Source organism: Impatiens glandulifera, chromosome 1 (assembly GCF_907164915.1).
Source record: "Impatiens glandulifera chromosome 1, dImpGla2.1, whole genome shotgun sequence".
In the NCBI taxonomy this organism is placed as follows: Eukaryota; Viridiplantae; Streptophyta; class Magnoliopsida; order Ericales; family Balsaminaceae; genus Impatiens; species Impatiens glandulifera.
Genome location: NC_061862.1, coordinates 46,661,616 through 46,733,704, shown reverse-complemented (window position 1 = coordinate 46,733,704; position 72,089 = coordinate 46,661,616). Strand labels below are relative to the sequence as shown.

Below are 72,089 nucleotides of genomic sequence, written 5' to 3'. Positions count from 1 at the left end.
AGACGTGTCATCTAAAGAAGCATCAACTTATCTACTCAGCTCATCAACTTGGCAATCAGTAGTATTCATTATTAGTCGTCTGCCTGGATAACTGAACACGCTTTAATTGCCTATCTACCACGTATTCAAATATTCCTCCAACTCACATTCTGTATTGTCCCGTACACCACGTTCTTGCGAATATTCTGAAGTACAATCGGATTCGCCACGATCAAACGCATATACTCTACTATACGATCTCGTACTATTGGCGTCCATCCAACGAAGAGCTGACACATGTACAAAGGGAAGATTCGACCGTTGGTGCATTTTCAGTATAAATATCAATCCAAGTACAATGGAGAATCTTTCTGTCTCTGAATCTCTAACTCACTCTCAAACACTTTAGCTCGATTACTCAGTTTTTGAATTCTTTAACTCTAAAGCTCAAGCGTGAATTGTTTACTGTGTGATTATTCTGTAATCAATCTATTGTACTTTCTGTGTGAAATCTCAGTATTTTAAGTTGAACAGAGGCTGTTATGTTCAATAGAGAGTTAGATAGAATTTCAGAAACAGACGGTTGTTAAGTCTTGTGTATCTGACCGGATTTGTGTAGTGTTCTATACTAATCAAAGTCTTATAGTGAATATTCTTCTAGAAATAGAAGAAGGGGTGATGTAGGAGTTTTATCTCCGAACATCCCATAAACTCTGTGTTATTTCCTTTCTGCTCCTTACATTCGTTTTTCTGACGCTTTAAATCTAGCAAGCAGTTCCGCACTTGAATCTGTTCAAGAGCTTACGAATATTTTTGAAGAATAGAAACAGATCTTAATCCCTCACAGGATTAACATCGAATTGAAAGTTTAAAGTTGTTAATTATATTCAGACCCCCCTCTTTATAGTTGACACCGATCCTAACAACATGTTACATGATTTTATCTGCCAAATAAAGTCGTATGATCCCCGATGCCCGTTATAACTCTTCCCAATTTTCGTTCTCCGATCCTATTGGTTTTTCAGCACGCTAGGATTTAAATACTCTTTGTTGCACCAACAGATAATTAACTCTCGTTTGCTACAGAAATTACCCGTTCCATTGAACTTTCCAACTTCAAATTTGGTACTAGAAGACATTTCAACAAACTTCAATACAAATCAAACAACTTCAAAACTAAGCTAAAAATATATTAGACAATGTATGAATTCATCATTTAATATGTTGTTGAAATTATTGAAGGAATAAATATTACAGAGAATGTCAATCTCCCAAATTCATATTACGAGTCTAAAAAGTTCCTTAGAGATATTGGTCTTTCTTATGAAAAAATAGCTAAATGTAATAATAGTTGTATGCTTTATCGAAAAGACCATATGGACAATTAACCTTGTAAAGGGTGTGAATTGTTTAGATGAAAAACTAATAAATTTGGGGATCATCGCAAGAAATCAAGTGAAAAAAGATCTCAGTTAAGGTGTTACGTTAGTTTCTACTAATATCAAAGTTACAACGGTTATGTTTGTGTTCAAAAAATATATTATTCTATGAGATGACATTAATATATGAGAGTTAATGGTCAATTTTTGAGACATCCAACTAATTCTTTTACCTGTAAAACATTAGATAAAGAATATAAAGATTTTTCCTTAGAGCCTCGTAACGTAAGACTCGGTCTCGCAAATGATGAGTTTCAACCATTTACATATGAAAAAATATCTTATAGCATTTGACCGTCGATCCTTATTCCTTATAATTTACCACCAACAATAAGTTAGAATGCGTCTAATTTCATTTTATCAATACTAATTTCTAGTCCTAAGAGCCCTAGAGATGCGATTGATATTTAACTACAACCATAAATTGATGAATTAAGCGAGTTGGGGAAAAATTGAATAGGAACTTTTGATGCATTTACATATCAAATTTTAATTTATGTGTTGATTTGTTGTGGACAATTAATGACTTTCCTTATATGCAAATTTATCTTGATAGAGTACAAAAGGTAAGTTAACATGCACATGTTCTAATAAGGGTAATATCTCTATTAGGCTAAAATATGGTCAATGACGTTTTCTCCCTAATGATCACAAATTCTGCACGGAAAAGGATTCATTTGATGGTAATGATAATTTACAACGACGCCTCAAATACTAACGGGAGAATAAAACATTAAGACAAATACAAGACTTGAAAAACATAACCCTTAGTAGAGACGAAACTAAGAAGTCAAAAATATCTCATAAAAGTCAAGGTGATAATTGGAATAAGATAAGTATATTCTTTGAGTTATCTTAATTGGAAACATTATTGTTGAGACATAATTTGGATGTAATGCACATTAAGAAAAATATTTGTGATAGTGTTTTTGGTACTACTATGGATCTTAATGAGAAGACTAAAAATACTATTAATTCACAAAAGCCCGTATAGCTCAGTGGTAGAGCGTCAGTCTTGTAAACTGAAGGTCTGTAGTTCGATCCTGCATGGGGGCAATTTATTTTCCTAATTGTTTTCTGTTTTCCGTCTAAATTAAGACAAATATTTGTTTTGCCTTAATATATAAACTCATGTAGGTTTTTTCCTTTTGGGGGTTTTTTAATTGAATGACACTATGTAGTTTTCCAAAAAAAATATACACTTAATACATGTCTTGATTTGCCACTCATAAATATAAGACATTCATTACATCCAATTAGTGTTATAGGTAAACTTGAGTGTCCAGTCAATCCTTATGCATTGTCTTCCAAAGAAAAAAAACAACTTTATCAGTTTTTAAATATTTGTAAATACCAGAAGAGTTTTGTTCAAACATTGAAGGTTGCATAAATGTTAGTCAAACAAAGATTTTGGGTATAAAAAGACACGATTACCACATATTGTTATAATACATTTCCAGTAGCAACACACATATTACTACAATATGAAGTCTATGAATCTCCTATTGATATATCAAAGTTCTTTAGTATATTATGATGAATTGAAAGATCTTGATATTAATATTGCTTTGATACTTTGCAATTTGGAAAAGTGTTTCCACCCTCATTTTTTGACATAAAGGTGGAAACAATTTACCTCTAACCAAACTCAAAATAGTGATTAAACATTTATTGACATATTACCTTGATGAAAGTCTTCTTTCACAATCAAACTCAAAATAGTTCTGATTTTCATCAATTTAACTATTGGAGAGAAGATTTTATTATAGTCAATACCTTCTTTTTGTTGAAATCCTTTCACAACCATCATTGCCGTGTACCTCATGGTTTTATCATGTTCTTCTTTAATCCTGAAGATCCATTTGTTGTAAAATGTTTTCTTTCCCTTTGGAAGCTTAGTGAGCTCCTAAGTCTGATTCAACATCAAAGAGTGCATCTCATCTTTCATCGCAAACTCCCACTTAATCGATTCATCAAATTGTATTGTTTCCTCATAGTATTCAGGTTCACCTCTATCTGTCAGTAATATATAGTTCAGAGATGGAGATCACCTCTCAACTGATTTTCGATTCCTTGATGATCTTCTCAACTATATAACCGGTGTTTTCTGATTTGCCTCTAAGGTCACATTCTCAACGATTTCATCTTCAACAACACACTGGTCTTCTTCGACAGTCGGTATATATTCAGTTGAAAATTCTCTCAAATCGACCATATCAGTCTTTTTCAACTTGGAATCACCATCTGATATCTTCCCAACACAATCTTTGTAGAGAACCTGTTCATTAAAGATAACATTCCTGATATGAATGATCTTTCGATTTTGATTATCCCAGAAACGATAACCAAACTCGATATCACCATAACCAATGAAAAACATTTATTAGAATTTGGATCAAGTGTGATCCTATCATATTCATTAATATGAACATATGATAAACAACCAAACACTTTCAAATAAAAAAGGTTTTACCTTTTTATTGCTCCAGACTTCTTCAGGTATTCTAAATTCAAGAGGAATAGAGGGTCCCCTGTTTATCAAGTAGGCAACAATATTGATAACTTCTGCCCAGAAGTTGAAGTCGTGTATAACGTTCCTGTTTTGTGACTTCGAGCAACAAATATTGCTCCTTTAGTAACCTTCCACGCACCATTTCCACAATTGAAATTGTGACCTTCTCCATCAAGTTGTGTTACAGAAATCAGATTGCGCATTAAACCTGTAATGTGTCTCACCTTATTAATGTTCCATACATAACCATTTTCCATCTTCAATTTGATATCCCCCATGCCAATAATATCCAGTGGCTCACCATTTGCGAGATAAACTTTTTATAGTTTCCAACCACATAATTCTCCATTAATTCTTTGTGAGTAGTGGTGTGGAAAGACGCTCCCGAGTCCAAAACCCATGAATATATCGGGCTATCAACAAACATAAATAACACATCAGTGACAGTTTCTATAACAACGTTGACTGCATCATTTTTATCATCACCGTTTCTCTTCGGTGCTTTGTAGTTACTCTTCAAATGACCTTGTTTACCACAATTCTAACACTCAAATGTCCGCCCAGACTTGGAATGACTCCTCCTGCTCCTCGATATAGATATGCTCTTACTTCGGTTGAAATTTCTATTATTACCTTTGCCCCTATTTTCCACATATAGAGAAGAACCTTTAAACGTTTTACTAGAATCAATTTTACAAACCTCTTCAACAAGAATATGATCTCTAATTTCAACAAATTTCAGTTTAGCATTTCCAACTGAATTATTAATTGTTGCCCTCATAGGTTCCCAACTATTTGGTAGAAATGCTAACAAAATCATGGCACTAACTTTATCTCCAAAATCAATCTCAACAGATAGCAATTGATTCACAATTGTATTGAATTCATTCAAATGAGTAGTGACAGAAGTACCATCAATCATTCTTAAATATAAGAGTCTTTTAATTAAGTGTACCTTGTTGTTAGCAAATGGTTTCTCATACATATCAGAATGAGATTTCGTCAGACCCATGGTGGTCTTCTCCTTTGCTACATTGTGAGCAACCGTCTTGGTTAGCGTCAATCGGACAACTCTCAAAACCTGTCTATCAAGGATTTTCCATTCAACTTCATCCATCTTCTCTAGTTTCTCACTCAAAGAAACATGAAGCTTCTTTCCATAGAGATAATCTTCAATTTGCATTCTCTAGAAGGCATAATTTGTCCCATCGAATCTTCCAATCCCATGTCCTATACTGCTCTCACTTGTCACCGTTTCCAATGCTCAAATCTAGCCTAATTTCTCTAATACCACTTGTTAGGATTTGTAACTCTCAAATCTGACATGCTTGAAACAATCTGTAAAAAACTCAAAAAGAAGAATACAAGAAGACAGATTTATAGTGATTCACTCAAAATGAGCTACGTCCACTTCAGTCGCCAACAGATTTCACTATGAAGAAGAAGAAGAAGGAATATAGAGTTTTTGCCTCACACTTTATCTCTCTAGAATTCTATCTAACTTATGTAAACCTTAATAATCACATATTTATAGGGTAAACATTCAGGTAATAAAACTTAAATAACTCTTGGTTAGGCCCAAGCCCAAAACCAAATACAAACCCAATAAACTCTAATTGACAGTTGTAGAGTTTATTATAAGTGTAGGCTGCATAACTCAACAAATACGTCTTATAAAGAAGGGAAAAATTGATGTTGATCCCGAAGTACAATCAAAATTGGTAAGTATAAGTAATATATTGATTATTTTGTATATGTTCTATATGTTGATATATTTTTTAAAAGGATGAGATGCATGAAGTTAAGAGGAAAAATTCTTCAATTTCTAAATTTAGGTTGGATGAAGAAGGGTTCGGGCCTCAAAGTCATAAAAATATAATTGGGATGGGAACTAGAGCAATGCCTTCGCAATTGAGATGTGATCAATCAAGGCGAGTTCTTTGTCAAAAGAACGCTTCTCTTTGAGTTGTAGTACAAAAATTAATGAATGGTAATGAATTAGTACAATATGATCTAAAAGTACTCCAAGAAAAGTTAGAATCCAACGAAGTAAAGAGATTAGTTAAACGAGAAGAAGATTAGCAAAAAAAAAGAGAAGTAATTGATGCTAGAATATTAAGTGAGCATATTGAAATGGAGAAAAAATGAAAGATATGATGTTACGATACTTAGGAAATACATCTACATTAATACCACATATCACATCGCCTTCTAATTTATGTCATATTATTATATTAAATTATTTATGTTAATTTGATTTACAACTTTTACTTATAATAAATTCAACACATGAAGAAGATGATAAAGTTGAAGATGTAGAATAGTTGTCACAAACTTAATTAATTTATTATGAAGAGGTATTTTTAAAATTGTCACCTTGTCTTTCATTTTTTAAATTTAATTAATGAATTATTCATTGTTGATTTTATAGGTACTCATTTACTTCATTGTATATGTTTATAAATTATTTTGGTTGATTTGCTTGATTGTTGGTTGTTGTGTCTTTATGAAAACATTTATTGAAGATGATTTTTTGTTTCCTATCTTTTGTAATATAAATATTGATTGTTGATATATAATGGTAATGATACTATTTAGATTGATGTGTGATATTGTTTTGAAGATTTATGTTTTATTTGTTAATTTGTACCGATTTTAGTAATGACAATTTCTATTTTAAAATTTTGAAAAAACACAAATAACGTCCGTTAAAGAAACGTACACTATTGATCAAATAGTGTCTGTAAAAAACAGATGTTATTGATCTTTTTTACAATAGCTCCCTTTATACCGTTCGTTGGTGTCCAAGTTTCCCAGAAACCTTTGAATAAAGACGTCTATTTTTCGATCAATAAGGTCCATTTTTCAGACACTAATATGATCTTTTTTACTAGATGGATTTAAAGTGTGTCAATGTTAGGGATGACAACAAAACACTATCGGGCGGATTGTATTGTACACGTACTCAATTTTAATATAGTTATCCATCCATATCTTTAACCCTTCACTCAATTTTAATATAGTTATCCATCCATATCTTTAACCCGTCCCCACGACCTCATATTAAATCTCCATCTCTAATAACTCGGGTATCCCAAATAGGGATGTTCATCAGTTTGATTTTCGGGTTATTCGAGTTTCTCGGTTTGGTTTATTCGGATTTTTATTTTTTTAAACCAATTCGAAAACCGAACAGAATTCGAATAAATTTTACTTAAACCAAACTGAATTCGATATTCGTTTTTTTATTTTATTTTTTTGAATAAATGAGAACTAGCATAACTCAAAATAAATTGCACCAGCTGGGAATTGAACTTGAGTTTGTACCATGGCAAGGTACTATTCTACCACTAGACTATTGGTGCTTTTATTTCTTTTATTATTAAATCTTGAATTCAAAATATTCTAACTTGATTATTTTGAATTTTTTCTTAAACTAAGTTTGGAAGAATAAATAATAATAAATGAATTCGGTTTTCGTTTGGTCTTTGAGTCGAAACCCAAACTCGAAAACTAATTCGAAAACCGTATTTGAATTCGAATTGGTTTAAAATTCGATTCAAAAACCAAAAATGAAATTCAAATTCGGTCAGATATTCAATTCAGACCAAATATTGAACACCCATAATCCCAAATACTCTTTATTATGATGTTTTTCTCTTAATTTTGTCTTTGACAACTTAGAAATATACCAAAAAAGATGAAGGAATGATAAACTTAATATTAGAGGGAAGACATGTATGAGAGTAAGATAAATCACATTTATGAAAGATTTTTCTAAAGAGTCGGAAATATGTCTCGAAATTCGTAAAATCTCCTATGTGAAAAACAATTATTAGAGTAGTCAAATTAAAAAGATATATGCTCTCAATATTTGGTTTCTAGAGTTAAGAAAACGTACATCGAAACTGAATCGGATATACTCCGCTTAAAATTTAAATGATTAGAAAAATAATAGCATGAAATGTTTGCGGGATCAATGATAGTGTGTAACGTGGCATCCTTAAATCTCTTGCATGATCTATGGGTAGTGACATCTATTAATTTTGTGAGACAAAATTTATCATATGGATAAGTGGATTATTATGGCTTTATGTAACTAGAGATTGTGTGGTTGGGAGGAAGCTCTTGACTCTATCAGGACGTCGATCATAATTTTGATTGTTTAGAACAACGATTTATTCGAGAAGTTAGATGTTGAAGTGGGAATATTTTATATAAGTATGCAACTAAGGAATATGTGTGACACTTTTCATTGGGTGATATCGAAAGTTTACAGACCAGTGCTCCAAAATGAGAAATTAGAGTTTTTAACAAATTGTCAAGAATGATAAGTTTATGGGATTTGTCAATCATTTTTGCAGGTGATATGAACAAGGTGAGGGATCCGTCTGAAAAACTTGTGTCATAATATTGACTAGCATAATGAGTGAGTTCTTTGAGACTATCGATAATCTTAAGCTTGTTAGCCCACTATTGGAAGGAGGGCGATATACGTTCAAAAGATATAATAGAAGAGGTGGGTTAGTTTAATCCCGCATCGACAAATTTCTCATAAGTGACTCGGTTTTTCGGGGAGTGTCGAATATCTTCTAAAAGGTCATTCCCTGGAGTTGTTCAGATCATCGACATATCCTACTTGAGCGTAGAGAGGTGTCTAGAACGTGTCGTCCCTTTAGGTTCGAGAATAAGTGGTTGACTAGGGTTGACCTTTTGTCGCGAGTGCAAGAATGGTGGGGAAATCATCGATTTTTTTTGCAAATTTGAGAAACTTGAGGAAACTTTGAAAAGTAGGTACATGGGGGAACATCCAATATTTTATGCAAATGGCGATGAATTATGTAATAAAATTAATGATATCGATGAAGCGAAAGAGATTTGGGATATTTCGGGTTTGAAAGTCAATTCTCATATTTATTTGGTGAGTAACCTTTTTAGATCTTTGTAAAGAAGAGGAGATCGGAGCAAGACAACGCATTAGAGCTATATGTGTAAGAGAGGGGATATGAATTCAATTTTTTTACGGGGTATCAAACACAAGCGAGAAACATTGTGATTAACTCAATTTCGATTCTAGGAGTTCTTCACAATTATGAACTAATAATTTCGGATAGTATCGAACATTTTTTTAAGAATTGTTAAGAGAATCGTACACAGTCAACCCAAAATTAGATGGTGTATCATTTGATGGTATCAATGAGTATTGCATAGGGCCCTCCACCTTTATAGGCCCCTATTTTTTAATATTTAATAATATTATATTATTAATCTTATTTATTTTCTTTTTTTCTCTTTTAATATTAAATATATATTATACAATATATATATATATATATAACTTTTTTATCTCTTATTTCCGTATTATAATATATTAACCATTTATATCTCATTTTATATTATTAAAATTAAAAAAAAAAATACTATTTTAGGTGCCCGAAAATTTAAATTTGTATTGAGCCCCAAATTCTCAAGGCCGGTCCTATCAATGAGGAGTACGAGAGTGTTTTGGAAGCTCGTTTCACACTTGAGGAAGTGGAAGTGATGACTTTACATTGGTATTTTTCAAAAAGATGTGGTCGTTCCTTAAATATGATATCATGAAAGTGTTTGAGCATTTTTTTCTTATTTCTTCCTTCGAGAAGAGGTGTAACTCAACGTTAATTTTTCTAAGGAAGGCTCCTAGAACCATTGATATAAATAATATTAGACCGATTAGTCTTGTGTCGTCATTCTATAAGATTGTATCCAAATGTTTGACGAATAAGTTGCGTGGGGTTATTGAACTAGTGGTTTTGGTTAATTAAATGAATTTTATTTAGGGTCGTCAATTTTTTTACGCAGAATTTATCGCAAATGAATGCATTGACTCGGCAAACTACAAGAGGGATAAGTGTTCATTTATTAAGTTGGATATCAAAAAAGCATATAATCACATGAATTGATATTTTTATTTGATGTCACGGGTAGAATAAAAATGAGATATAAGTTGAATGGTTGGATTAGATTATGCATTTCGACGACCAAGTTCTGTATGATTGTAAATATAAGTCCTAAAGGATTTTTTGAACGTTCAAGGTGTATTAGACTAGGTGACCCATTGTCACAATTCTTGTCCATCATTGTCATGGAAGCGCTTTCTAGAATGTTGAAGTTCGCAGAACAAGATGGTCTCATTAGTGAAGTGGATTACGGGTCAAGGATGTCTCCTTTTGTCATTTCTCACCTACTCTTCGTTGACGATATATTCTGAATGATACAAACCACATATAGAAATATCAAAGATCTACGTGATGTTTATGGTTGTTCAGAGCATGTTCTAGATTGCGGGTCAATATCGGTATGTCTAATTTTCTTCTTTGACTTTATTTCTAATAGTAGGAAAATATAGTTGTCAAGTCTTCTAGGTTTTGGTATTAGAAAATTTTTGTCTACTTATCTTGGTATGTCTCTCGATGTTAAAGCCCGTTCCAAAGCCTCTTAAGACTTGATTATCTCTAAAATGGAGAAGAAGTTACATATGGAAGAGCAAGATTATTTTGAAACGAGGTCGTTTGGTTTTCATAAAGAGTGCATTGGCCCCTATGCATACTTTTATGATGTCTTTGTTTCATATTCCTAAGAGTGTGGCCGTGAAGATGAAAACAATTATGTGAAAATTTTTTTGGGGATTCTCTAAGTCCTCAATTGGTCATTTGGTGAGTTGGACTAAAGTGAAGAGATTCAAGGATCAAGGGAGGTTGAGAATTGGGGATTTTGATTCATTTAATAAACATCTCTTGTCAAAATAGTGCAACAAATTCTCTTCGCCTATATATTTATGGGCTAATATGATTAGATGTAAATATGGAAATTATTAGTCTAGTTGGTTCACCAAAGCTAGCCCCGACCATCTAATTGTAGCATTTGGAGAGATATCTCTACTATGTGGAAGTCTTTTCGTGGGCAATGTAGATTCTCGGTAGGCGATGAGTCATCGATCAACTTCTAGGACACTATTTGGTGTAGTGTCATTCCCAACCATCGTTTCGACCACAACTTGTAAAATTGCTTCGGTCAAGGACATGTTCGATTAACGTTCGAATAATTTCATGAGTAAAATTAGATACAAGAGAAGACTTAATTATAGAGATGTAACTTTACATAAAAGGGTGTTTCTCGTGGGCCATAAGGTGGTGATTCCTTCTTCGTGTGATATCTTACATTGGTAAGATATGGATTTCTTTAAGGTTGATCATTGTTACACTTTATTTGTAGAGATTGTTCTATGTAACTTCATATGATAGAAGTTGTGGGATTCTAAATTTCCTTCAAAAAATTTGTTTTTTGGATGGAATGTCATGCATGGAGGGATCTTAACGGATGATAGATGCATGAAAAAATAGTGTAATATGGTTAGTCGTTGTAGAATATGTTACGAAAATATGGAGACGATACCTCACTTGGTTTTGCATTACAAATGAGTGACTGTGATTTGGAGCCTATTTTGGAACAAGATTGACATTGAGTGGGTGATTCCTGAATCAATCGTCAATTATTGGGATGTTTGGATAGAAACTGTGAGTTTAGTTAGATTGAGTTGATGAGTCTCTATCCCGATTATTTTATGGTAGACTATTTGGCTCAAAAGGAACCGTAGAACGTTCAGTGACCTTATTCTTATGACTATAAGGGAGATATCTTCTGGAGAACCGATGGAGGCGGTTAGTGAACTCATTGATCTTCTTGAGGATCTCCGAGCTTTTTAATGTTAGATTTTATGTTATATTTGTTCATTACTGAGCATTTTTGTTTATATTTTTATTTTTCTCTCAAATAGTTAATATCGTTGTGTTTTTGGTGTATTTGATGATAATGTGATCATTCGTGTTTTTATATTGTTTTTGTTGTTATGTTTAAACGACTATCATTGCATGTAACTAAATTTCTAAATATTTCTTAGGATAATTTATTATGTATTTATATGAGTTATTTTTATGTATGAAGTGAGTATGGGTTTTGGGATCGATTATTAATCATTATCCATCTCGAACTCGACGTGTATTTCATTTCACTCTCTATCCCTGACCCTAAATTCGATTTAAATTACTCATTCTGAACCCGTCTGGGGAATACCCGCGGATATAATATTTTCGGGTACACATTGTCATTCCTAATCATTGGTATCATTTAGCGAGTCCGTAAGCCCCTTGTATCCGAGTTTGGGAGAATATATGGAATTAAAGTGTAAAAGAAAAGTCTCCTTTTTGGGTTGGAGCATTATCCATTACAACATCCTCCTACCGATGATAAATGTATATGCAAGGGTTCGTGATGGCCAACAATTATTGTTTATGTTGTAAAGAGATAGAGTGTCACCCCACCTCTTACTTCATTACATGACGATCTAAGAGATTTAGAACTTTCTATAGAACTTGATCGATATTAATTAAGTTATGTTTGAAACCAATGGGGGCTTATTGGGAGATTTGAATCAAGATCGTTAAGTCGTCGTGGCATTAGTAAATAACTGTTTTTTATTCTTATAAAAAAATATAGTTATCTGCTTCTAAAGGGATGGAAGAACATGCAATGATCTCATACTCTAAATGAACTTATTAGGTTAGTTCATAGTGTCATTTACATCACGGTTTTGATTATGCTCGTTTGATAAGATAAGATGCCTCTATTGGTCATCTTATAACCTTATTTGAATATTTAAGAGCTCGATAGTTTATTATTGGTATGTTGTTTTGTTGCCGCTTTCCTTTGGCATTGTTTTAATTTGTCCTTTGTGTTCAAACAACTCATTCCCAATGTATTAACCAAGATCAGACCATTTGAGAAATTTTGAGGTGAATGTAACCTCCACTCAAACAACATTTACAAATAATAAACATTATATGCACACTCCACACTTCGTCCTTAAAAGAAGACCACAACAAGGCTTCGAGTTAATGATTATGATTCAACAAATAATTGGACAAACACAAACAAATCTTGAAAAGATAAATAAATAAATAATAATAGAGCTCACGCGGATCCATTATGAGTCACTAACTTCCAAAAATGAAGATTTGTGGTGTCTTTAATTTGCTTAGTACTTTTTTCTTTTATTTCAACTCTATTTGTATTTTAGTATGACCTAAGCTCCTTCATAATTAGACTACTCCAACTAAAAATTTTGAGATTATTTTTAATCAATGTCTGCACATATATAAAATAAAAATAAAAATATAGAGAGAGGTACGGAAGACAAACTTATGAGGAGCTGATTCATCACCTCAGATTTTGGGTCCCATAATTTCTGCCCTCTTAAATGGTCTCACTCTCCTCCAAACAGAGTGTCTATAGACTCTATTATACTATAGAGAGAAGAGAAACAACAATGTTGATACCATAAAAGCAGATTTCAAGCCTTGTTCACATATCAATCAGTATATCAAAAGCTTCATAAGCCGGCCAGCCATGGGAGAAGAAGAAGTAAGTGGTAGCATATATATTACCCAATTAATTAAACTTTACTATGCATGAATGAGTGTATGATCTAACCTAACCTAACCTAATTGTATACTCTTACATTGAATTAGGAGATCAAGAAAGATCAGGAAGAAGAGAAAAAGAGTAATGAAGATGAGCCCGTTTCAGCAACAATGAAAGATGAAGTTCAAGAGATTGTGCTCAAGGTTGACATGCACTGTGAAGCCTGTTCTCGCAAAGTTATTCGAGCTTTACATGGATTTCAAGGTATTCTTCTTCAAAATTTACTTTTGGACCAAACTTAACTTTAATTTTTTTTTTCTGTTAAAGTTGTCCAAAAGTTCATTTTCCTTTACCAAAACACAACCCATAGAATTAGTACAAGACCGGAGGTAACCAGTAGAAAAAAGGGTTCAATTATCTTTACACCAAAGAAAGCATTTGGGAGTGACTGTTTTGATATTATTTATATTATTACTTTGATTAGATTGAATTATTGACATTGGGAAATGAGCAGGCGTGGAGGAAGTAACGGCGGATAGTAAGGCAAGTAAGGTGGTTGTGAAGGGAAAAACAACAGTGGACCCACTAAAAATATGCCAACGGATTCAAAGGAAAACTCGCCGGAAAGCACAAATTATCTCTCCTTTGCCGGCGGCCATTCCTCCTCCTCAATCCCAGGAACACAAAACCAACCCCCAATTATCAACACCTCCCAAAGAAGAACAACAACAACAAGAACAACCCAACAAGGATCAACAGGTACTAAGTTTGGAATTTTAAAGCTGTGATTTTTTTTATTAACAATAGTAATTACTTTAACTGTGACAAATGAAAATGGTGGCCCTATAAAGTTCTGGGTTTTACTGCCTCAAATTGGGATGCTACTACTACGGCAATTACAGTGGGCAACTTGTGACTGCTGACATGAAAGCAATGTAACAAGTTAATTAGCCATGGACCCATATGTGGTCTGGTCTGGCCTGGCCTAGCTAATCTGTTTGTGTGTGTGAGAGAGAGAGAGAAAGGAATCGGAATTTTGTGGTTTGTTTAGACATGCATGCCGTATATATCATGAAGTTCTCTCAACTCAACTAGCTGGATTGGGGGCACATTTTACAAGGAGCCACCATCACTACTACCCCTGAGTCTGACTCATCATATCTGCCTTTTCTCTTGACCATCACTATTCCCCATCTCTTCAATCCCTTTTTTTTCTTTATTTGCATGGCCCCCATTCATTCATTATATTATTATTATTTTATTTGCTATTTTGCTCACACCAGCTATCTCCAACTCTACTAATCTCATTTTTAACCATTGTTTTAAGGGATATACATACCCATTTCCTAGATCAATATTTGTATTTTAAAAAAAACACAAAAACATGTTTAAGTTGAAGATATGATTCGGAAGAGGATATATGTAGGGATTTACTAGGTTTAAATCCAGCAAAAAATACAAAATTTATTATCTTGTAAACATTTATGTATCCAAATCTTTTAAAACTTATAATCTACTAATATTCCAGTGGCTTTTAAGACAAAAAATGTATATTTTGTCTAGCTTCGATTCTCTTTTAAGTGCATTTCTATTTTGAATTTTTTTCTTATATCAAGTTTAAATCCCCTACATTGTTTTCTTGCATTATGTTCAAGTCTCTAGAGCTTTCTCAATCAACTAAAAGCTTTTAAAGTTTGGATCACTAAGAGAATAGCTTTTTCCTTTTTCATCAGGCAAGCTGGTTTACTATACATTTTTACCCTTATCTTATTTGAATTAAATTTGTTCATACCTGCAATCAATCCTAAGAAATTAGAGTAAATTTTGATTCATTACTATTCTTGCATATATATATATATATAGTTCCAAGTAATAAAAAAACAATCTTTCATTGAAACATGTGGACCAAGACTACTAGTCAATCTGTTTCTATTTTGTTGCTTGTTTTGTTTCAGCCACCTGCTGCAGCTGCTGTTGTAACAGTTGTACTGAGCGTCAGGATGCACTGTGAAGCATGTGCACAAGCTTTGCGCAAAAGAATCAGAAAGATTCAAGGTATTCTCATTCATGTCTTCTTATAAAACATAATTTGAAAATATCAATTTTGGACTTTTTGACTTGGTGGACAAATAATATTAATTTTGTTTTATAGGTGTAGAGGCTGTGACTACAGATTTGGTTCGAGAACAAGTGATAGTGAAAGGTGTGATTGATCCGGCCAAGCTAGTTGATGAGGTTTACAATAAAACTAAGAAGCAAGTCTACATTGTGAAGGATGAAGAAAAGAAGGAAGATGAAGAAGAGAAAAAGAAGAAGTTAGAAGAAGGAGAAAAGAAGAAAGATGGTGAAGAAGAATGCAAGGGATCAGAAGAAGATGATGAAAAGAAGAAGGAAATCAAGAAAATTGAATATGTGCCTTCAAGATACTACACCGAGTATGGTTTTGCCTATCCGTCGCAAATGTTTAGCGATGAGAATCCAAATGCTTGTTCGGTTATGTAATTGAGTTAAGATGGTAGGTTTTAATATTTATCTACTTTTATTGTGTTTTGTTTGAATTGTGAGGGGGACAATAAGCTAGGTTTAATACTTAGGGTCCCAACTTATTGATCATTTTAAATGGTTGTAATGCTCTGAATTCAAGTTATTATCAAATAACAAGTATTTAGAATATTTGAAATTGTGTGTTTTGATCTAACCTTTAGAATTGGGTCACCATATTCCAAGTCCTAAATGGATACCCATAAACATATTTATATCTATTGTTATATTTTTATGTGATTTTGAATATGACACCTAATCTACTTGTCACATTGTTTTTCACGCTCGAATCTGGTTTACTGTCACTCGTGAAAATAAATACGTTATAAATACATTAATCAACAACTCGATCACTACATTACAAATCCTAAAACGGTGTGTCCATTAAGGGTATTTTTATGAGATTTTTGTATGTGGACATCACACCTTTCATCTGTTTGAGTGGTTAAAATGTTGCTCAAACTTTAAATATGTTGGTGACATTTGTGGGTTTTAGAAATGTTCCTCAATAAATAAGGAAGTCATTTTATAGACGAGTAATGCTATCGTAGTTGTGAACTGTTTTTGTTTTTGGTGATCACATTTGTTTATGTTCTTTTTAGATTTTTTTGAAATTTTTTTTAGTTAACTTATGACAAATTATGTCATGACTTGTACTGAATTGTTTTTGGGTGGATTTTCACAATATGGTTCGATCTTTATGATTAAATAGATCGATTAAATTTGTTTTATCCTTTAGAAAAAGAAATATTCCTCAATGGCTAATTGTTTTTATTGGTATCTAGAGGGAGGTAAAAAATGGTGAAGATCGAGATGGAGATAAGGGTCGATATTATAAAATCAGAGTTCAAAATACTTACCATATAATTCCTATCATGATTTCTTGCCCAATTATGAGCTAGAGGTTCATGCTAGCTAGCTTTCTCTGTAATAAATTGAGTCTAACATATTTTGATCTCTAAGAAAAACTAATGTGCGAATTAAGGTTACAAAAAAATCTAATGTCATATGGATGATTCTTTGATCTTCCATGGGAAATGAGATTTATGAGCATATTGAGGAAAATAGCCAAATTTGACTAGGCTATATATGGTAGATATATATATGATCCTGCAGTTTTGAAGATGCCAGTGGCCCATGGACTAAAATTGTCATTTGGTTAAATTAGAATTTTTGGCCCTTCAAAAAGTGAATATGGTTCATGTTTCAATATTCTTTGTTCATCTTTACCTCTTCAAATGATTTATATCCAAATTTGATTCAAAAATAATGAAGCTATAATGTTCTTGAAAAGAAACATGATAATATTGAAAAGATACTTTTAATCAAATAGAATCAAATAATCATTTTTCTCATATTTCCCATCTTTCTTAAAGTTCTCATTCATTGTAATATAATTAGGTTTTTACTTTTTCTTTTGTTTTTTTTCTTTTTCTGTTATTCATTTGGTTCAAGATGTGTTTTTAGATGTTATAAGATGATAATGAGTTTCTTATATGTATTTGTTGATCACAAAAGACACCAAAATAAAATAAAAATCAATGGTTTTGTCATGATTGTCAAACTGAAAACTTTTTTAAGAAACACTTTATTTCATTTTTTTTTACCAAAAGTCACTTTCACCCTCAAGGTGGCCAGCACCGTTGAGTCTGCTCAGAAAAGTCCTAGGTTAATTAGGGTTGTTATGGAGATTTCACATATCTTGGAACCGGTCCAAACATAACATATCTATCATCAATGATGAACCCAATGTCTTGTCAGAGTCAAAGAGAAGATGTTAAGGTCCCATTTTCTAATCAAAATATTCTATCAACCTAATTTTTCTAGCTAGTTAACACCTCCCCTTGATTGAAACTTGTATTCATTCAAAAATAATAAAGGTGGGTAGCTTTTGGATAAGGATGATTGTCACAAAATAAAAAACATCAAGCTAAACAAATTTGGGAAGGGATTACTAAGGTTTGATCTTAAGGTTTCGTGTTTTGGTGGTGATTTCTTTGAAAACGCACGATTGAATAAAATAGAGTAAATTGTGATTTCTTTTCAAAATTCTAAGTTCAAATCAATGGATGTAATTTGTTGAATTCCACTTGAATATGAACTAAAATTGAAATATATTTTTGAAACGGTCTTTAGGAGTTTAATCGAACTTGTGAACTTAAAATATGAGTTTATGAATTAATGAGTTTATGAAATTTATACTTTGACATTTATTATTTGGTAACAACTAGATAGTGGAGCTGGAGCATAATTTTTTATTTTTTTTATAATACAAGATTTTCTTTCAAACATTTTGCATTCAATTCTATTCTATTTATTATTTTACCTTTCCATCAACCTTGACACCTCAACCCATTACTAATTTAATTCAAATTCTTCACTATCTGACTATATAAAATAACAAATGATCTTGTTTTCTTTTGGTTTGTTAGTAAAACCGTAAACTACAAAATATATCAACTCTTTATATAGGTTTCTTTATATTGTAAATACTTTTATCGTTATACTTAAACGACGTTTTTATTATTTCTTAACCAGGTAAGCAAATTATTTCAAATACAAATTTGAAATAATTTTTTCTCAGAAAATAAAAATCAAATGATCTTGTTTTATTATATTCTTTGATGCATTTCAAGCAAACTATATGCATTTTATTTTTTTATTGAGATGGTTGATAGTAATGGGTAGTTCTTAATCATTTTTTATGGTTTGTAATTCAAACGTACATCTCAAGCGATATGGGTTCAAATTATAAGATATTTGAATGAATTTGTCTTTATATATAATTGAAATTTTGACATAGCATAAAATATATGATTCGCCTTCACTAGTAAACCCATTTGGGTGGTTTTGTGGGGATGATTGAGATGGCAGCCTTTACTGAAAAGTGACTCAGTAGTACTCATTCCCATTTACACGAAGATTCGAACTTTAATTTGGCTTCTCTATAACAAGCACAGACTCATAAGAGGCCACTAGTTAGTTGCTTTGTTTGATGTTGTTTTTTTTAGGTAATACATTAATATTCCACTAAAGATAATTTTCGAGTTTCTTTTCGGGTGTTGTTTCACCCCAACTTTCAATGCCTATAGCTAGTTGATTTGATTTTTTCTAAACAACATATAGTCATCGTATCACTGTATGAATTTCAATAAATATGAGTTTATCAAACTTGAAAAACGTAACATAAACATTTCAAAATCTCGTCTTCAATCTTGTATAAAAAAAAATCCTTAATGATTGTCCAAACATTTTCGTCTTAAATTTGAGGATTGATATATATTATTATTGTTATTATATATACTCATTATATTATTATCAGTTTTCTTATCAATTTATTATAATGTATATATATTAAAATTTACCAATATAATTTCATATAACATTCAATAAAATATTCCTTTATTCTAACCTTTCTTGTAAAAAAAGTTAAGTATATGAATATTTTGAATTATTTTATTTAAAATTCAGTTTAATTAAAAATTATTAATTTGGCCTATATTAACTTGTTGGACTTTGATTTTTATTCACGTTATAATATTCACTAAGCAGCGACAACACAATATTTCATTTTTAGGGCACTAAGCTTTTATATAGAAAATAGGACAAATTATTTTTATATAAAATAAGGTATGCCCATGGACTTATCTATGTAAGGGCCACCCCCAATCTTTTTATTTTTATTTATGTTTTACTGTTTAAATTTGACAATGTCTATTAATTTTTTTTTAAAATTTAATATAATTCACTGTTTGTTTATATGATTATTAAAAAAATAATAAAATTTATATTTATTTATTCGTTTTATTCAGAATTTTCGCGTTACTTTTTTAAACCACCCTAAACTTTTTTCAAGTCCAACCAATCCAAAATCCTAGTTCCTTTCCTAGGTGTTCCTGCCTAACATTTTAGTAACAACCTTGTATAAAAAAAAAAAAGTTTACTGGATAAATTAGGACAAGAAAAACTGGTATGAGACTATGAGTAGATAATTAGTGCAAATGCTAATAAATACAAAAGCTAAGCTGTAATTTGAGAAGTCATTAAGCCTATCAAACACATTCACATTAAATATTATTCAACATATCGATTAACTATTCGAATAAATTAAATATTATCAAAAATAGTATTAAAAATGGGTTAGCTTGATTTAACTAAACTTATGTGCTAATGTGGATCTTATTAATATGTCTAACCACTAGTCTTATTTAATTTTATTTTTTATATATATTTAATAATTAATATTATTATATTTTAAAAAAATATCAACCACTATAATTTGAATATTTTTTTTATATATCATCAATAATAAAAAAATAATAAAATGTCATTGCTCGATCAACTATATATTATTTCATTAATAAGATATTAACAAAAAAATTAAAAAAATTATATATATATTATACTCAAATAATCTACCATTTTATCTTTTTTATTTTCAATTATATATTTTTTTAAATGTGTAACCCCGGAAAACCCTTATCCCGGAAAAGCTCAAGGTTCAACAAATTTCAATATCGTTTTGCGTGTCAAGAATATTTTTTTAAAATAAAATATTATTTTAAAAAAATTCTGAAAGGTTAAAAAATAATTAATTTAGGTTTAAATTTAAATAATCTTTAAATTTGTTAAAATTATATTAAAATTTGATTTTTGAAAAAACAATTAAAATTAATTTAAAATAATTAATTTACAAGATTATTTATTTAAAACAGAGTCGCCACTTGATTTTTTAAAATCAATCAAAGATGTACGTGTAAAATGTATTTTTTACTAGAGTTTCGTCTGATTCGAAGTTTGGTGCTTGGAAAAGAGCTTTTACGCTTAATCCTCCATATCCGTTTTGAAAACGGCATCTACGTTATAAAATCTTGACTTTTGAAAATAGGTTATATAACGTTTTATTTAACCAATTATTCTTCCAATACTAGACATGCACATGCTTTTTGTGTATTTAAAAATTGTAACAATAATATTTAAATACTGGTATTAGTTGATGATGATGTTAACTAGGGAGAAAAATACTTGCAGAATATCAGTATTTAAAGGAATTAGAATTTAAAAATAAATCACAAACGAGCCATTATCAAAATATATTTTTTTAGAAATATCCCAAAAATATTTTGAAATCATTTTCTATTTTTTGGTATTTTTAAAAAATGGTTTGAAGTTTCAAAATTACAAAAATAATTTTGGAAAATAAAAGTGCAACCAAATAAACCCTAAGACCGATGTCCTTAGTCATGGGTGCGTTTTTATCGGTCGGGGTCTAAGACCCTCGGTCCTTTCTCAGAGATCCTCAATCGGGGTGTTGGAGTCCCTCGGTCAGGTGCGGAAATCACTAATCCTGGGTTAGCCTAGGGCTAACTTCATCGGTCCTAGGTTTGGGAGTTCTCGGTCGGATAGGAAACTCCTCGGTCCCAGGTTCGAATTCTCGGTCGGATGTAAAAATCTTTGGCCAAACCCTTCGATCTTAGTTAAAATTTCACGGTCGAACCTCTTGGTCCTAACTGAAATTTCTCGGTCGGACTTTTCGGTCCAAACTGAAATTTCTCAGTCTTGATCGAACCTGTCAGTCCTCAAGAACATCAAAACTACAGGTTTGGCAGTTTGGTAGTTTTGATTGAGGATTAGATTCTTATATCCAAGGGCGTGGGTAGCTTCACAAAGCTATCAGGAACATTATGAACATCATCCCAAGGTATCATTTGACCAGAGTGATATTCAATTTGTTCAAAACAGTTTGAATGCAAAAATCAGGTTGTTAGTTTTTAGAGTTTAATGAAGTGTAAGGAGCTTGCTAATAGCTTTCTTATACTTCATATGATTGATTGGTACCATAATATGAACACTAGCTATTCATTTGGACCAATTCAATAACTTAAAAATCTCATTTATTTTGAAAATTTTAATTTTGATCAAACATGATCGGAATAAATCAACACATTATCCAAATATGTGTCCAACATCATTAGAAACATGTTGGGAAATTTTATGGGTTGTTGTTCTTGAAGATTAGCTCAAGAACAGAAAACCCGATTCTTTATTTTTCTAAATTCAAATTTGGGAGTTTCTGTTTTAAATCAATTGATCGGTTTTAGCTTCAACAGAAAGATTGCAAATGATTATAGGATCGTTTTCCAATCAAAAAATCCAACAAGCATGCATTATACAAACTTATGACAACTTGTGATCGATTTTTAAATAACATTTTTTTGATCGACTAGTTTGAAAATTTTGGGATGCTCTTTAAAAAAATTTAGAAAACGTGATGGGAATTAATTTTAATATTTGAAAAAATGAAGTTTTAAGAAATGAGGCTTTATAGACAACTGGAGAGATTGAAAGTTTTTTAATGGGAAGTATGCCATAGGTCTAATTTAACTTTTTTCCAATATTAATCCTCACGACTAAAGAGTCGGCACCTAATTTCAAAAATTAGGAAATTAAGAGATGTGAGTTCGGCGTTTGATTACGTGTGGGAAAGGGTTTTTTAGACACTATGTCCCACAACGCCCCTAAGGTCTCTACTAATTAATTTTGGTCTTTCTTTTAAAAAAATTCTTACACTTTACATTTTAGAATTTTCCATTTTAAACATTTAGAGGGTTTGCATGAGATAAAAAAAAAGGAATAAACAAAGACAAAAGAAAACTAAAACAAATAATCAACACATAAAGTTGTCCTAAAAATCAAAATTAGGCAGGTTATTAATCAAAAATCAATTGGCCTAAGTCTAGATTAATTTTCAAGAACTTTAGTGAATTATTTAAAGGGTCTAAAATTTTATTATTTTGGGGGTTTTTATTTTAAGTCTAAGCTTGGGTTAGGTTCAATTTTAGTTAGGGTTTAATTTTAAATTTTTTCTAACCTAAGATCAAGAAGCCACAAACTCTTAAATAAGCAAAATAAAAAAATGTTAAAAATTAAAAGTGGCAAAACAATTGCAAGACATTTTAATTTTTAAAGTGAAAAATGTCAAAATTGATCAAGATATTTTATGGGAGACAAAATATCAAAATTCAAAGTTTTAAATGTGACGAAACAAGTTGAAAACGTTTTAAAAGTGACAAAACAATTTTAAGATATTTTAAAAGTGACAAAATATCAAAATTGATCAAGATATTTCATGGGAGACGAAATATCAAAAATTCAAAGTTTCAAATGTGACGAAACAAGTTGAAAATGTTTCAAAAGTGACAAAACAATTTCAAAACATTTTAAAGTGACAAAATTTCAAAATTGATTAGGATATTTCATGGGAGATGAAACATTAAATCAATTCCTAGTAAACGCAATAAGAAACTAAGTCAAGATGTGTACTCACGTACAGTCCAAAGACTAGGCGAGGTGTGTAGAAATATAGTCGAAACGACCAGGCTCGATCTACACGATCAATAAACTAGGAGCAATGTATATTCTGAACAGAGGTAAATCGTCAACGAGTGGATGATAAACCGACTTTGAAGAAGGCTTGGTCATCTTTTTTATTTAAAATTAAAATGACCAAGTATTGCATCATTATTAATTAAAGTGTAAATCATATTGGATGAAAACTTGACATTTAGTGACATGTCAAGTGGAGATTGCTCCATTATTTTAAACATTTTTAAAATTTTAAAATTATTTTCTTTTTCTAACGTCAAGTGTATTAAATAAGCATTTGGGCCCTAGAGTTTCATAGTTTTCCCTATAAATACCCCCTCTTAACACCTTGTAAAGGACCTTCTTCATTTTTTAAAACCTGACTTTTTCATTCTCCAACGCCCCTAGGCTGCCAAATTTTCTTCATAACCGAAACCCTAAGAAAATACCAACCATTTTTTGGTTGTATCATAAGTTTTGCTTAGGAGATTTCTATTTTGGTTCCAAAAGCAAAGGAGCAACCCCATTGTAAGCCCCTTTGCACACACTTTATAATTTGAATTTGAATTTGAATTTAAATTTAAATTTTATTTTTATATCTTTGCACTCAAATCTCATGCACGATTCCTTTTAAGTTTGCTATTTTGATTGGCGTGTAGGACTTTCTTTATTTTAGATGTATATATGTAACCTAGCAAAATTAAGACAAAAATATAATAAAACATAACTAAAATAAATAAATAAAAGTTCAATGTAAATAAAAGGTCCTTGACCAAAAAGAGAATAATTTTTTTTTTTATAAAACCAAAATTGAATTGGCCATTTAAAAAATTCTAAAGCATAACAAAACAACGGTTTTATTAAAAAAAATAAGTAATTTTATTTTTAATTATTCCTATTTTTAATTTTAAGGAACCATTCTAATTAAAAAAGAAAATGCTAACTAATTTATAAAATTGCAAAACATAATCTAACAACTAATTTAATCGACAATTAGTCTAAGAAATTTAAGAAAACTAATCTAAAACAAAATCTACCTAACAAACTTTTATAAAAACATTAATATATATTTTGTAAAATATATTTGTTTTAAATACTAAGTTAATTAATTAATTAAATAAAACCTTAAATATTCTAAGTATAATAACTTCCCTAAGTGTTGTAAAATAGACAAATTACTAACTTAACTTTATTAAAAATCCCAAATCAATTATTTTCAAAAACTCGATTGTTCTAAAAATAATCGTCTTTAAAATAAATCGTGCAATGAGCTCGTGAATGAATTCAAAATATTTTATGGGCTCAGATTTATTAAAAGCATAAACTATAAAATTGGGAGGTTGAAAAATGAGTATCTACAAAACTGAAATATAAAAATTTCGATTTCAAATTGGAAGATTGAATTAGAGGGTGATTGGAAGTTTACCAATGATTAGAGAACATTCATTAGACATTGGAAAAGCTTTTGGGATGCTTAATCCAAGATTTAAGACCTTATATAGAATTTTGAAAAATCCAAAAAGCTAGAGCTTCGATGGCAGGTTTTCTGAAAATTCGGATTGAGGGCTTGAAAGTTGATCTCTTGCCTTCAGAACTATAAAGTCGATTTAGGAAGCAAGTTGATCAAATTTAGTCAAAAATCATTGATGGTGTTTTGGTTGTTCTTGATTCAACTTGCCCGATCATGCCATAATGAGTTTATGATCCTAGGCGAAATGATCACCGTGGTATGGTGATCATTTCAGCTTTCGAATCAGTCGAAATAGTAGACTATCAATGAAGTTCCATCTTTGACAAATCAAAAATGTGATTCATCCTCATCTGTTCTTCATCGTGAGGAAGAAGACAAACTAGGCATGAAACGATGCCGCTTTGGGCGAAAACGCAGACGTGGAGCGTTACGTCGACGTGCGGGCGTTCCGTCCGCGTTTGAGTAGTTGTTTGCTACTTCGCGCGCGCGTTCCTCGTTGCTGGATGAAAATTCAGCGCCTATTCGAATGTCATGATTTCGGCTGTAGTAATCTTTCTGGATTTCGGCTATACCCGATTACAGATTTATTTTTTTAATTAAATCTTAAGAGTTTATTTGAAATTGATTTTTCTTTCACTCTTTTAACTTTGTATTTAAATCTTCTAAAATATACAAAATATTTAAAATAAATATGACATTTATTTTGTCAATTTAATTTATTTCTGTTGGGTTTAATAATTTATTTGAGATAATAGGGATATAACATTTATCCTAAATTATTTATTTTAATCCCTTCGATTTTTAAAAATTAATTTCATATTAAATGGGTAAAACATCTATCCCAAGTTATTTTATTTGGCCATTATCTTTAATTAATTTAGGATTTAATTATTATAATAATTAATCTAATTAATTGTTTGATTAAATTTTGACTTTTAGGTTAATTATTTTGATTTTATTTATTTAAAAATAATTAAAATAATTATTTTAAAATTTATTAATTGGTTATACTTAGATTTTTAGTATTGAATAGTATATTTTTTTTTTATAATGATTTATAAAATATATAATTTTTTCTCTCTTATAATAATTTATAAAATATATGAAAAAAAAAGGAGTGATTTAAACCCAACCGAAACTAATAATTACATCAGAACAAAATTAAAAATCAAGAAAGACAAATAATAAGACAAAGTTTAAAATAAGCCAAATAACCAAAAAAAAAAAAAAGTTAAATAAAAACAAAAATTCTAAGAAATGTTTATAAACTCAGCAACAGACCAAAAACTAATATTAATTAGAGGTGTGATCTTGTAGTATGAATAATAAGCCAAATATAAATTATATTATATATATATATATAATGTTTTTTATTTATAGTAAAATATAAATTTATGCTATTATAATATTTTTTATAATTAATTGATTTAGTAAATATATAATTAAAATTAAAAAATATATAATTAAAATTAAAAATATATAACTTATTTTTATTATTAATTTAATAAAATATAATATTATTATATATAAAAAAATAATAATTTTAAATAAAAAGATATTTTAATATTTTGTTTTATAAATTGACTGATTTAATAAATGTTATAGGATTAAAATGGTATTTAATTTTTTAAAATTATTTAAATAATTTAAAATTGAACAAATATAAGATTGATTGTAAAAGAGATGAATAAAATATATTTAATGATAGATTATTAATTAAAATGAATGTAATAACTTATTAGAAGTCAATCAAACTAATTATATATCAAAACATTTAAATTAATAATTAAACAAAATCAAACTAGCCCAAATTATTTATTTATTTATTTATTTATTTATTTTACTAATATTAATTTTCTAAAAAATTTAAATCATATTCATGGATGTTGTTAAAGTTGACTCAAAGAGTTTCTTCTTCTTCTATGGATTCATATCCTATCCCCACCACTAACAAAAAAAAATATTATTTATTTTATTCGTTCTTACTTTTCGATGTTCGGTTCTTACGTTCCGTCCGTGATATAAAAGGGACCCTTTTTAATTTCCTCCAATCTCTGCGATTGCCAGTCAAATAGTGGGTCCATCCATCACCATCTATGGAAACTATAATTCTTAATTTAACTTATTTATAGAATATTTTATATTTGTTTAAACACTTTATTTTGGAAGTTATTATTTCTAACTTTTTTTTAATAAAATGTTATATCTAAATAATAATAATTGAATTTGAACTTACAATCTTAAATCCATATAATAAGTGTCTGTTGGATCCAGTTTTTTAAAATAAATTGATTATTTAAAAAATATTAAATGTCTTTGATTTTGTAGAGATTGAGAATTTATTTAATAAAATAATGATAAAATAATAACTTTTAAATATATTATATTTTAATATTTTAATTAATAATGTAATAAATTAAAAAAGAATGAAATAATATTTAACTAATAAAAATTACTTTAGATAAATAATCATATTTTTTAAAAATTAAAGTTAGCTATCAGAATATTATAATAATTTATTGTATTTCCAGATTTAAATTTTCATTTAAAGTAAAAGAAAAGTTGAATTAAAAAAATAAATTTTAAATTTAATTATTACTAAAATAATTTTATTGAAATGAAAATCATAACAATGAAATAATTATGCTAAATAAAAAAACACAAACAGAGCTTTCAAAATCATTTTTTTCTAAACAATAAAACAAACAAATGTGAACGATTTTTAATTATTTATGACATTAAAAAGATACATTTAGAATTAAGGATTTATATCAAGATTTGAATTAATGTCTCAAAATTGTTATTTTGAATGAAAATTAAAAATGAATATAAAGATATTAGTTTTTTTAATTAAAAAAAACAGTACAATTCTACTATTATGATCATCCACTCTAATTTAAAATTTTGTGATTTTTAATTTTGATAATAAATTTTTAATTAAAATTTTAAAATTTCAAAATAAAGGGAAATTAGAAAGAAGAATAACATTAGAAAATTAAAATAAAATAAAATAAATAAAAGTTATTAATTTATGATAATTAGTATTTATGTTTGCGGGTGTTACTTTTAGTAAATCCCAACAGTTTTGACAAAGGGATGGTAAGAAAAACACTTTCGGATATCGTTATTTGTTTTTCATTGAAAACAAATAAGATTAACGTAGTCAAGCCTAGGGTACATGCTTTCCGAAGGGAACATGCTATGATTGTCGGGCCTCTTCTCGTTACGCTAAAAGACTCATATAAAGAAGGGACAAACAGAATAATGTCTCGCGAGAGATCAGGAAAAAGGAAAAAGAGAAGGGTTGGGTCAGTCTATTCAGTCTTATTAGTCCTAGACTCCTAGTCCCTAGACCATACGGGTCAAAACAATAACTTATATTTGGTTCCCAAACAGCTCGAATGAAGTGTTCAGAGTTTTTTTTTCGGGTGAAAAACAAAGCTTCGTCTTTATTTTTCTTCAAACCCTCAACCTGCTCTCACTCGCATAAAAGTGAGGTGGATGTATCATACCCGAACCTGGGTGATCTATCCCTGATTAGAATAAAGCTCGGGTGAATGTCATCACCTTTCCAAATCCTTTGATTTTAATCCTTCAACCCGAAATTAGTGTCATTTGTTGTTCTATACAACATTACAACCTTATGAAAAAATATAATAAGATAGGGTAGAATATGAACTTTGTTTTAAAATATTTAATTATAAAAAATATTTAAATGACCATTGTTTTATAATCATATGAGAATTAATTAATTAAGGAGACTCACAACTTTAATCAATTCATTAACAATTATTGTATGCCAAAATATATTGGTTTAAAAATATTATTGTAAAGTTTTGTATCTTAACTATGTACATTTTGAGCCAATATGTTAATTTATTATGAACAATATTTATCTAATTTAAGGGCGTAACTAAACCAATCAAACGGTTCAAACCGAACTAAACCGCTCAAACTAAACCGAATTCATTATGGTTTTCTTTTTACCAAATTATTCCAACAGTTCGATTTGTCAGTTCAACGCTATTGAAACCGCTTAAATCGTTCAAACCCGTAAAATGTTTTAAAAAGTAATATTTAAATAAGACGGGAATAAAAATCGAACATTAAATCGACAATAAAAAATAATGTATTATAATATTATGTTATAACACCCCTCTAAATTAATAAGAAGAAGAATAAGAATAAGAGAATATATATCATGAATTTAAACACTTGTTAATTGATTAACAAAAATATTAACTATTACTAACAATGGACAAATTTAATTTCAAAATTGTTGACTCATTTTTATTGTGATGTTTGTGATGTTTAGTAAAAATAAATCTTAATATAAATATTAATAATTTATGAATTATATTACCAGATCTTATTAATAATATTTGTATTTGTTCATATACATGAAAATAAATATGGGTGGTTATTAACATATATTTAATTTATTTTAACAAATTTGTCAATGAATCAAACCGATTAAAAACCGATTAAACTGACCAAATCGACATTTTAATCATTCAAATTGAACCGATAAAATCGACAAACCCACCGTATGAAATTTAGTAAACCGACGTCAACGATTTGAATGTGTATTTTGGTTAATAAACCGATCAAAACAAACAACATACCCCTTAATCTAATTCATTTTAAATTATTATTTATTACATTATTTATAACTATTTAAAAACATAATAGTTTGTTATTAATATTTATCTTTTATATTATTTAAATTTTAAAAATATCATAATAAGTAAATTTAAAAAAAAAATCAACCAAAACAAATTAAGTAAAAAATAATGATAAAAATAATTGTCAAAATATTGAATATTAAATAAAGCTTCATCGATTTCAATTACATTTTTTATTTAATACCAGATCTATCATTTTCACTTTTCCTTTTAACTATTTTTAAAAATATTAATTATGGTAATTATATTAAAATAAAAATTACCACAATTTATTTTACTTTATTTTATTTGATCAATTAATATTTTCCAATATAAAATATATTTAGAATCTGACATAAAAAAGTTTTGACACATGTTACCCCCACAATCGCTGTCTATTTCTGAACAATCCACGAGGCAACCACGTGCTCCATTATCCTACGTGGCATCTCACCGTTAACATCAACGTTCAATTCCATCTTCTTCTTATGCAAAGGAGACGGAATTCTTAACAGCGTTAAATGCCACGTGTCCAAATTCATCCTACGTGGTATAGTGACTAGAAACACCAACATACGCATGACAGCTGTCATTTGTCTCATGCTCCACGTGTGCCGACGTGTGTCAAACACTTGTGGAATCTAGATTTCACATGTCTCAAATCTCATTTAACTTTTACTTAATTACCCTTATAAAATAATTAATTTCATAAAATCCGATGACTGTTTGAAATAAAAAATACATTTTTTTTTTCATAAGTGTAAAAGTATTAAACAAATAAATAAAAATTATTTATTACAATAAAATAAAATATAAATGCTTTATAGGGAATGTTCATCCAAAAAGCCTGTCAGCTTTTATATTAAATAATAAAAAAATATATATTCAAATTAAATGGATTTTGAATATTTGAGAAAACATGGTCAACGGATAGTTGACGAGGGTCATTTCGTAATTTCAAAATTGACGATCTTTTCTTCTTATTCGTCTCTGTAAATATATAAACAGCTGTGGTACCTTGCTTACAAATAATCCGAACCCAGCACAAACCAGTGACTGAAAAAGACCTTAATGGCGTCCACAAATGACACCAAACCTCCAATTCACGATTCCGCCGCCGACAACCTCAACGGTCATGAGACTGAAGGGACTTGTTCAATAGAGGAAGTCCGACTGGTGGTGCCGGAAACCGATGATCCGTCTCTACCGGTTATGACTTTCCGGACATGGTTTCTAGGCCTTTTATCGTGTATAATCTTGATTTTTCTCAATACTTTCTTTATCTTTCGTACTCAACCCCTCACCATTTCGGCAATCCTGATGCAAATCGTTGTCCTACCTATTGGGAAATTCATGGCCAATACACTTCCCACAAGACGATTCACGGTTTTGGGATGGAATTTTACATTGAATCCAGGTCCGTTTAATATGAAGGAACATGTTGTCATCACTGTGATGGCGAATTGCGGCGTTTCGTTTGGTGGGGGTGATGCTTATTCAATCGGAGCTATTACTATTATGAAAGCTTTTTATAAACAAAACCTTACCTTTATGTGTGCACTTGTTATGGTCTTGACTACTAACGTGAGTTCATTTCTTTGGTTTCCTTTTTTGTTTCTATTCTATACCCTCTAATCTCTTTCTTTTCATGTTATAGTTGGTGGGTTATGGATGGGCTGGGATTTTTAGGAGGTATTTGGTTGATCCAGTTGAAATGTGGTGGCCTTCAAATCTTGCTCAGGTTTCATTGTTCAGGTGAATTGCTCAGCCCTCTCTAACTGTTGAAGAAGAATGGATCAATTTGAATCTGATTCTTTTGTTTTGGCAGAGCACTTCACGAGAAGGAGATTAAAGGAACAGGATGGAGTAGAATGCGATTCTTCCTCGTTTTCATGGGTGCTAGCTTTGCTTATTACGCATTACCTGGTTACCTTTTCCCAATTTTGTCTTTCTTTTCATGGGTATGTTGGGTGTTTCCTCGTAGTATCACAGCCCAACAAATCGGCTCTGGTGCACAGGGGTTAGGCCTCGGCGCCTTCACTCTTGACTGGGCTGGAATCTCAGCTTACCATGGAAGTCCTTTGGTTACACCTTTTACATCCCTTCTCAATGTTGCTGTCGGTTTCATCATGTTCATTTACATTATTCTTCCTGTTTGTTACTGGAAGTTTAACACTTTCGACGCTAGAAAATTCCCCATTTTCTCAAACAAGTTGTTCACCTCCGAAGGACATAAGTATGACACAACCAAGATCTTGACACCCAATTTCGATCTTAACATTCCTGCCTACAATAGCTACGGGAAACTCTATCTTAGCCCGCTTTTCGCACTTTCAATTGGGTCTGGTTTTCTCAGATTCACATCAACTATTACTCATGTCGCTCTATTCAACGGAAGGTAAATTAATCAATCAATCAATCAATCAATTCTCTCAATAACTCAATTTTCTTTCTTTAACTGTTGGGTCTTGTTCTTTTAGTGATATATGGAAGCAAAGCAAGTCGGCGATTAAGAACGCGAAGCTGGATGTTCATGCGAAGCTGATGAGAAATTATAAACAAGTTCCTGAATGGTGGTTTCTGATCTTATTAGGAGGGAGTATAGCTCTATCCATAATGATGTCTTTTGTTTGGGCAGACGTTGTACAGCTTCGTTGGTGGGGAATGTTGTTTGCGTTCGCGTTGGCGTTAGTTGTCACTCTTCCGATCGGTGTTATTCAAGCCACGACGAATCAACAACCAGGATATGACATCATAGCCCAGTTCATTTTCGGTTATATGCTTCCTGGAAAACCAATAGCCAATTTGGTTTTTAAGATTTACGGTCGAATCAGCACCCTTCACGCCCTGTCTTTCTTAGCCGATCTCAAACTAGGCCATTACATGAAAATCCCGCCCCGCTCTATGTACACCGCTCAGGTAAAATTCATTTCAGATAATGGGTTTAATTCTAAACAAGATTGGTTATTATTTGGATTGACGTTTACCCTTTTGGCAGCTCGTGGGAACTCTGGTTTCAGGCTTTGTAAACCTTGCGGTTTGTTGGTGGATGTTAGGAAATATTGAGAATCTCTGCGACATCGAAGCACTCGACCCAAATAGCCCTTGGACGTGCCCGAAATTCAAAGTGACGTTCGATGCTTCGGTTATATGGGGTTTAATCGGTCCGAAAAGGTTATTCGGACCAGGTGGGCTTTACAGGAACTTGGTTTGGCTATTCCTAATTGGAGCCGTCTTACCTGTTCCAGTCTGGATACTTAGCAAGATCTACCCGGAGAAGAAATGGATCCCTCTTATCAACATTCCCGTTATATCTTACGGTTTTGCAGGAATGCCGCCGGCCACTCCGACAAATATCGCTAGCTGGCTCGTGACAGGAACCATATTCAACTATTTCGTGTTCAAATACAGGAAAGGATGGTGGCAGAAGTATAATTACGTCCTGTCTGCCGCATTGGACGCTGGAACCGCGTTTATGGGCGTTTTGATATTCGTGGTTCTGCAGAACGAAAACCGACACCTGAATTGGTGGGGGTCGGAAGTAGATCATTGCCCGTTAGCAGCGTGTCCAACGGCTCCAGGGATTGTTGTGAAAAACTGCCCTGTTTTCTAATTGCCTAACTTGTTTTCAGATTAGTTCCCTTTTTAATGGTGTTTAGATATTGTAATTGTGTAATTGTTTCCTGTTTTCTTTAATCATTGAGAATACAAGCCATGTTTTTGACATCTTCTATGCATGAATGCATGAGATTAGTTTAAAATATAAATCACTGTCAATTGAACAAAACAAGTAGTTCTTAAGTATTTCAATTCAAATGTTATTACTCAAGGATCGAATACGGAATACATAGCCTCACAATCAATAACGGGTCTCTCCATAAATGATTGATCCGTTTCTTTTTTACCTCTGAATTGATTTATAGAGGACCACGGTCACATACTTGGCTAGAAACCGGTTGGTTGAACCGAGGGCTACAACAGGAGAGCCACTCTTCCCTTTTTGCATGTAAAGATGGTTAAGCACCACATGTTGGGGTCTTGAGAATGGTGGAGGAATCTCAAAATGGGTTGATGTCGGAACATTTAGCAAAGTCATTTGCAGGTGAGGAGGAACTGAAGGCGGTTCCTTTGAGAAATCCTCAGACCCGAGTTGCAAATTGGAGTAGCTCGAGTCTGGGGATTGAGGTGGTTCGAATTCAGAAATGCTTTCCACATCTTCAGGAACATAATCCTGTCAAATATCAAATCCCATCTTCTCAACTCCTAATTTATTCATAGACTATGATCGGAAAAACAACCAAATGAGATTACCTGCAAATCGAGGATATTGAAAGCAAGACCATTTTCATCTTGTGCCCATGGTTTATCAGATGAATACCTCCATTGTCCATCGACAATGAAACGATAATGGTAAACACCTGAAGGAAGAACTTTCATTACACTGAAGTCCTTACCAGATCTATGCAAAACCTTCCTGGATAGAGATCATAATAGAATTGCAGAGAAATTTCATCAAATTAAAAACATATATAGAGAGAAACAAACAATGTTATCTATACATATTATTAACCTTGTTTTCCAATTATCCCAAGATCCCTCAACGGAAACATCATGACCATCATATATCCATGTAATCATTGTCGGAATTCCATGATCAGAAACCATATCATCAAATTCTGAACCAGACCATGGATGTGATTGAATGTGTGCCTCATCTGGTCTTTGAAGTGGAACAACAGGAACCTATAAAAACAAACAATTCAATCTTTGAATACCGAAAAATTCAAGAAATAGAAAAAAACTTACCTGAGGAGTGAACATGAGAGGAGAGTGAGCAGCCCTAGGGCTTGGAGGAGGAGACTGGCCACCACCCATTAACTCTCCATCAGACTGTTGCGCAACCATGTCATCAGACGGACCATCAGAACCGTCCACACCTGATGAGCTATCACCTCCTCCTCCTCCATCTTCCCTTCCATTCACATTCCCCATTCTGTTTCTTTCTTCAGTAAACAAGAACAACTCCACAAAAGTGAAACAAACGTGTAGAATCTCGATACAAGATTACAATCCCACCAATCAAATACCCAAATCAATCGATTAATTAATCAATCAATCAAACCCACAAAAGTTTACACAAATCTTGATTGGTTATTGATCTTGATGAAAGTTTTGATTCCTGTTTATGCGTGTGTTTGTGTGGGTTGTGTGCTCCGACGAGCATGGAAAGAAGATGCTAAAATTGAGAAGGGATGGGGGACCCAATCAGTGTTCGTGGGGTTCTATTCTAATGGAGATTAAAGAGAGAGTCTTTGTAAATTTGTATCATATTTCATCATTTTCATTGGGAATTGAGCTTCCTCTATTCTTTAATGGGGTGGGCTTTTGTGGCCCAATGGTTTTGACAAAAACTGTTTTTAAATAATGCTATCAGTGAAAATGCTGATGCTAACTTTTTACCTTTTTCTCTTTGGCCATTATAGAACTTGTTTAATATTTATTTATTTGATTGTTTGATATTTATAGAACTTGTTTAATATTTATTTATTTGATTGTTTGGCCATTATAGAACGTTAATAAAATATTAATTTGGAGTATTTGAGTAATCGGTTGAAAAATTTAGATTCATGTCTCTAATATATATGACATATATAATTGAGTTATTATTTTAATTATTTTTTAGTGTATTATTTAGTTAAAAAAAATTGTCAAACTTTCACTAATCATAGTAAACCGATTTGTATCATTCATAATATTATTATTATTATTATTATATTTTATGAGATTCATTTCGAAATAACGGTAGAGTACGTCGAAAGTTAATTGTTCTTCTCGAATACTTACGAGTTCGATAACTTATTTATTAACGTTTTTTATTTTTCAGTTTTTGTTTTTTCTTAATGTCATGTTTTTGTCGTGTGCTTAAACGATTTTCATTATTTTTAATATAAATGATTTTTTTAATAATAATAATAATAAATAAAAATAATTTATTAAATAACTTAATTTTTTTTATTCAATTAAAATTTTAATTTTAATAATATTAAATTTAATTTCACATAACCTATGTTTTTTTTAAATAGTTTTATGTCAAACAAGCTCTAATATCAAAAGTCATGGATGTCTATTTCATCATCCTCCAACCATTCGCCTCTTAGGGCCTAGAGTCTAAGATTAGGAATTTAGGATAGTTACAAATAATATTATTATATTGTCATTCTCTTTTAAATATTTAATTTATAAAATAATTGATTCTGTTTTAATAATTTTGGCTTATTTGGAAGTTATTAAATACTGTAGTTTTGTTTGATAAAAAAAAATGATTAGTTTTTGTTATTATTTGATTTAAATTACTAAATATTTTAATGATTAAAATTTAGAGATAAAAAAACTAAATCAAACCAGCTGGATTCTTTTATCTCACCTATCCCTTTTTTATTTAAGCAACAAAAAGTATAATTAGAAACGAGAATAGAATAATGGGCTAGAATCTTCTAAAGTGGAGTTGGTATAAAAATAATTTAAAAATAATCACACAAATATGAAATGAGATAAAAAAAAATATAAATCATAAAAAAAATTACAAATACAACACCTAGCAATTATGGAGGTGGAATATCACTAAAACAAAACTTTAAATTGTTTTGATTACTTAAAACTCTTGATCAATGAATAAATAATTTTATTTTTTTAAATGAATCAAGTAGTTTCGAATAGTGACATTATGCTGGTTAGAAAGCAAACACCCTAATTGCTGTACATATAATATTAAAAGATTAATGTATTCAAAACCATGTTTTTAGTGTATTAATTAGTAGGTACAATTGACAGTTATAGTTCTCAATAAAAAAATTGCTATTTCATTTGAATAAATATATGTAATTATTTTATTGCATTGCCTCTATATTTTATATCATCATATTTTGTAAAATATCTGAATAGAAATTAACCCTAGATCAAAAAATAGATTTATCAAAATTATGTGGTTTTATTGTCATTACATATTTAATTAAGTACTATTTAGTCTTCCTACATTAAAAAATAAATAAATATTAATTAATGTAAGATTATATATTTAATAATTACAAACAAATTATAAACTGTTTCTCATCTAAATTCATACCCAAAATTATATCCAGTCCAAAAAAATATTTCAAGAAATATAATAATAATTAAGTTTTCATAAAATAAAATATTGTTCCAAAATAATATTTATTATTGGGTAATAGTGAACTTCTGATGCCAAGTTGTTTTCATTATATTATTTAATTTGGCCTAGTGTGTTGAATAAACAACCTATATAATTATTTGACAAGTGACATATTCTTAATTATTAAAGTGTTATGATTTTTTTTTCCTATTGATTGAAAGCTTGTATTAGAAGGCATTTAACCTTGTTTGGATTATATGAGATTACTTTTAGGACCCTTGTTTGATATATTTTTTTTTTAATAATTACGTGTTTCTATCATTTGGATAACAATTTTTATGGAGTTTAGAAATAATAGTTATTTAAGAACAAAATAACTAAGGATATACTGAATTGTTTGAGAGTATAAATATATATATAAATAATGCAAATTGTTTTTCCTACCCCCCACTCCTTACTTAATTCAAAAATTACTTATTTATTCATTTAATTTTTATATATTTACCTTTCTTATCTTATTTATTATTTTATTTAATTATTAAGTTTTTTATCATTAAATATAATTAATTAATTAATTTTTCATATTTTTTTCTATTTTATTTATTTAATTAAAAATACAAAATATTATTATTTTTATATTATAACTGTTTAAAATATATAAAATATTAAAGTGTATTTTGATTTAATAAAATATAAATATTTAATATTTTATTATATTAATTATATATATATATATATATATTAAAATATTTATAAAAATAATAGTTAGTTCAATGATTCAATTTTTTTATAAATAAAATTATCTATTAAATAATAATTAATAATTAGTCTAATCATTATTATTTTAATTAATAATATTATATTTTATTAAAATAGTACACATTTTAATATTTAATATATTTTAAATAATTATAATATAAGAATAATAATATTTTGTATTTTTAATTAAATAAATAAAGTTAAAAAAACATATTAAAAATTAATTAATTAATTATATTTAATAAAAAAAACTTAAAAATTAAATAAAATAAATAAAATAAATAAAATAAGAAAAGTAAATATATAAAAGTGATAGAGATAAATAAGTAATTTTGAAATTAATTAAGGAGTGAAGATGGGTGGAAATATAGGAGGGGCCACCTATAAATAATTTTACAAGATGGGAGAATTTTGGTATTTATTTTGAAAATTTGAATGATATCAAGTAGATCTTACCTTCAATTAAATAACAAATTATTTTAAAATATATATAATAATAATACACGTAAAAATATATTATACAATATATATTATTGAATGAGAAAACTAACCTGACTATGTAATAATGACTAAAGTTTGTTGGGTTATTTGAATTACAGGGTGAGGGAGAGAAAATGAATGATTGAAATAATTTTGATGAGGGGATGATTTTTTATTTTTTTTTATAAAATTACATAAAAGTATTAAATATTAATATATATAAGATAGACCCTGGGTAAGTCCAACAAAACTGCCGGATTAAGAAAATCAATCATTCAGGGACTCATTTAATAAAATATTAAATTATTTAGTTAAATTTATTAATGGTTTTAACACAAAAGTATACAACATATCGGTTTATAAGAAAAATAAGAATTTTTATAGTTATATGTTCAAATCTTATAAAAAAACAAAATTTTGAAATATTTTAAAAAATAAATAAAATTATGGCTTCCAAATTATTTTTATTTTCAAGTTTTGGTGTTGGGCAGCAATCCAACCTTAGGGCCGAAACAGGATATATATATTTATTTATAATAATAAAGTATTTAGTTAACGATAGAATAAAGGATAAATAGAAGTGATATGATGTCAAATGATTTATATTATTATTTAAATAATTCATACGGAAGAAGACCGTTTTAAATTTTAAATTTGTGGATGTACTCACATATGAACTCTACTATATTAAGAAACCTATAAATCAATATGTTAGATAACATCTTTCTAACTATCTGTACATCTTTCAAATTTACAATACATATACTTTTTGGACCACCAATCAATATTCTAAAGTATTTTAGATTTTTCAAATTTACACTACATTTACTTTTTGGACCACTCATCAACATTCTAAAGTATTTTACATTTTTTCAAATTTACAATACATTTATTTATTTATTTTTTGAAAAAATCAATAATTAGAACCAGGCAATGGGTTAGATCAACACAAATCGACATGATACAACACGAAATTAGTATGGAACGACAATATACGATATTACCTCACTCGGGTCGTGAGTCGAATACGACTCAAACACGAGACGACACGATCACGACACGATTATGAGTTTATACGATTTTAACACGGTCTCAAATCGACACGGACACAACACAAGTGTAGACACGACACGAGCACAATTATATACACGAAATGAGATAAACACAATTAATCACATAATTTAAGTTACTCAACTTTACATTAAAATTTTCTCTAAATCTATTTACATTCACATTCAATTAATAAATTATTTAATTTTATAAATGTAATTTATATAATTACAACTATGCATACTAAATTAAAATATTAAAATAAAATATTAACTTAAATAATATAAATTAAAATAAAATAAAAATAAAAATATGAGTCTCCAAATAATTTTCTCCAATACTACTTTCAATAATTAATTAATTTATTTTTAAATTTTAAATTATTTTATAATTTCAATTATTATTAATACATTAAATAACAATATATTATAATAATTTAATTTTAATAATATAATAATATGTATTTATAATTTTTAATTAGTTTTCAATAAATTATAATATAATAATATATATTATAAATATGTCAACTAAAAATTCATTAAATTTTAATACACCTTTCTTATTTCCTTCTCTAAACTATTCACATTTTTCTTATTTTCTTCTCAAAACTACGTTAACATTCTCAAACTAAATCTACTTACATTCTCATTCAATAAATAAATTATTAACTAATTTTATTTAGATAATTATTTATAAATTTTAAAATATATTTTAATTAATTGACATTCAAATTATTACTTATGAAACTATATGTTTAAATTTATATCTACACATATTACATATTTAACCTCTTAATTAATTTTTTAAATAATATATTTAACACATTTAACTTATTAAATTAATTTAAGTTTTTTAAAATAAAAAATTAATTAATTAATAATTATATTTTTTATTTTTACTAACAAAATAATTTAATATATATATAAATAAATAATTAATATATATATATATAAATAATTTAATATATAAAATACATTAAATTTCAATACACCTTTCTCATTTCCTTCTCTAAACTACTCACACTTTTATTATTTTCTTCTCCAAACATTTTCTTATAATAATTATATTTTATATTTTTTACTAACAAAATAATTTAATATATATAAATAATTAATTAATATATAGAAATAAATAATTTAATATATAAAATTCATTAAATTTCAATACACCTTTCTCATTTCCTTCTCTAAACTACTCACACTTTTCTTATTTTTTTCTCCAAACTATCTATGTTTACATTAACATTCTCAAACTAAATCTACTTACATTCTCATTCAATACATAAATTATTAACTAATTTTATTTGGATAATTATTTGTAAATTTTAAAATATATTTTAATTAATTGACATTCAAATTATTATTTATGAAACTATATGTTTAAATTTATATCTACACATATTACATATTTAACCTCTTAATTGGTTTTTTAAATAATATATTTAACACATTTAACTTATTAAATTAATTTAAGTTTTTTAAAATAAAAAATTAATTAATTAATAATTATATTTTATATTTTTTACTAACAAAATAATTTAATATATATATATATATATTTAAATTTATATCTACACATATTACATATTTAACCTCTTAATTGGTTTTTTAAATAATATATTTAACACATTTAGCTTATTAAATTAATTGATGTTTTTTAAAATAAAAAATTAATTAATTAATAATTATATTTTATATTTTTTACTAACAAAATAATTTAATATATATATAAATAAATAATTAATATGAGTGTGTCAAGACACGACATGACACACATGAAAACGGACATCGACACAATACGACTGGGTTGAAACTCTAATCGAAATAACACGAAACACGAATTTAAACACGAATTAACATGACATGAATAAACTTGTGGATACAAATTAACACGAAATGAAAGAGCTTGTGGATCATAATATTTTGAGTGAGTCAAGATACGATACAATACACATAAGATTAAGATACGATACAAAACGAAACAATTGAAAATTTAACACGACTTGTCCGAATCGAACACGACCGTTCATACACGAAAATTGTAGCTTAATAAGAAAATGCTAAAGCCGTTGTATATATAAAAAAATAATTTTACATTTTTCAAATTTACAATACATTTACTTTATGGCCACCCATTAATATTCTAAAGTATTTTTCATATTTATAACTAATTAAGAAAATGGTAAAGCTACTATATATATTATAGTTTATTTTCATTTTGTTTTATATTTTTAATTTTTTTTACCTTTTAATTTATTTGAAATAATCACTAAGTTAACCTTAATTTAAATTTTATTTTGGAATCAAAATGATTTAAAAATATTGTTTTGAATTGATTTCAGTCATGAATTTATATTATTTTGATTAATTTTGATCCAAAATTTGTCTAAAATATATAACTAATAATTTTTTTGTATTAATTACTATTAAATATTAATATTTTAAAATATACATGTTATTATTTAAATACATATATATATATATATATATATTAAATTTGTAATTAAAATTTATCAGGTAAAAAATTACAAATCAGTTTTTTAGTTATTGATAATTTGTAAGTTATAAATTTTATTACAAAAAAATATTTATATAATATATTTAAATAATAACATGTATATTTCAGAAGATTAAATATTTAGTGGTAAGGTAACTAATAAAAAAAGAAGTTGATTGATGCTTATAATATATTTTTTTTTGTAGGTTATAAACTTTAATAAAAAAGATTAATAAATTTAAATATTATTGTATGTATTTTAAAAAAGAAGTAACTGTTTACCGTGTCTATTTGTGAAGTTATAAATCTTAATTTTAATAAAATGATTAATTAATTAATAATATACATTTTAAATATACACGATTAATCTGTCGTTTTAATCTCCTATTTTGTGCGATATATATATGTATTTTGTCAAAAAAATATAAATCTTATAATTTTTAAAATATAGTTGTAAGAACTTTTTTTTCTATGAAAAATTTAATTTACAACTAAATATATATATATATATATATCTTAATTTTTTATTTAATTATTGTATACACAATTTTATTAAATACTTAACTAATTCATATAATTTAAATATTTTTGAAAATATTATTGATAAAACATTGTGACAGAAAGCGATCATATTTTCATTTAGCAAATAAAACTGTGACTAGCTAGTGATTGCATTATGATTTCAAATTATATATATATATGATTCACAAACTACACATATATTTTAAATTAATTAGTCAAATGTAATACTAACTATAATTAAACTCAATTAAGTTATTTTGTAAAAAAATAATTTATTTATTTATTAATACTCCATGCATGTCACAGGATTGTGGAGAAAATCAGGGACGAATCTGGGCTCGGGTGAGCTGAAGTCACCCCCAATTTTTTTTTTTTTTTACGGTAGAAATATGACATTACCCTTGATTTCTTAAAAAAATTTAATATAATTCATTGTTTGTTTTATTTAATTATTAAAAAATGGTAAAACTTTACTTTTATATACTTGTTTTTTTCAAAATTTTCTCGTTATTATTTTAAGCCCACTCTAAATTTTTTTCAAGCCCACCCAGTTCGAAATCTTAGGTCCGTCCTCGAAAAAAACCCAACTAATATAAAATAAATTAAGACATTATATATGCTAAGTTAATTAAGAAATCCCTAACTATCCCAAAGGCTCTACCTGTTAGAGGGTGTCATTTTATATTTAGGGTTTAGGGTGTCATTTTATATTTATGGTGCCATATACTTATTAATTTTTAAAATTTAAATTATTTTAAATTTTAATTATTATTAATACATTAAATAATAAATATAATATAATAATTTTAATTTTAATAATATAATAATATATATTTATAATTTCTACCCAATTTTCCCACGTTTCTTTACTCAAACTATTCACTTTTATATAACATTATTAAATTATCATGTTTTTTAAATTTATTTACATTCTCATTCAATTTTATAAATGTAATATATAATAAATTATATCAATAAAAATGAGAGTCTTCTAATAATTCTCTCACACATTACTTTTATTAATTTTCTTATTTATTTTTAAAATTTTAAATTATTTTATAAATTAAATTATTATTAATACAATAATAATAAAAAATATATGATAATAATTTAACTTTTATAATATAATAATATAATTTTAAATTATTAAGTAATAAATATTATTAAAAAAAGTATATCAATAAAATTATATTAATTTAAAATAAGAAAAGAAAGATAAGATTTCACATTTAACCTATTTAATTAATTAATTAAATATTAATAACCTAATATTTTTAACATATTAAACTAATTTAAAGTATTTAATAATTTATTCAAATGTTTTTTAAAAATAAACTAATAACTGTTAACAATTTAATTTATACTATATATAAATGAATAATCTATAACAAATATTAAATAATAACATTTAATAATATAAAGTTTTATTTATAAGTTTAAATATAAAATCCTATTAACAATTAAAATTCATTTTAATTTAAATAAAATTAAATTATTTTAATATATATTAAAAATAATGTTACATATATTTTTTAAAGTCTATATATAATATCATATAAATGAATATTATATTTAAATATTTATATAATGAGATTTAAAATAACTATTTTCTCTCCCTTAACTAATTTCAAAATATTTTGCTCAACTTTCCTTGCTTACTTAATTAAAAATTGAATCATTTCAAAATATACAACAAATTAAATTTAATTAATAGACTTTTTCTAATTATTAACTAATTATTTTCTCCAATTAATTAATGAGTGATAGAACTATTTTAAAATATCTCTCCCAACAAATTTAATTAATATTTTTTTTGATTAAGTAATGTTATATACAATTGACTCAATTTTAATTTAACTAATTTTCCACTAATCTCTCTTAAGTTGATTATAAATAAGATTGAAATTGTATTATAAACTCACATTCTCTCAATCACATCTTTCAAAACCAGAGTTTTCAAAAGAAATTTGACTTTTCATATAAACTTGAATATATAATGGAATATATTGAAGTTTCCACAGGTTCAAGGTTCAGTTTATGTGACTATTGAAATCTCCATCCTCCATTGATTGATATGAGTAGTGAATCTATTTCTAATTGTGTAACTAGTTTTAAAAAAGTAGAACTAGTAAGATATACAATTGTCTTAATTTTATTCAAATTGATCCATAAGAAAAAATAGAATGTAACAATGTTCAAGTAACAGTTGTTATGGAATTGAAATTTTCAGTAACTAAACATATTACAAAATTTCATGATATAGATATAAATCAATTATTTAACTATAATACTAATTTTGCTAAAATAAAGTTACAAAACTTATAATAGTTGATGAATAATATCATTTTTTTTTTTATATTAGACTCCTCAAATTTACTAATATATTTAGTTACTGTTCTAATTCCATAATGACTATTACTTGAAAATTATTGTTTACATATTAAATATTCTGCCTTTTCCTTTTTCTTGTGAATCAATTTTGAATAAAATTAAAATAATTTCATACCTTACTAGTTCTAGTCTCTTAGCCTGAACTGGATGAAACTAGTTATGCAATTAGGTTCATATTAACATGAATTTGCTGAAACTCCAATATATTCCATTATATCTAAAAAAAATGTGAGATTTATAATATATAATTAAAATTGTTTATGATAAAGAAAATTCAAAATTAATAAATTTTATTTTAAATAATAAAGATATTAATTTAATAACTAGTGATATATGAGATTATGGACATGGTGATTATGATTGAAATTTTTTTAAACGGATTATTTATTTTCAATTATTTAACTTAAAACATAGAGGTGAAAATATATTTTAATTTATTAATAAAAAATTTCTAACTATTTATAATATATTTCAAAACACTAATTTCAATAAGTTTTTATAATGTAAGTAATAATAATAATGTAATTGTTGGACTAAAAATAAAATTAGATCCTGTTTTAAAAGATGATGTTTATGATATGTTAAATTTAAAAAATTATGTTTAAATACAAATTTGAAACCGATTAAAATTCCAAATGATGTTAAACAAGACTTAACTCAACTTATCTAATGTTATTAAAAGCAATTACACTTAGATAACCCTTTATAGAATTTATTAATCATTATAAAAATGAAGAATATATAATAGAAGATGAAGAATTCGATATAGATTTATAGAATTTATTAATCATTATAAAAATGAAGAATATATAATAGAAGATGAAGAATTGATATAGATTAAAATTATATGAATTTTAAAAATATTTTTATAATATAACTAATTATTTATAAAATTCAATTCTATTTATAAATATCATGAATAAAATAAAAAAAATATGAATTTTATAAATTAAATAAATGTATAATTTATAAAATTAATATTAATTAAAAAATCCAATAAAAGACTACTTTTAAAAAAATCTCAAAACTATTTTGTCTCAATAAATAAATTACATAATATATCAATTCCAATATTTTCTCTAAAAAAAAATAATACCGATAAATAGATCACATATTTAATTGTTTATCATTTTAAAAAAATCTGAAATTATACCAAAATTATACAAGTTAATAAGAAATTTACTTAACAAAAAAATAAATAATTTATAAAATAAAAAGATTAAATTAATTTTAATAAAATAAAAATATAATTTATAAAATTAATATTAATTAAGAAAATCAGTTGTAATAACCTAAAAAATTTCAACTCCTTTTAATATTAAATAAAAAATTAATAGTCAATTCCAATAATTTTTTCTCAAAAAAAAATCCACTATTTACAATAATAATGGACATCATTTAAAAAAAAATCTTAAAACACTTAAAAGCTTATTTAAAAAGAAACTATAAAAAATCTCCACTATTTTAGGTATAAATTCTTTTAAAAAGAATGAAATTTCAAATTTAACTTAGTTATTTTTTAAAAATAAATTATAACTTTATAAAATAACAAATTTAATTGACACGTTTTAAATAATTGACATTGAAATTATTATTTATAAAATTATTCAGAATATTATAATATGAAACTTTGGAGTGTCATTTTCATTCAATTAACTTAAATAACTTTTATTTTGAAGAATATAATTTAATGCACAAAAGCAATGAAACAAGAGAATTATAACTTGATGCATGAATATCTATTTTTCAATAAAAAGAATGCGATAACTTTAATGTAAATTTCAATTAGAAATTTTGAAAATTTTGTTGTTTACCATAAGTTGGTATAAAACATCTCCTGTATTCAACCGTCTAATTAATCATGAAATTTGGATAGTTTGTAGATTTCTTTTTTTCAGGGCAAATTTTGTTGTTTACCTAATGTTGGTATAAAAGAATCGGGGTTGTTTGGGAGAACCTTTCCGGTACTATCTACATTTCAAAAAAAAATCCAAAACTATTCACATTTTCATTCTTATTCCTAAACTACCCACCTTTCCTCTCTATAATATTAATTAACCCATTAATTAACTCAATCTCTCTTAACCCACTAATTAACTCTCTCTCTCTCAAAACCCATTAATTAACCCCTCTATTTCTCTTAACTATTAATTAATATCCTCACCTTTAAACTATTAATTAATTCATTCTATTTCAATCAACTAATTAAAATATATTATATAAATATTAAAATAAAATAACACATATATTTATTTTTATTTAAATTTATAAATATAATATATATAATTAAAACTAAATACACTAAATTAAATAATTTAAATAACTATTATAAATTAAAATAAATACATTACATAAACGAAACTTGAAACTTGAAATAAAATACATTACATAAACATTATATCACAATAAAATACATAACATAAACATTACATTAAAATAAAATACATAATAAATATTAATCACGTTCAGTACATCGCGAACTCCGTCTTGTATGTCCTTCTTGTCCGCATCGTCCACAAACTCTCACTTTTCGAGGGTTGTCCATTTCAGTTCGAATACGCGAACTTTGACCCCTCATACCAGGCTTTTTCTTCTTCTTCATGTCTTCATTAGCAATGAGAATACCATACTTTTCCCAATTATTTGCGAGTGGAAACGTCCAATATGCTTGATTAAGATTGGGTTAAACTCGTATTTCCACATTTCACAAAGTGTTGATAAATTGTGGTATGATTCAATATATTGTTTCCAATCTAAGTTGCATGTCAAACAACCTGCCACAATATGTGAACATGGAAAATGATATCGACTCCATTTTTCACAAGAGCAAAAAACCTCTATATAAATCCACATTATGTTTATTACCATCCTTCCAATATCCATTTATGGTTCTGTATTGTGTAGTAACGATTTCGAAGACTCCTCTTTGTTTATTGTATGTAATAACCTTGTGTGATGATGTTTTTTTCTCAATAGTTTCAAATAATTCTCCTGACCTTTGACAATAAGTTGACCATTTTGAAGGTCATTAACGTCGCAGTTCATCTTTGTGAGACTAATTTCACAGATCGATATATGTATACTTTATCATTGATGTGACTGGTAGATATCTAACCGAGCGTAAGAGTCCGTTGAAACTTTCAACCATATTTGTTGTCGCTTGACCATAACGATAACCTCTGTCATGAGACATAGTCCACATTTCTAGTGGAATCTTTCGCAACCATATTTCGGCATAAAGATTAATCTCTTTAATTTGTGTCATTGCTACTTCAAATTTTCGTACCTGAGAAGTACTTCCGGCCATCCAACAGAGCATCTTCAAATGTGCGCCTGGAAAAGCTGAACAGAAATTACTACGTAAATTCAACAAACAAAATCGATGTATACACCATTAATTACTCACCGGTGAAACCACTTTCTACCATTTTCATGGCTTCATTAATTCCAGCATGTCGATCAGAATAATGCATACACCATTTCTATTTTGACAAACATATAGTCGGAGATGATGTAGAAACCAAGACCAATGACAGTTGTCTCTTCATGAACCTAAGGCATATGCAATGGGATATTGTTGATTATTGAATCAGAACCCATTGCAATCAATAATTTCTCATTGTATTTTCCTTTTAGAAAAGTACCATCAATGCCAATAACAGGCGGAGCATGCTGCCATCCATCAATCATTGGTTTAAATCCCCACCAAATACGTTTGCACACAGATGTGTTGGGTTTTGTACTATGAGTTTCAGCATAAATGAAAGCAATTGTTCCTAGATTAAAATGTATCAAAGCACTAAAAATGTAGAAAGTTTAGCGTAAGAAGTCATCCAATCGCCATAAACATCTGATATTGCTTTTTGTTTTTCGATCCATGCTTTCTTGTAACTAACATAATAGTTGTACATAGATGTAATTTGATTTCAAATGTTGCTTACTTTCAGATAAGGACTATCTGTATCCTGACATAAATATAGGAAATAATTTATAATATGACATAAAATGAATAAATTTATAAGTAATAAACTATTCAATATACTTACTTGTAGTTTTATTGCATCTACAATCATTTTGGACGTTAGTTTTATTACTTAGTGACATCAATACACAAGTGTGTTCAGCAGGTATTTTAGTGGTTACAAACAACCAGATTTCTTTGATCTCATCACTCGAATTCTCCATGGACAATCTTTCATAACACATGATGCCTCATATCGTGGTGTATCACTTTTCACAACATGAAAATTTCTAGAACTTCTGATATGATATTTTTTATCGCACTTATTGCAGATTGTTTATCTGTAAAAGATTGACTTTAAATAAATTATAATCGAGTGGACCTATGTTTGAACAATTACCTGAATTAACATTAATCTCTTCTATTTCAAACCAAGGAGCAGTTGGAATATGTTCATCATCGTTGTCAGTGCTATGATCTGAGTCATCTTGCTCTACATTGTGTATTTCATCGCACTCAGATTCATCACTTTCTAACTCATTTTCATGATTTTGATCAGCATCAACACCGTTTAAGTTGTATATTGCATTTGATCTTTCAATTTCGTTGAGAGGATTATCCATCTGTCACAAATAAAAAAAGTATTAATAATAAATTACAAATACATAAAACTCAAACTAACATAATTAAAAAAAATCTAACCTTGTGAATCAATTTGAATTCTCAATACTATGAGGAGTTATTTATACATAAATTTAGCACTAACATAAATTATTTGAATTGACAATACACTTAAAAGTTATATGAATTATCAACTCAAAAATTGAATTGACAAATCACTATAAAGATGGGATTGACAAAAGTTGGATTGACAAATCACTACAAAAATTGATATGAATCTTAAAAGTTGAATGGACAAATCACTATAAGATAAAATTGACAAAAGTTGGATTGACATATCACTATAAAAGTTGATATAAATCTTAAATGTTTGATTGACAAATCACAATAAATATAAGTGTTAGATGAATTCAGACCGGTTCAAATAAACCTAACTTAAACAAACTCTCCATGCAGGAACAAGGAACCGGACCGGATGAACAAGAGAACCGACTAAAGAAACCTAACCGGTCAAGCTACCAAACCGATCAAGAGTATTCGGAACGTGACCGCACAAAGGAAGCATCGGCCAAAAGCTCAAACCGGAACCATCAAACAGCCGATCATCCACAAGACAAGAATAACCGGAAGAAGTCCGGCTACATCACTACCAAAGACATTCGGCCAAGTCAAATGACCGACCAGTACAAGAAGACAATTTGGGTATCTGTTGAGAATGATACCAAAGGAACAGACTGAATACTTCCATATCCATGCAAGTCTGAGGAAAGACTGTAGGCTGCAGAAGACAGTACTACCGGATCCTTCTACTTCGGGATAAGCCAGAAAGGAAATCTTCAAAGTACAGACAACTGTCCAAACAGACAGTGCCTACATCAAGTAAAAGACAAACCCGGCAGGTTTGCCTTACAGACCGGCAGGTCTGAGACATAATACTAGGTCTGAGATTGACCATCAGGTCTGAGGAAATGACCGCAGGTCTGAACCTCTGAGACACTGAATCACTGCACCTCTAATCAGCCAATCAGATTCAAGGCAGTAAAATATGACCGTTGGCATATTTCACCTATAAAAGGAGGCAGTTGCAGAAGAGTAAAAGCGGGACAACGAGAGACTTAAGACATTAAGAGACAACTGTGATATTGAGAGCATTTACTACAAGTGATAAAGTGTGCTGTGCTAGAAAGCCTAAGTGTTGAAAGTTAAAGTGTGTTTTACAATTTCGGTGTAGATTGTAAGAGTGTTATCGAGCAGGAAATAAGTCTCGATCGGCTTGTACTTGTATTCCTTAGTGAATATCCTTCTCGCGGTTTCGAGAGGAAGGGGTGACGTAGGAGTTTTATCTCCGAACATCCATAAAATCTGTTGTGTTATTTACTTTCTGCCGGCTTCATTATATAACCGACTAACTAACCATACCGCTCCAAACCGACTCTATACTAACCATACCGAATATCCAGATTACCGAAAACCGACCCACCATCTCCAAATCTTCATCATCCGAAACCGACCGTGCCTATCATACAAGCGTGCCGCTTCAACCTGAAAGCAAACCTCTTCCGCGCTTGAACCTAGTTCAAGGGTTTGTGACAGGTTGTGTAGTATTGAAACCCCGGTGTTAATCTCTAACCGGATTAACCATCACCCTACGAGTGAGAACCGCTAACCGGTCCAACCCCCGGTCCACCAGCGGCGACCTAGATCCTAACAATTGGTATCAGAGCCAGGTAGTTTCAATACTCAAGCAAACATGTATCAGGATAGGCCTCCAATGCTAGAAGGTGATGACTTTGCCAACTGGAAGGCACGCATGCACCTGCACCTAGTCACCTTGGATGATGAAATGGAATCCATTCTAACTGAAGGACCGATATTCATTGATAAAGATAGAAAAGAATGGACGGCTGAAGATAGGAGAAGGAACAATCTGGACAACCATGCAAGAAACCGGATCTCCAACAGCGTAGACAGAAACACATACTGCAAGATCAGAGATTGCAAAACCGCGAAGGAGACATGGAACACGGTCATCCAGATCTTTGAGGGAAATGAAAGAACAAGGGAGAACAAAATAATGATGGCCACACAGAAGTTTGAAAGCATCAAAATGAAACCAGGAGAAACTATGAAGGAATACAGTGACCGGTTCACTGGTGTGTTAGATGAACTAGCTACTCTAGGCAAGAAGTATGAGAACAAAAGAGGTAGTTATGAAGGCTTTGAGATCTCTTCCAAGTGCCCTGGGATATAAAGACAATGGTGATGAGGGAATCAAAGAGCCTACGTAAGATGAAACTATACGACGTATTCGAAGATCTAAAGGCATATGAGTTCGAAATGAGATCCAGAACTGAAGAGGAAGTCTCGGCCTCAACATCAACCAGAGCACTAATCACATCTACAGAACCGGCTGCACCCTGCTCCTACTCCTACACCGATACCGGTTCCTGCACCCGCACCGATCAGAACCGCTGAACAGTTCACTGAGGATGCCATGGCAATGCTTGCACAGAAGTTTGGGAGGTTCATGAAAAGGAGCCAACCGACAAACAACTACTATGGTGACAAATCCAATATAAGATGCTATAAACTGTAACTGTTTGGGACACTTTAAAGTGGGAATGCAGGAAACCAAGCAGGGATACCCAGAAACCGGACTATCAAAATGACAGAAACAATTATCAACAAGCCGGTGAAGGAAGTGAGGTACCGAAAGCACTGATAGCCGACGATGGAGGAAGTCTATGGGCTCGCAGTGACAGCGACGATGAACTCACGTGCCTCATGGCCAATGAGGAACATGTATTTGACTCTCCTTGTGAGGAATTTACTAAAGATGAGTTATACAATGCATTGAATGACATGGTAGAAGAATATAAGAACCTATTGACCATGTTACCTAAGCACCTCAACATCAGAACCGATCCCATAGTACCTATTCCAATAGAACTAGAGGTACTCATCATAACTGAACCGGAAGTCATACAACCTGATGATACCCATACTATAGAAGCCGAGTTAGATCTTAAGACCGAACAACCTAGTGAACCGACTAAGAGAACTAACCGAGGAAGAGAATTGCCCGATTTCAATATCAGATGGCCGCCTATAAGAGATCTAGCGATATAGTAAAGAATATGAATAAACATTATAGGCATCCTCGTTGTAAGCGTGGCCTTGGATACACAGGGAATAGCTATAAAGACCGAAAACCCACAGAGAAAGCACGGCTCACAAAAGGAAACCTCCCCTTTATAAAATTTCTTAAGAGCACTTGTACAGCTGAAGAAGAGGAGACCGCATATTATAGGGAAGAGAAGCTAAAATACGATTATGTTGGCCCAACCGATTCATGGCTTGACCTTGAGAAAGAAAAGCTGAAATCCTCAAATATAAGAAAGATTTCCCTGAACCGCGTAGGTCAAACTATAGATCACCGAATCAAAGACCATCACCATTAGGACATTTGAAGGAAAAACCGAAATACACCAGACCAAGTGTCAAAAGGACGGTTAAAACCCTAGCAAAGAAGACCGTCCGGTTTATCCAAGTTTGGGTACCTAAGGGACTAATCGCATGCGGACCCAAGTAAATGTGGGTACCAAACAGTTGTAAATATGTACATTTTGCAGGATCCAAAGAAATGGCTAGGAAACTCCGAATGGTTCTTGGACAGCGGTTGCTCCAGGCACATGACCGGAAACAGCAACTTGCTAACCGACATTAGATCAGTAACCGGTGCTCTAATTACCTTCGGTGATAACTCAAAAGGTAAAACTGTGGGCAAGGGTAAGATTGTCCATGGTAATCTAACTATTGATAATGTACTTCTAGTTGAAAACCTACGTTTCAATCTACTTAGTATTAGTCAGATGTGTGATGCTGGATACACGGTAGAATTCCTTAAACATGCATGCTTAGTTAAGGACTCTCAAGGCATCGTACTACTAACCGGAAATAGGATAGGTAACATTTACAAGGTAGACTGGAAAACTAGAATAGAATATCCTATATGCATGATAGCTAAGACTGATCAAACCTGGCTATGGCACAAGAGACTAAACCATCTAAACATGAAAACCTTAAACTACATTCGTGGTAAAAAGCTAGTTGAAGGTATTCTTGATATAGTATTTAACCAGGATAAGGTCTGTTCAGCATGCCAAATGGGTAAACAAACTAGGTCATCCTTTAAGAGTAAAGGAAATATTCAATCTAGCCGATGCCTAGATCTTCTTCACATGGATTTATTTGGACCGATTCAGGTCATTAGCTTAGGAGGTATGCTCTATACCATGGTAGTTATTGATGATTATTCTAGATATACATGGGTAATATTTCTTCCATCTAAACGTGAAACTGTATCAAACCTGATCACCCCTCCTTAAGCGTTTGCAAAATGAAAAATCAACTCGTATTAATAGCATTCGAAGTGATCGAGGTACCGAATTTACTAATAGTACATTAACTGCATATCTTGATGAATCCGGCATTAGACACGAGTTGTCTAGTGCTAGGACTCCTCAACAAAATGGCCTGGCCGAGAGAAGAAACCGGACTCTCAAGGAAGCCGCACGGTCCATGATAGCCGACTCCGGCATTACTCAGAATTTTGGGCTGAGGCTATCAACACTGCATGCCATACACAAAACCGGTCTTGATAAACAGATTTCACAACAAACACCGTATGAGGTTTATTTTAACAGAGTCCTAAACTTAAGTACCTCAGGATTTTCGGTTGTAAATGTTATATTCATATAATGGTAAACCCAACTCACCGCTTTTGATGCAAAGACCGATACCGGCATCATGCTAGGATACTCGGCAGTAAGTAAAGCATATAGAGTAGATAATAATAGAACTGCAACCATGGAGGAAACAATTCACGTTGTTTTCGATGAATCGGTTGAAGCAATACTGTTTCATGCTTTGATCTACACAACAGATTGGAAAATAACGATATTCATTCTGATAGTGAAGATGAGACTCCGGTCTTCAGGCGGTTTGTCCATGACCAAATGGGTAATATTGATACCCAGCCGGATCAAGCTGTTCCAACAACAGGAAGTTGACACTTCGGTCCAATCCGAGGGAGTCGGTCGGTCTGATCAATCTCGGTCAGCCTACCGACATGTCTAGCCTTGTCACGTTACCGGTAATTTGTAGACATCCCTGAACTGAATCTCAGAAGAGAATAGCAAAACATCCTCCTGAGCAAATTATAGGTGACCCTTCAGAACCTGTTCGAACTAGGAGTCAACTTCTGGAAGGATATTTTAACTCTGCTTTCATATCCCAGATTGAACCGAAAAGAATAGATGAAGCACTGTCAGATCCGGATTGGATCTTGGGAATGCAAGAAGAGCTAAACCAGTTCGAGAGTAGTAAAGTCTGGTACTTAGTTCCCAAACCGAAAGATCAATCGGTCATAGGAACAAGATGGGTATTCAGAAACAAACTCAATGAGGACGGTTTGGTCACGAGGAACAAAGCCAGATTAGTGGCTCAAGGTTACAAACAGGAAGAAGGCATTGATTTTGAAGAGTCATTTGCTCTTGTAGCCAGGATTGAAGCCATTAGGATCTTTCTTGCATTTGCAGCTTTCAAAAACTTCAAAGTTTTTCAAATGGATGTTAAAAGTGCATTTCTGAACGGTGACCTACGTGAAGAAGTGTATGTTGAACAGCCACCCGGTTTCAAAAATGCTGCATTTCCAAACCATGTATACCGGCTGAACAAAGCTTTATACGGTCTAAAGCAAGCACCTAGAGCCTGGTATGATACACTAACCGCATTTCTATTAGAGCATGATTTCACCATCGGTTCGGTGGATAAGACATTGTTCAAATTTGAAAAGAAGGAACATATCCTACTTGTTCAAATCTATGTAGATGATATCATTTTTGGCTCAACCGATCCTAAATTATGTGATAAGTTTTCAAAAATGATGACTGACAAGTTTGAAATGAGTATGATGGGAGAATTAAGTTTCTTCCTAGGTCTTCAGGTTAAACAACTCAAGGAAGGAACATTCATCAGTCAACTTAAGTATACCAAAGAGCTGCTAAAGAAATTCGGTATGGACACCTGCTCCTCGGCGGCCACTCCAATGAGCTCATCCATTAAATTGGACAGGGATGACGAGGGCCAATCGGTAGACCAGATTGCATACCGGGGCATGATCGGTTCCCTACAGTACCTGACAGCGGAGTAGACCGGACATCCTGTTTGCAGTTGGTGTTTGTGGGATGATTCCAAGCAAATCCAAAACAATCCCACTACACAGTCGCAAAGAGGATACTGAAGTATCTAAAGGGCACACCTGATGTCGGTCTGTGGTATCCAAAAGACTCGTCCTTCAATCTAAACAAGTTACTCAGACGCAGACTATGTAGGGTGTAAGATTGACAGAAAGAGCACCAGCGGAACATGTCAGTTTCTTGGTGACCGGCTCGTTTCATGGCATAGCAAGAAGCAAACATCTGTGGCCACATCCACTGCAGAGGCTGAATATTTGGCGGCCGGAAGTTGTTGTTCTCAACTCCTCTGGATCCAAAAGCAGCTGAAGGACTTCGGTATCATAGCCGAAGAGTCCCCGATTTTCTGTGACAACACAAGTGCCATAGCGATCACCTACAATCCGGTTCTCCCACTCCAGAACCAAGCACATCGACATAAGGCATCACTTCATTCGGGAGCATGTCACGCTGAAGCATATCCGGCTGGAATACGTTACCGACCGATCAACAAGTAGTCGATATCTTCACAAAGCCGCTACAGGAAGCTAAGTTTTCTCAATTCATGCTTACTCTCGGCTTAACCGATATTAACCAAATCCTCCCAAAGGATGCTTAAAGGGAAACCGGTTCGGACAGACAAAACTGGTAATTCTTCCTAAACTGTTGAACTTCGAATCTTCAGGGTGTTTGTGGAAGAACTGCCTAGTCTATCAGATAGAATAAATCGACCGACTACTTGGTGCATGCACCAAATAACCGCATCGGGATGAACAACTGATACCTGACCGGTTTGGAAGCAGGTCATCCTAGATTATTTGAATTCAAACAGAAGAGGAATAGTTATCAGAGGTTAAGGATATCTGCTCTGAAACATTGCCTTTTCAAAGTAACATGGTCGCGCCTAAAAAGACGTGAAGATCTTTTGATATCTTTCACAGTCCAGGCCTATGACCGACACCTAGACTGCAAACATGCCTATTTCATGCAATATCCATTATCCTGCAGTTAATACATGTCATCCCATTTAATGCCTGGACAATAGGATAGCCCCTAAACTAGTATTTAAGTGAAGCAAAAGTTCACCACAACACTCAAACATTCACAAGACAACACATCATCTCACTAAGGCAACCTAACCATGTCTCAATTCCCAAACATTCTTCAAGTCGATTTTGAATCCTGCTCTAGTACCGAACACTATGAGGTATATCGGATGATCAAGAAACTGGAAGATACTGGCCTCCAGTATTTTCTGGATGACAAGCAAACTATCTACCCTGAATCCGTCTTGGAATTTTACTATAATGCCAGGGTATTCCGGGGCACACCCCACTTTGATACCCACATCCAATCAAAGGTTGGGGGTATAATCTTCGATTTCACCGAGCAGGACTTTGCTCGGTGCTTCGGTCTGCCTAAACAAGGGATCACAGACCTCAACCCTCCGGCCGATATTAAGGCTGAGGTCTCCCTCTCCTTTGCCCGGTCGGATGAGCCTGTTGATGATCATGGCTCTAAGTCTCTCTTGAGGGCTGAGTATCAGCTCCTCAACGATGTAATAGGAAGGGGCATCTTTGGAAGAGATGTCACCAACACCTATTGCGCGGCAAATTTCAACATAATGGCGGCCATCATCACCAGCACGCCGGTCAACTGGTCCCGGGTGCTATTCGACACCCTAATCTGGATGGTCAGCATCCGATCGGTCGGTCTCATTTCTCAGATAAGCAGCCTTCTGGTGGAACTTGGTGTTCCAACCTGTCCTGGCGAGGGCTTGAACCAAGCCCAGGTGCTAACAAGAGAGACAACCGATTCATTTTATGATCGGTTTGAGAGAGCCTGGAGGAGGAGGAACTTCAACCCCCCCTCCCCCGTGAAGCCAATCGCCGCGCATCTTAAGTCATTCCTTCCTGCATCCGGTCGTTTTGCAGTATGCACCGGGTGTATTCTTGTCCAACTCAAGTTTGATCATATCGGCTTCATCCATGTCTCTTTCGGCTTTATTTGTGTCTTTCTTGTCTTCATGTTTTCTTCATCGTTCCTGTACGCCATTTTCGGCATTGTCTCTACCATTTTCGGTTTCTATCTAATTAATATCGGTTATGTGTTAAATGCATTTAATGAGATAATCCCAATTAATGAGATAACTCCCAACCACCCGCACATTTAATATCCAACCAAACTGGTTACTTCCCAACTAACATTTACCTAGGGCCTTGCAATTTGCCACTTCCCCATGCGCCTTGAAAAGGTAAAGATTCCTTTCCTTAATAAAATAAAACTGACCATCAATGCTCAGATTTTCCCTCCAAAACCGATCCTATATAAGAAGCCATCCTCTCCTCATTTTATCACATCCGAAAGTACAAAAATCACTTTTCTTGAATCCCGTTTCTCTCTCTCTATACCGAAACCATGCCGAGCAGAACTCTGGGAAATTTTCTTTGCATCGATTTCGACTCTTGCACGGACATAAGGGATTGCACTACTAAGCAGAAATTCATGTATGACTCCCTTGCTGAAACCGGTCTTCAACCGTTCCTTGAAGAGGCCGGTCCCATTCTTATAGATGATGTCAAGGCCTTCTTTCGACGCGCCTGCATCAGGGAAAAGTATATCGTCTCTACTGTCAGAGACCACACGTTCTGGATCGACGAGGTTGAATTTGCCTCACTATTCGGTCTACCCACTGAAGGTTTCTCTGACTTTTCGACTATTCAGGATCGTGCGGGATCTGAAACCGCACAATACCTGTCGGCCACCCCCTCTCCGGTGGAACACTTTGGGCCAAAAACCCAACTTGATAGTCACGGTCAGCTACTGCTCGAAATCGTGACCCGGTCAATTCTGTGTCAGTCACCTAATCAACGGTATTCCAGGAATACCTACAACCTCATGACCAACATTCTTTGCAAATCGGCCATCAACTGGTCATCGGTCATATGGGAAAATTTAAAGAATATGGTGCTGACCAAGAAAGGTCTCGGGTATGCACCGCATATCAGCAAGCTGATTCTTGGGTACCGACCAGAGTTCGGACCGGGCACACCGGCTTCCTCTTCAAACATCCTCAACAGTGATTCGGCAAGAGAACGACTCTGGAGAATGTCTTTTGAATAGGCTATACTTCACATTGTTTCTGTATGCCTATTTCTGTACCAAATTTTATAATCGGTTTTCTTCATCTGCTATTTCTTGAATTCCATTATCACTTCAGTTTAATGACCGTGTCTTCTTAATCTTTGAACATTTATCTAAGTAACCGGTTCACATCTTCAACCTATAACCGCGTTCTTATCCGGTCTTATAAAATCTGCTTAAAACTGTTAACACTCTGATCAATCAAAATGTCTGGTTAGATTTGGAAACCGCTAAATCATTCGGCTTCAAAGAAAAGAATGCGTCACCCATAACATAAGCAAAGGATTTTGGAGGGAAATCTCCCGCCCAAAATTGCCGCCCCCAGTTTTCGCTTTACCGCCCATAGTTTGGCACCTCTTCATTTTGGAGGGAAAATTCCCGCCCATTAATGATGGGACGGTTGAGCTTCCAAACCGCGTCTATAAAAGGGACCTTCGGTCATTTTCTTTCATTCTCACGCGAATTCACTTTCTCTCTCTAAGCTTTCTAAACTCTTTGAAGCGGTTCTCTCTCATTCTCAAATTCTTTAACATGGGTCGTGATGCGGCATTGTTCAAACTCTACTCTCAGGTGGATTTCGAGGAAATCCGGCTGAATGGTACGACCGAGGCAAAGGTAAGGAAGTTATTGACCGGCTAATTAAAACCGGTCTGGGATATTTCCTCGACGGTCCCCATATTATATACAAAGATGCGGTCGAAGAATTCTTCAACACCGCAACCATCGCCTACGACAAGATCATCGCGACGGTTTGCGGTTCCCAAATCGAGCTCACCGAAACATTAGTGGCCGAAAGCCTGCGTCTTCCAACTTTCGGCCAGGACGCAACGGCAGAAATAGACCAGAACACCTTCGACTCGGCCTGCTACATTCTATCGGCAACCACTGCACCGGTCAAAACATCCGGGAGCAAGCAAATGCTAAAGCCGGAGTATATCCCGATATGTGACATTTTCACAAGGGCGATCCTGGCAAGGGGAGGAAACCTCAACAATCTCACAAGGGACAAAATCAAGATGCTAATCGGTCTGTTAGAAGGTAAAGAGGTCAACTAGGCAAGATCAGTGTTTAGCAACCTCATGGACATGGTGAAACCGGACTCAACCCGGTCGTGGGGATACGCCGTGCCCCTCGGTAAGATCTTCCTTCACTTGAATCTCAACATCGGTCCCGGTGTTGCGGTAGCAAAACGTTGCCTCATTAGATCGAGGCAATTCCTTAAAAGAACGCAGCCGGCCTCCAGTTCCACATGTGGCCAAAAGAAGAAAGCCGCAAAGAAAGATGCCCCGGCAAAAGCAGAGACCGGAGGAAATGGGAAAGAAAAGATAACCTTCGTAGATCCACCACAACAAACAGAAGCTGAGGAGTGGGCCTCTGGGGAAACCGACACGGAGAGGACCGATGATAGAACGGTCAATGACGACGATCAGTCGGCTCGGAGTCCAAATGATGCCGAACCAAACACTAATCCTGAAACCACCGAGGATAGAGAAGAGAGTGGTGAAGAAAGGGTTGATAAAGAGGCCAATGATAAAGGCTACAACACGGAGAAGGAGGAGGCCGAAGAGGCAGAGGCCGATAGATTAGCCCAGAAAATCTTTCAGGGCATTGACAAGCGAGGCGAGGACGTTGTAGAGTTATACTTGGAATGGCATGAGCACCGGTTCGGTACAACATATAGAAATATCCTACCGGCCTTCACGCAAAAGGAATGCATCGACAGATTGGAGGAAGTAGAGGACCTGATGTTGCGCCTCACAAAATCCAACACAATTCAAGAGGTACAAAGCCGAACGTGTCTCCTGATACCGAGGATCCAACTTCGGAAACTAAGAAAGCGCATCCGGAAAATTAAGGAAGAGTACATCGAGACGGGATCAGTGGACATCGTAGCGCCGCGGGTGTTAACAAGGCTTGCAAAAGGCAAAATGGAAATACTTCAAGAAATCGAGCGGCTGGAAGCGATATGCAACCGAAAGCAAGTACCGGTCTATACTGCTCCGGTAATCGAAAAATTTCCAGTTAACTGTCCAACACCTCCAAGGGAGGTTGAGGTACCGATATTGGAGGTTGAGGTACCGATCTTGGAGGTTGAGGTACCGATCTTAGAAGATGCGGCACAATTAGAACTTCCAAATGAGAATGCTGCACCGATAAATTCCAGTGAGAGAGCCGATCCAGATCCCACCGAGCACTCGCCTCCCCCACCACCAGAAGTCACCGCTTCGGACCCTCCTAAAGAATGGGCTGCTAAAGAATGGGTTGAGGACCGACTTCAAAAGCTTGAAGCATCCATATCGGAGCGGATCGATGACCGCGTACAAGAACACGACGTGTCCAAGCTTCAACCATTCAAGGATAGATGCAACAACATAATTGATTCGGCCCTGAAGTTCACCGACGTGACAAAGCAGCTTCTGGATCAACATCAAGCACGACTCTCAGAACTCGGCACCGGACTGTGGGAAGAGGCCCGTGAGCGCGACAAATGGGCTCAGCGAACCGCAACTCTGGAGGTTGTGACCTCCGACTTAAAGAAGGATTTCGAACGGGTCGACACGACAATTAACCGGGTCTCAGAACTCGAAAAGACAAACGAGAGTCTCGTGGCCGAAGTAAAGGCACTTACCGAACAGATGGCCGAAATTCTAAAGGCTAAGGAGAACGCGGACGCCGCGGCTATAGAGGCTGATGCTCAAGTGGCTAAGAGGGTCCAGGATGCGCTGGACGCCGAAGTTAGCAAAGATAAAGAGGCACCGCGCCCAACTCAACTGACCGAAGCGGAAGTGGAAGCCGCGCGAATTAAAAGAGGAGAGGCCATATTTCTAGGGTTTGCCGAAAAAGTGGCCGCTCGAGCTGCAGAGGATGCTGAACGGTTTGAAAGGGAGGAACGGAGGCTGAAAGCTTTTGCAAAGGAAAACGAGAAGAAGAAGAAGGCGGCCGCCTCCGTTTCAGCACCGAAAAAGAGACAGAGGGAGGCTCCTAAGAAAGTTCAGATAGCCGAGATGCTCAAAGGGGTCTCTGAACCGGTCACTACGGGTACTTCGCAGCAAGCCGACCTAGTCGAGGAACAACTGCGGTCCCGGTCTAAAAGGCAACGATCTTCCGAACAGACCAGGCAACAGCAACCAAAGAAAAAGAAGAGCGCCTATGACTTCACGGACTCTGAATAGGGACTATCCTTCTTTTTCTTATTGGACTTAGTATTTCTATATATTTTGTCTTTTCCGGTCATCTATATATAAATATATAAAGTTATTTTTGAATCCGGCCTTATTTTGCATTTCTACTTAGTTTTGATAATTTTAAATAAAATAATCAAAAGGGAGAAATTGTTAGATAAAAGATAAAGACTCTTCCAAAACTTTTCTCTCAAAATTTTTCGAAAAATTCTCTAAGTCTTTTTCAAAAACCGGCCAAACAAAACAACCGGCCTACGGTTGCAAACTTACATGATTTTGATAATTTTAAATAAAATAATCAAAAAGGGAGAAATTGTTAGATAAATTCAGACCGGTTCAAATAAACCTAACTTAAACAAACTTCCCATGCAGGAACAAGGAACCGGACCGGATGAACAAGAGAACCAACTAAAGAAACCTAACCGGTCAAGCTACCAAACCGATCAAGAGTATTCGGAACGTGACCGCACAAAGGAAGGATCGGTCAAAGCTCAAAACCGGAACCATCAAACAACCGATCATCCACAAGACAAGAATAACCGGAAGAAGTCCGGCTACATCACTACCAAAGACATTCGGCCAAGTCAAATGACCGACCAGTACAAGAAGACAATTTGGGTATCTGTTGAGAATGATACCAAAGGAACAGACTGAATACTTCCATATCCATGCAAGTCTGAGGAAAGACTGTAGGCTGCAGAAGACAGTACTCCCAGATCCTTCTACTTCGGGATAAGCCAGAAAAGGAAATCTTCAAAGTACAGACATCTGTCCAAACAGACAGTGCCTACATCAAGTAAAAGACAAACCCGGCAGGTTTGCCTTACAGACCGGCAGGTCTGAGACATAATACCAGGTCTGAGATTGACCATCAGGTCTGAGGAAACGACCGCAGGTCTGAACCTCTGAGACACTGAATCACTGCACCTCTGATCAGCCAATCAGATTCAAGGCAGTGAAATATGACCGTTGGCATATTTCACCTATAAAAGGAGGCAGTTGCAGAAGAGTAAAAGCGGGACAATGAGAGACTTAAGACATTAAGAGACAATTGTGATATTGAGAGCATTTACTACAAGTGATAAAGTGTGTTGTGCTAGAAAGCCTAAGTGTTGAAAGTTAAAGTGTGTTTTACAATTTCGGTGTAAATTGTAAGAGTGTTATCGAGCAGGAAATAAGTCTCGATCGGCTTGTACTTGTATTCCTTAGTGAATATCCTTCTCGCGGTTTCGAGAGGAAGGGGTGACGTAGGAGTTTTATCTCCGAACATCCATAAAATCTGTTGTGTTATTTACTTTCTGCCGGCTTCATTATATAACCGACTAACTTAACCATACCGCTCCAAACCAACTTTATACTAACCATACCGAATATCCAGATTACCGAAACCGACCCACCATCTCCAAATCTTCATCATCCGAAACCGACCGTGCCTATCATACAAGCGTGCCGCTTCAACCTGAAAGCAAACCTCTTCCGCGCTTGAACCTAGTTCAAGGGTTTGTGACAGGTTGTGTAGTATTGAAACCCTGGTGTTAATCTCTAACCGGATTAACCACCATCCTACGAGTGAGAACCGCTAACCGGTCCAACCCCCGGTCCACCAGCGGCGACCTAGATCCTAACAATAAGATTGACAAAAGTTGGATTGACAATTCACTACAAATATAAGATTAAAAAATTAAATTGAAAAATCAACTTATAAGTTTATATTAATTATATCAAGAGTTTGATTAACAAATCACTATAAATATAATATTGAATTGACAAATCACTAACTCAAAAGTTAGATTCAAAAGTTAGATGAAAAGTCATTAAAAGATATGACCAATGTTATAGAAAAAAATTTAATTATAAAGATAAAATATGCATGTATATTGAACGTGATTAATATTATTATGTATTTTATTTATTGCAATGTTTATGTTATTATTTTGTTGTGACGTAATGTATTTTATTTTAATGTTTATGTAATATATTTTATTTTATGTTCCGTTATATGGTTTATATGTAATGTATTTTATTTATTTTAATTATAATAGTTATTTAAATTATTTAATTTGAACTATATATATTATATTTATAAATTTAAATTTAAATAAAATATATGTGTTATTTTTTTTTTGATATTTATATAATATATTTTAATTATTTGATTGAGATAGAATGAATGAATTAATAGTTGAGAGAGAGGGTTAATTAATGAGTTTAGAGAGAGAGTTAATTAGTGGGTTAAGAGTAGAGCTGACAATGGGTTAGCTAAATACGAACCGACACGATCAAACACGATATTTGTACGGAACGACACGATACGATATTATCTCACTCGGGTCTTGGGTTGACAAGATACAAGCACGAGACGACATGGTCACGACACGATTATGAGTTTATACGATCAAAACACAGTTACGAGTCGACACGGACATGACACGAGTATAGACCCGACACAAGTATAGACACGACACGAGCACGAGTATACACATCTATATGTGAATGATAGCCTGATTATCTCATGAAACATGCATTCTTTGTTTTTGTCGGAACCTTAACTATTGAGCAAATATTTTATTCACATGAGTTCACATGTAAGTCGGGTCATAGAGCAATATTGTCTCCGCGCTTGGTTGTGTTATAAAATCATTTCTTACTTTTCCAAGAGACCTGGTTTCCTCCCACAAAAACATAGAATCACATAGTTCATTGTCAATGTATAGGTGAACCAGCCGAATCAGCATCACAGAAACCTTTTATCTCTTGGTGGTCTTGGTTTGTGTACACTATTCTACAACTTAGTTAATATATCTGGGTTAAGAGTAGAGCTGGCAATGGGTTAGTTAAATACAAACCGACACGATCAAACACGATATTTGTATGGAACGACACGATACGATATTATCTCACTCGGGTCTTGGGTTGACACGATACAAGCACGAGACAACATGGTCACGACACGATTATGAGTTTATACGATCAAAACACGGTTACGAGTCGACACGGACACGACACGAGTATAGATCCGACACAAGTATAGACACGACACAAGCACGAGTATACACACGAAACGACATAAACACAATTACTCAAATGACCTAAGCTATCAACATTAACATTCTCTAAACCTATTACATTTTTATTCAATTAATAAATTATTTAATTTCATAAAGGTAATATTTATAATTAAAATTAAACACTAAATATAATATTAAAATAAAATATTACTTAAATATATAAATTAAAATAAAATATAAATAAAAAATAAATTATTGAATAAAAATGTGAGTTTATTAATAATTCTCTTCAATATTATTTTATTAATTACTTATTAATTTTTTAATTATTTATAATTTCAATTATTATTAATATTTTAATTTTAATTTTAATAATATAATAATATATATTTATAAAATTTTACCCATCTTCCCACTTTCTTTCCTATTTTCTTTCTCAAACTATCCACTTTTACATTAATATTATCAAATGACCACGTTTCTCTAATATATTTATATTTTCATTAAATTATTTAATTTTATAATTGTAATATATATAATTAAAATAAATATACTAAAATATTAAAATAAAATATTAATATTAAATAAATTATATTGAATAGAAATTTGTGTCTCGTAATAATTATCTCACATATCACTTTTATTAATTTATATATTATTTTTAAAATTTTAATTATTATTAAAACATTCAAACAAAATATATGATAATAATTTATATTTAATAATATAATAATATTTTATAAGTTTTACTAACAATATAATTTAATATATATAAATAAATAAATAATTAACAAGAGTGTCAAGACACGATTATGTTGACACGATAACAAAATCTAATCGGAATAACACAAAACACGAATTTAAACACGACTTAGTACGACACGAATAAACTCGTGGACACGAATAACTTGACACGAAAGAGTCCGTGAATCATGATATTTTGAGTGAGTCAAGACACGATACGACACATATAAGATTTAGACACGACACAACACGACACGATTGAGAGTTTAACACGACTTGTCCGAATCGAATACGAACGTTTATGTACGATGCCCAACTCTAGTTAAGAGAGAGAGTGAGTTAATTAATGGGTTAATTAATATTGTAGAGAGGGAAGATGAGTAATTTGAGAATGAGAATGAAAAAGTGGGTAGTTTGAGAATTTTTTTTAAACGTGGGATACATCAGATTCAAACATCTTCTGTCCATCAATAAACACTCCAATTAATCATGATATTTGGGTAGTTTGTAGATCTCTTTTTCGAGGAAAATATATGTGTATCTAAGCTAGACCATTCAATTAACTTAAATAACTTTTATTTTGAAGAATATAATTTAATGCATAAAAGCAATGAAACAAGAGAATTATAATTTGATGCATGAATCTATTTTTCTATAAAAACAATATGATAGTTAAAATATCAATTTACATATTACTTATTTTTAAAATAACAAACATTTAACTTTAAATTAATTTAAATTTTCTATAAATAAATTAATAATCATATTTTATAATTCTTACTAATATAATTTAATATATTGTGTCGACACGATGATTAGATCTAGTTGAAATAACACAAAAACACGAATTTAAACACGTGTTAACACGACACGAATAAACTCGTGAACACGGCACAAAAGATCTCGTGGATCATAATTAATATTGAGTTAAATCAAGACACAATATGACATAAATAAGATTGAGACACGACACGATTGAAAAACATGTTTAAAAAGTATGAAATTTCAAATTTAACCGACTTAATTTCTTAAAAATAAATTATAACTTTTTAAAATAACAAATTTAACGGTAAATAATTGAGATTCAAATTATTATATTTATAAAACTATTCAGAATATTTGTAAACTTAATAACTTTTATTTGAAGAAAATTTAATGCAGAAAGCAATGGGATCCTCTGCAAATATTGCTCGTACGTGAAAAATGAAGATCAAACACGTTCCACCAACTTTTGTATTTATTGTTTTGAACCTTTTCAGTGAATACGAAACAAGAGAATTATAATTTGCACTATTTTTCTATAAAAACAATGTGAGTTAACTTTTTTTTAAATAACAAACATTTAACTTTAAATTAATTTAAAATTTCTATAAATAAATTAATAATCATATTTTATAAGCCACGACACGAAATGACACACATGAAAACGGTCATCGACACGATTGTGTCGACACGATAACTAGATCTAGTTGAAATAACACAAAAACACGAATTTAAACACGTGTTAGCACAACACGAATAAACTCGTGGACACGACACGAATAAACTCATGGACTAAAAGATCTTGTGGATCATAATTAAAGTTAAATCAAGACACGATATGACATATGAATAAGATTGAGACACGACACGACTGAAAAACATGTTTAAAAAATATGAAATTTCAAATTTAACTGACTTAATTTTTTAAAAATAAATTATAACTTTATAAAATAACAAATTTAACGGTAAATAATTGAGATTCAAATTATTATTTATAAAACTATTTAGAATATTTGTAAAACTTGAATAACTTTTATTTTGAAGAATATTTAATGCACAACGTGAAAATGGAGATCAACTTTTGTATTGTATGTATTGTTTTGAACCTTTTCAGTGAATATGAAATAAGAGAATTATAATTTGCACTATTTTTTTATAAAAACAATGTGAGTTAAAATATCAATTTACATTACTTTTTTTTTTTTTAAATAACAAACATAACTTTAAATTAATTTAAAATTTCTATAAATAAATTAATAATCATATTTTATAAGTCAAAACACGAAATGACACACATGAAAACGGACATCGACACGATTGTGTCGACACGATAACCAGATATAGTTAAAATAACACAAAAATACGAATTTAAACACGTGTTAGCACGAATCTAAAATCATCGTTCGAGTCGTTTATTTTTATTTAATTTATTATATGGGGATGTAATATTTTTTTTTAAAAAACACTTACATTAATTTTTATTTTGAAAAAAAAATGTTTGGTTCATAAATTTCTCACTATTCACTTTCCTTAAGTATTATGAATAAGCATGCTTTTGTGGTATCAAATGATTCAAATCAATATTCTTTGTTCAATTTGTGAAATTACATTGTGTCTACTATGAAAATAACACAATTTTTTTTAGTAAAATTAGAAATAAAAATATGATAAAAAAATAGAAATATTAAAGAACAATCAAATATATATTAACTAAATTTAATTATCAAAAACAGTTTAAGGATTCAAGAAGAGAGATAAAGAAACATAAAAATGGCGGCCAAGAAGACCGGAAATAAAAGTAGGGTAGAGAATGCGGGCGGTCCGATTGGGGCAGGACCCATTCCAAATGGAAGAAAGATGAGACACAAAACCACCACCAAGAAGATAATTACAGATCCGATTCCCCACCCGTATTCATCCTCTTCATGATGATCCATTGTTCTTCTTCTCTCTCTACTGTATATTTCTGCTTTCTCTTCTTCTTAGGATTGATGTTTGTTTGTCTTCATCATATATATATATATATAAATAATAGAGGCTAGTGTCTGGAAGAGACACAACTACTTGGAATAGGCAGACGACCACAAGAACCAATACAAACCGTTTTAATTTCATCACCAACTGCTATTTATGTCTTTTCATGGATTCCTATATAATTGGAAGTTTTTTTCTTTCTTTTTCTTATCATATTTTTTCTATCATTTTTTAAAAACTCAAATTTAATAACAACAAAATTTTAATCGTGAAAGGTTTTTAAAAAGATTGGGAAATCGGAATCGGGATTAAAATAGGGCAACTCATGACTTACAATTTGTATGCGTGGATCTTATATATACAAACAACCCTAGGTGAATTATTTACTTTCTATTGTCCTCCTTAAATAATCCTTGCATAAAAAAATGTTATATGATGTGGAAGTAGTCTAGTGATTTCACAAACTGGTGCGAGTCAGAATTTTAAGTTTATCCAGACTAAAATTATTTTCACAAAAACTAATATAACACGATGTTTTTTTAATATTCCATTATATATTAAAAAATATTAATTGTTTAAACACAACAAAACAAAACATGACATTAGAAAAATAAAAAATATTGAAGAGAGAAATATAAATATCTTAGACTAAAGATAAAAAACAAACAATAATGACATTACTATTTAAGTTGAGATTTACGATTTTTTGAATACTAAGAAAATTATCATCGAAACATAAATAGTGTAAAAACGATTCACATAGATATAAATTACTATAAAATTTAAATTATACGGACCTGGTAAGAGAATGAATTTCAATTTACGGGACAGAATGCGCTCCTCCGTTTTAACCTAATGAGTAAAAAAAAATAATTCAAGTTTTAAAATATGACTGTGACTATTATTGTTAGGGACATATTATTTTAGTTAAGTATATATATATATATATATATATATATATATATATATATATATATATATATATATATATATATATATATATATATAGTTTATCTGTAGGTAATTAGATTTAATTAGAAAGGAATAAGTTAGAGATTTTTAATTAGGAAGTAATATATTGTATATTTTGTGTGAATTGTTTATTTAAGAATTAATAAATTAGAATGTTTATTAATTATGAATAAATATAATTTTGACTAGTAACTTTTTTTAATATTTATTTAAGAATTAATAAAAATGAATAAATTAGATTTAAGTGGTTAAAATAGAATAAACATATTAGTTAGAATTATATGTTAAATTATAAAATATTTAGTGAGATATAATAATATAATAATAATATATAATTTATAATTAGTTAGATGTGGTGAGGTTGGGCAATATGTTCTATAAATATGAACCGACACGATCTAACACGATATTTGTACGAAACGACATGATACGATATTATCTCACTCGGATCTTGGGTTGACACGATACAAGTACGAGACAATACGATCAGGACACGATTATGAGTTTATACAATCGTAACACAGTTACGAGTCGACACAGACACATCACGAGTATAGACACGACACAAATATAAACATGACACGAGCACGGGTATACACGTACACACGAAACGTCACAAACACAATTAGTCACATGACTTAAGCTACTCATATTAATATTCTCTAAACCTATTACATTTTTATACAATTAATAAATTATTTAATTTTATAAATATAATAATTATAATTAAAATTAAACATACTAAAATATAATAAAAAAATATTAATTTAAATAAAATAAATTAAAATAAAATATAAATAAAAGAAATAAATTATATGAATAAAAATGTGAGTCTATTAATAATTATTTTCGATATTACTTTTATTAATAACTTATTAATTATTTAATTATTTATAATTTTAATTATTGTTAATACATTAAATAATAAATATATGATAATAATTTTAGTTTTAATAATATAATAATATATATTTATAATTGGATTAATTGCTACCCACATTTCCCACTTTCTTTCTTTTGCCGCTTTTTCTCTTAAGAAAATTATGGTTTTCCTCAAACAACTCTTCCTTAAACTCTTGGAGTTGCGGTGCTCCTGTAGGTAAGGATTGCAATCTCTCTTCACAATTTGTTTGTTTCTTTATTTAAATAATTGACATTATATGTTAAAATTTATATTTATACATTTTACATATTAAATAACTTTTAAAATAAATTTTATACATTTAACTTATTAAATTAATTTAAATTTTCTAAATTAAAATAAATTAATAATCATATTTTATTTTTTACTAACAATATAATTTAATATATATAAATAAATAAATAATTAAATGGGTGTGTCAAGACACGATGACAAAATTTAGTCGGAATAACACGAAACACGAATTTAAACACGAGTTAACACGACACGAATAAACTCGTATACACGAATAACACGATACGAAAAAGTCCGTAAATTATAATATTTTGAGTGGGTCAAGACACGATACAACACGGATAAGAATAAGACACGACACAACACGACACGATTAAGAGTCTAACACGACTTGCCCGAGTCGAATACGAACGTTTATGCACGATGTTCAACTATACTCTAGGCTATAGTATATAATTTAATAAATTAGATAGCTATATAATTATATACTATATATTATTCTACTACTAAGGTAGCCCGGGTCAAGCTTAGTGGAGTCAGCCCGGGTCAAGCTTAGTGTGGCTCCGCCCCTGCTCACAAGATTATATATAAAAGATTCTGTTTGTTAGTATTTTTGAAATAATATTGTAAATAATATTGTAAATAACATTAATACGATGAAATTGACCAAAAACATTGAATTTTCTTTAAGTACAAAGTTTTAATGTAATGATCGATATTTAAATTTTTAAGCATTATTTTCTATTCGAGTGACACCATCACTTATGGGTGAGCAAATGGGTAAAACCAATACGTTTTGTCTGATCCGTATTAAATCCAAACTAAATTTATCCAATCCGTAATTCAAACCATTTTACTAATTAATACGGATTGGATTGAAAATGGTTTGGATAATCCAAACTAAAAAATATTTATATATATCAACTTAAAATTAGTCAACAATTTATTATTTTTTTTTTAAAAAAAAAATCGATTTTTTTTTTATTATTATTAAATTTGAATTAAAAAAATAATAAAAAAATCAATATCGTTGTCAAAGTGATGATAAGTAAAATATATATTATATTGAGATAAAATTTAATTTAAAGAAAAATAAATTAAAAAATATATTTGTATTTAGATAATTTGGATAATCCTAATCTAATCCGATTTAATTCAATCCGAACTCAATCCGATCCGATCTCAATCCAATCCGAAATATTCAATCCGAATTAGTATTTAGGATTCTGATTGGATTGGATTTCGGATTAATCTAATTAATGCTCACCCCTACCATCACTGGAGTTGGGTAATAGGTTGAATCAATACGAACCAACACGATATTAATATGGATCGATACAACACAATATTATCTCACTCGGGGTCGTGGGTTGAACACGATATAAGTAGGAGACGACACAATTATGAGTTTATATGATTATAATACGGTCACAAGTCGATACAGACAAGGCACGAGTATAAACACGACATAAGGACGAGTATACACACGAAACGACATAAGCACAATTATGTCACATGACCTAAACTACTCAACTTTACATTAACATTTTATCTAAATTTATTTACATTTTCATTTAATTAATAAATTAATTAATTTTATAAATGTAATATTTATAATTAAAATAAACAAATAAATTAATAATCATATTTTATAATTTTTACTAACAATGTAATTTAATATATATATATATATATATATATATAAATAAATAATTAACATGAGTGTGTTAAAACACGACATGACACACATAAAAACAGGCATCGACACGACATAAAGTTTGAAACTCTAGTTGAAATAACACGAAACACGAATTAACACGACACGAGAGAGTCGTGGATCATAATATTTCGAGTGGGTCAATATATACATGACACAAAACGCATAAGATTGATACATGACACGACACGATTGAAAGTTTAACACGACTTGTCCGAGTCGAATACGACCGTCTATGCACAATGCTAACCATCACTAACCTTTTTTCCAAATGTATCCCCAATTCTTTTTTAAGAAAGTGAGATTGAATCCATGGTCCCTTACTTTTATCCTC

General features: G+C 30.9%; 4 protein-coding genes and 1 non-coding gene across 5 annotated transcripts; 3 read left to right on the top strand and 2 right to left on the bottom strand.

Annotated features, from left to right (window-relative positions):
- Positions 1-2,402: 2,402 nt before the first annotated feature.
- On the top strand, positions 2,403-2,474 carry TRNAT-UGU. Its single transcript has one exon. It is a non-coding gene; the product is annotated as a tRNA-Thr (tRNA).
- A 10,764-nt stretch (positions 2,475-13,238) lies between these two features.
- On the top strand, positions 13,239-16,069 carry LOC124921134 (heavy metal-associated isoprenylated plant protein 7-like). Its single transcript, XM_047461751.1, has 5 exons — positions 13,239-13,389; positions 13,497-13,653; positions 13,904-14,148; positions 15,345-15,444; positions 15,542-16,069. The coding sequence occupies exons 1-5, from the start codon at positions 13,375-13,377 to the stop codon at positions 15,889-15,891; spliced, it is 867 nt and encodes a 288-aa protein (XP_047317707.1). The 5' UTR covers positions 13,239-13,374; the 3' UTR covers positions 15,892-16,069.
- Positions 16,070-30,457: 14,388 nt separating this feature from the next.
- LOC124921050 (oligopeptide transporter 3-like) lies at positions 30,458-33,154 on the top strand. Its single transcript, XM_047461690.1, has 5 exons — positions 30,458-31,014; positions 31,088-31,185; positions 31,259-31,828; positions 31,911-32,349; positions 32,429-33,154. The coding sequence occupies exons 1-5, from the start codon at positions 30,502-30,504 to the stop codon at positions 33,041-33,043; spliced, it is 2,235 nt and encodes a 744-aa protein (XP_047317646.1). The 5' UTR covers positions 30,458-30,501; the 3' UTR covers positions 33,044-33,154.
- Positions 33,155-33,180: 26 nt separating this feature from the next.
- Positions 33,181-34,750, bottom strand: LOC124921143 (SNF1-related protein kinase regulatory subunit beta-2-like). The gene is made up of 4 exons (XM_047461799.1): positions 34,237-34,750; positions 34,001-34,173; positions 33,742-33,904; positions 33,181-33,661 (listed from the first exon to the last, which is right to left on the bottom strand). Exons 1-4 carry the CDS (start codon positions 34,420-34,422, stop codon positions 33,332-33,334), a joined length of 852 nt encoding a protein of 283 aa, XP_047317755.1. The 5' UTR covers positions 34,423-34,750; the 3' UTR covers positions 33,181-33,331.
- A 32,928-nt stretch (positions 34,751-67,678) lies between these two features.
- On the bottom strand, positions 67,679-67,885 carry LOC124918794. The gene has a single exon (XM_047458842.1). The coding sequence runs from the start codon at positions 67,871-67,873 to the stop codon at positions 67,679-67,681; it is 195 nt and encodes a 64-aa protein (XP_047314798.1). The 5' UTR covers positions 67,874-67,885.
- Positions 67,886-72,089: the final 4,204 nt, after the last annotated feature.

Coding starts and splice junctions, on each gene's coding strand:
- LOC124921134 (XM_047461751.1), top strand. Junction 13,654..13,903: donor AGCTTTACATGGATTTCAAG/GTATTCTTCTTC, acceptor GGAAATGAGCAG/GCGTGGAGGAAGTAACGGCG. Junction 14,149..15,344: donor AACCCAACAAGGATCAACAG/GTACTAAGTTTG, acceptor GTTTTGTTTCAG/CCACCTGCTGCAGCTGCTGT.
- LOC124921050 (XM_047461690.1), top strand. CDS start 30,502: ATGGCGTCCACAAATGACACCAAACCTCCAATTCACGATTCCGCCGCC. Junction 31,829..31,910: donor GTCGCTCTATTCAACGGAAG/GTAAATTAATCA, acceptor TTGTTCTTTTAG/TGATATATGGAAGCAAAGCA. Junction 32,350..32,428: donor GCTCTATGTACACCGCTCAG/GTAAAATTCATT, acceptor CCCTTTTGGCAG/CTCGTGGGAACTCTGGTTTC.
- LOC124921143 (XM_047461799.1), bottom strand. CDS start 34,422: ATGGGGAATGTGAATGGAAGGGAAGATGGAGGAGGAGGAGGTGATAGC. Junction 34,174..34,236: donor CTCTCATGTTCACTCCTCAG/GTAAGTTTTTTT, acceptor TTGTTTTTATAG/GTTCCTGTTGTTCCACTTCA. Junction 33,905..34,000: donor TGGGATAATTGGAAAACAAG/GTTAATAATATG, acceptor ATCTCTATCCAG/GAAGGTTTTGCATAGATCTG.
- LOC124918794 (XM_047458842.1), bottom strand. CDS start 67,873: ATGGATCATCATGAAGAGGATGAATACGGGTGGGGAATCGGATCTGTA.